The sequence below is a fragment of the Nicotiana tomentosiformis genome, chromosome 12, assembly GCF_000390325.3.
Source record: "Nicotiana tomentosiformis chromosome 12, ASM39032v3, whole genome shotgun sequence".
In the NCBI taxonomy this organism is placed as follows: Eukaryota; Viridiplantae; Streptophyta; class Magnoliopsida; order Solanales; family Solanaceae; genus Nicotiana; species Nicotiana tomentosiformis.
The window spans coordinates 3902595-3974110 of NC_090823.1; the positions used below are offsets into that span (position 1 = coordinate 3902595).

Sequence of the window (71516 nt, forward strand, 5' to 3'; positions counted from 1 at the left end):
ACCCGGCAGGAACGCAAGATGCTTTGTGCACCGAGAAAAAAATACAAGTAATTCCATAGTAGAAATATTATATGTTATTGATTTTCTCAATGAAGTATGTACAAACATTTTCTTGATTACTAGTGGTAAAAGTTAAACATTTTCTTAATTACTAGTGGTAAAAGTTGAAGGGGAGCCTAGAAGCAACGGTTAAGTTCTTTCAGTGTGATTTATAGGTCACGGGTTCGAGCCATGGAATCAGTCATTGATCTTTGCAATCAGACCCGGCAGGAACGCAAGATGCTTTATGCACCGAAGAAAAAATACAAGTAATTCCATAGTAGAAATATTATATGTTATTGATTTTCTCAATGAAGTATGTACAAACATTTTCTTGATTACTAGTGGTAAAAGTTGAAGGGGAGCCTTGAAACAACGGTTAAGTTCTTTCAGTGTGATTTATAGGTCACGGGTTCGAGACATAAAATCAGCCATTGATGCTTGCAATCGGACCCGGCAGGAACGCAAGATACTTTGTTCACCGGACTGCCTTTTTTTCTTTCTAGTGGTAATAGTTGAACTTAACTTCCACCTAAACAAACATTTTCTTGATTATTGGTGGTAAAAGTTGAAGGGGAACCTAAGAGCAACGGTGAGGTTCTTTCCGTGTGACATATTGGTCACATGTTCGGGCTGTGGAATTAGCCACTGAAAGCTTGCATCAGATTAAGCTGCCTACTTAATACCCCCTTGAGTCCGACCTTTCCTCGGACCCTACGTGAACACTGAATATTTTGTGCATTGGAACCAAATTTTCTATGATTCATGGCCTCATTCCATTCTAATATTATATGATGTTAGACTACTACTCGCTCACTCGAGATTTAAGGCGACTTGACAATGGGAAATGGGAACCAATTATTCCCTTAAGTAATAAACAATTATCAAAAAATTGAGAGCTGTTATGAAAATAATTATTGTGGATGTACATTTATTACCCCGCTATAGATAATTTTCCTGAAGAAGATTATCCATTTAGTACTCTGTTGAAGTTTATCTACAAGCAACTAATGCAGGCAGGTTGCAAGCAGCTCAATGAAATGATTTGTAGCAGCTTCTTATTAAACAGGCAGGTTGCAAGCAGCTCATGCAGACAGCTTACAAGTAGCTAAAGAAAAGCCTTGCAGCTGCTTCCTGAAAAGCCTCGCAGCTGCTTCCTTTCTTCTATAAATAGAGAAGTTTTCAGTTCATTATGTACAACAGTTTGAAGTTGAATAAAAATATCAATCTTTCTCTATACTTGTCTTCGGTTTCTTTACTTTACAGTCTTTATTTTATAACACGTTATCAGCACGAGACTCTGCCATTTTGAGCACTTACTTTGAATTTAATTTATATTTCGTGTCCGTCTCCGATGTAAGGCGACACTCTTATGTCTGTGGTTAGATCTTGTTCATAACGAGCATCATAAGGCAGATTATATCCTTGAGGTGGTGAGTTTTTCTTCTTGGCAGTAATGATATAGATATCACTTACATCTGGTGTGGTCAAATTTGCGTAATTTAATTTGAGCTTTTTGCTTATATTTTAATATCATTATCATCGCTTGCTTGGTCATATGTTACGTATATAGTACCTGTTTTGGTATTTGTTTTCATCCTAATTATCTTAATAAAGGATTACAAAGTGGATAACATTGTTAGATCCACTTAAACTCCAGCAGAGTTTGCAAGAAATATACAACCACCAGAAGTGGTTATGTTTCGTATATCTCATTGTAACTAAATTTTGTTAACCACCAGAAGTGGTATATGCCTATGACCACCAGAAGTGATAATTTAGGCTTTCTATGGTTACAATTAAAGATAAGCTAGAGAAATATTCTCTATATTATATGCACGCCTCGATTTACACCTGAAGTAGTAAATATTTTAAAAGAGGTTGAAGCATCACAATTGATGTGATTAATGCGCGTTCAGATAATTATATTCGATTTCCTGAAGAATGAGAATTTTTGATAAATATTAATCTATTCCCTAAAGTGAATGTGATAATATTAATAAAGCCGTAAATATGAACGTGCTCTTGATGTAAATATATTATAATTCACCTCCAGAAGAGGTAATATGATTGAGAGAATATATACTCAATTTTTCGTATTTCAATTTGCTCCTGAAGAAGTAACACAATTGAAATTTTCTCCTAATGCGGGAAAATATTATGAAACTGTGTCTTTCTGTGCGTAAATAAAATAATGAGCTATTCAAAGTTATTTTTGAAGTACATTTTCATTCCCTGTAGTGAATGAATAAATACCACAACTCACCTCCGGAAGAGCTAGAATAACAGATGATATAAATATTTTTTTTGTGGCATAAAGATCATTGTCGCATGTACTTGTTGTACGTAAAACATCTTGGATAATTTTATTAAGTATCATTCTAAGGCAAAATCATTCTTGTAGAATGCTTTCTACTACAACTATATTAATATATTATGGCTAGTTATTGAGTTCCCCGAAGGGAATAACAACTCGTGTATCTTTCCTTAAAAGATGCAATGACTATGTGGTTGTCATATTGATACAAAATATTCAGATATTAATAATATTTCTCCTTGAAGGAGATATTTGTCACAAAGTTAGTGGTAGAAATATTAAAATTCTTAATTTTCGTCATTTATAAATTTAGAATTAGTTTTATATTGTTCATTTGATTATGATTTTCTCTCATGATACCAGAAGTGTCTGAGCAATATTTGATAGTACAAAAAGTATCAACAACTCCTGAAGAGCTAATTGTTTGTCTAGAAAACACATGACACCAGTGGTGTCTGATAAATATTAGATTGTGGATAATAAAAGAAGGCTCTCGAAGTGCTTATATACAAATATGTCATTCATATTATATGATTATGGTCAAAACATATGTTGTAGTAAACCTGAAGTTTACTAATACAAATGGCTATCATATTGAGACTACAAATGATTAAAAGATTGAAAATCTTCATGTTTCTACAATCATATGAGGTAAATATGTGTGTGAGAAGTTACACGCCTTATTCTTTAAATTTGTACTACATCATGTATCACAGTAAATCAGAAGTTTACTGATGCAAAAGTTTATGCCATAGTAAACCAGAAGTTTACTTAGAGATAGCACATGCCATGATAAACTTGAAGTTTTCATTTGCCATTTTTAAATGAGCTATTTGAGAATTCAGATAAGCATATGCTGAAGAACTAGAAGATTCTTCAAGAATTCTCTTGTGTTGCTTGTTCTCATAATAACTTGATTATACCAACTAAAGTTGGGACTAAAATCCCCGAATTCTGAAATATATAAAAGGTGAATATGGGCCCATTCACCTATCATGTGAACCACTTATAGATGCATATATAAGATGGTTACATGTATGCTTATTGTCAACATGCAGTTTGACATTTGAAATTGTCTTTCTCAATTAAGAGCATAATTTTCAGATTATGAAATCAAGATAATTCATCTTGATGATTCTGGTTTATATCCAAGCTAGTTTAGCATTGAATACCTCATATTAATGGCTAACCTATTGCTTATGAGAACAAAGCCTCATGTGTTGGTCTAAGATTTTCTAAATTGCATACAACAACATGTGTATGCATCAGACCAACAAAATATGATAAGTCCTCCCCTCTCAATTGGTTTAGGATCAGAAACCAAATATTTTTATTATCTAATAACTTTTAATGTGTGGTATATGATTAATTTCTCTACCACAATGCACAAAGATATGTTTTCCAAAGAAGATTGGGAATATGCGTTAGTTTTTCTAACATTTGGGGGATGAAATAAACAGCTGGAAAATATGCTATATGAATCGAATTATCATTAATATGATCCTCGCCTAGAAGATAATTCAAGTCAAATGCTAGAAACATTTGCTGATCCAAAATTAAATATCATATTTCAGCTGCAAATGCTCCTATTAAAATTAAAATCCCTGAAGGGTAAAGTTTACTGCACGCATAAAGCGTAGTAAACTGATCGGTTCCAAAGGTAACAATCCTTGTAAAGGATATGAGCAAATGATCACAATGAGGAGGAAATGAGCTCTAGAAGAGCCCACGACATAACATTTTATGAAACTCCAGAAGAAGTTCAGGTACCTGAAAATAAAGAAAGTGATGAGATCTCAACAAGTTATGTTGCTTAGAAACCGATACAAAATGATCGTCGGCGATATATTTGATATAATATAGTACACAATATTATAAATGATTGTGAGGATCAGACCTATAGTCCAGACACCTGAAGATGTCATGCCATCTAAATGCAAGTCATAACCTCTATGACTCATTTGGTTAAGTCAAAATGAAGATCCCTGAAGGATTTAAAATGCTTGAAGCATATAATTCAAAGTCTCGAGAAATATACTCAATCAGATTACAAAAATCTTTGTATGAATTAAAACAATCAGGGCGCATATGGTATAATCGCCTCACTGAATTGATGAATGAAGGTTATATAAATGATGGCATTTGTCCATGCATTTTTACAAAGAAAACAACATCAAAGTTTGTTATACGTGATGTTTATGTTAATGACATAAATCTCATAGGAACTCTAGAAGAGCTCCAAAGGGAAAAACTTTGTCTTAGTCTGCAAATTGAATATTTAGCAGACATGATCTTTATCCATCAATCTGTCTATACAGAAAATATCTTAAAACGCTTTTACATGGATAAAGCGCACCCATTAAGTACACCAAATGGGTGTTCGATCATTTGAAGTGAATAAGGATCCGTTCTGACCTCTAGAAGAGGATGAGGAACTCCTTGGTCCTGAAATACTCTATCTCAGTGCAATTGGTGCACTTATGTATCTTGCTAATGCTAACAAAGTTGGCGCAGATCATATTGGTTATGCAGATGCAGGTTATTTATCCGATCCCCATAAAGTTCGATCTCAAATTGGGTATGTGTTTACATGTGGAGGTATTGTCATATCATGACACTTCACAAAGCAATCTATTGCTGCTACTTCTTCAAATCATGCTGATATAATAGTTATTCATGAAGCAAGTAGGGTGTCACGACCCAATTTCACCTATAGGTCGTAATGGCGCCCAACACTACAGCTAGGCAAGCCAACTGATAAATCAAATATATATTGATTAAACTTTTAATCCAAGAAAATAATAAAATACCAAATTCTACCAATGTGTGTGCCAAGACCCGGTGTCACAAGTGCATGAGCATCTAGTAGATTATACAGAACTCCAAATACTGTCTAAAATGAAATAGACAGAATGTAAATATAAGAAGAGACACTGGTAGATGCAGAACGACTCAGAAAGGCAGTTCACCACTATGCCTCGGGATGGCGTAGATATGTGATGATAGGTCCTCCACTAGTACCGGTCTCAGATCCTGCACAAAAGTGCAGCAAGTGTAGTATAAGTACGTAAACAACGTGTACCCAGTAAGTATCAAGCCTAATCTCGAAGTGGTAGAGACGAAATGGCCGACTTTGACACTCACTATGGGTCAATAATAATAATTGAAATAAAGCTAGAATATTTAAATCAGCATGATTCATATAATATAACAATAATTTATTTAACCAGTAGAAAATAATTAAATTCCTTCAAAATGCAATAATTCTCATATATATATATATATATATATATATATATATATATATATATATATATATATATATATATATATTAAATCCTTCAATTTCAATAAAAATTTCAATTTATCAAATAGTTTTACAAAACTACAATTCAATTTCAATGAATTTCCAATTTATCAAATAGCTTTACAAGCTGCAATAAACCGTCAAAGTATCGTGTAATTATTATTATTATTAAGCATGATTTGTGCCGAGGTCGTTCGGCCCGATCCAGAATATTGTGTACACTGCCGAGTGACGTGCGACACGATCCATAGATGTATCTATCCTGCCGAGGCGTTCGGCCCGATCCATAAGAAAGGAGGAACATTTTCTTATGTACCTCCAGAATAAGAGTATTTATTATAAAATTTATTCGAGAGGATAACAATTTATTTCAACAATTAATTAATCTAAACAAAATTAAGCATATGAAAATTTTCATATTTCTCTACCTTTCATAACAATTCACAATATATACATCAAATATTTTAATTAATAAAGAATATAATTTACACAAGTAATTCATGCTTTGAGTCCTAAACTACCCAAACTTTAGCATTAATAGTAGCTACGCACGGACTCTCTTCACCTCGTGCGTACGTAGCTCCCGCAATTTAGCAAAAATATATTTAATTTAATCAGCTATGGGGTAAATTTTCCCCTCACAAGATTAGGCAAGAGACTTACTTCAATTTGCTCCAATTTAATCCACTAGAAGGCCTTTTCCACGATAATTCAACTCTGTCTTGCTCGAATCTGGCCAAAATAATTTGATACAATCACTAAAAATTATAGGGATCAATTCTATAAGAAAACACTACATTGTTAATAGAAATCCCGAAATTAATTAAAATTTATTTGTGGGGCCCACATCTCAAAATCTGGTGAAAGTTATGAAATCCGATAACCCATGCAATTACGAGTCCAACGATACCAGTTTCACTCAAATCCGACTCCGAATCGATACCGAAATCTGAAAAATTTGTTTCTATGAGATTTCTAAACCTTTCTAAATCTCAATCTCAAAACACTAATTAAATGGTAAAAATAATGATATATTTATGTTTATAGACCAAATCCAAGTTAGAATCACTTACCCCAATGTCTTTTCCTTGAAAATCTATCAAAAATCGCCTCTGCTCAAGTTCCAATTTGTTAAAAATGGCGAATGGGACGAATGCCCTCTTTTATAATTCTGCCCAGGCAACCCTCGATTCACGACCTCGATTGGCAGCCTCGATTAGCAACCTCGATTGGCAGCCTCGATTCACATCCTCGATTCACAGCCTTGATTCTTGGGGCCTCGATTTTGGGCCTCGATTTTGGGCCAGAATTTCCACCAGAAAGGAAAAAAAATTGCAGCAATTGTTTTAAGTCCAATTTTTGATCCGTTAACCATCCGAAACTCACCCGAGGCCCTCGGGACCTCAACCAAATATACCAACAAGTCCTAAAACATCATAAGAACTTATTTGAAACCTCAAATCACATAAAACAACGCTAAAACCACGAATTATGCTCTCATTCAAGCTCAATGAAACTTAAATTTTCCAACTCCTATATTCGATGTCGAAACCTATCAAATCAACTCCGATTGATCTCAAAGTTTACACACAAGTCATAAATAACATAACGGAGCTAAAACAAATTCGGAACTGGATTCCGACTCTGGTATCAAAAAGTCAACTCCTCGGTCAAACCTCAAAACTTAAATTCTTATTTTTAGCTATTTCAAGCCTAATTTAACTACGGACTTCCAAATAAAATTTCGAACACTCTCCTAAGTCCAAAATCACCATACGGAGCTATTGGAATCATCAAAATTCTATTCTGGGGTTGTTTTTACATAATTAGACATTCGGTCACTATTCGAACTTAAACATTTCAAAATTTTATATCTCGGGTTAGGGACCTCGGAATTTGATTCTGGGCATACGCCCAAGTCCCAAATCACGATACGGACCTACTGAAACTATTAAAATACTGATCCGAGTCCGTTTGCTCAAAATGTTGACCAAAGTCAACTCAATTGAGTTTTAAAGCTCTAATCCACATTTTAATCCATTTTTCGCATAAAAACTTTCCATAAAATTTTACGGATTACACACGCAAGTCGAGGAATGATAAATAGTACTTTTCGAGGTCTTAGAACACATAATTAATTATTAAATTTAAAGATGACATTTTGGGTCATCACATAGGGAATGCATATGGTTGAGATCAGTGATTCATTTTATTCGAGAAAAATGTGGGTTGGAATGTGATAAAAGACCCATATATTTATGTTTATAGACCAAATCCAAGTTAGAATCACTTACCCCAATATCTTTTCCTTGAAAATCTATCAAAAATCGCCTCTGCTCAAGCTCCAATTTGTTAAAAATGGCAAATGGGACGAATGCCCTCTTTTATAATTCTGCCCAGGCAGCTCTCGATTCACGGCCTCGATTGGTAGCTTCGATTCACATCCTCGATTCACAAACTCAATTCAGCAGCCTCGATTCTTGGGAGCTCGATTTTGGGCCAGAATTTCCAGCAGAAAGGAAAAAATATTGCAGCAGTTGTTTTAAGTCCAATTTTTGATCTGTTAACCATCCGAAACTCACCCGAGGCCATTGGGACCTCAACTAATTATACCAACAAGTCCTAAAACATCATACAAAATTATTTGAAACCTAAAATCACATAAAATGATGTTAAAACCACGAATTATGCTCCCATTCAAGCTCAATGAAACTTAAAATTTTCAAGTTCTATATTCGATGTCGAAACCTATCAAATCAACTCCGATTGACCTCAAATTTTACACATAAGTCATAAATGACACAATGGAGCTAAGAAAATTTTCGGAACTGGATTCTGACTCTGGTATCAAAAAGTCAACTCCTCGGTCAAACCTCCAAACTTAAATTCTTGTTTTTAGCCATTTCAAGCCTAATTTAACTACGGACTTCCAAATAAAATTCCGAACACGCTCCTAAGTCCAAAATCACCATATGGAGCTGTTGGAATCATCAAAATTCTATTCCGGAGTCGTTTTCATATAATTAGACATTCGGTCACTATTCAAACTTTAACATTTCAAAACTCCATATCTCGGGCTAGGGACCTCGGAATTTGATTCCGGGCATACGCCCAAGTCCCAAATCACGATACGGACCTACCAGAACTGTCAAAATACTGATCTGAGTCTGTTTGCTCAAAATGTTGACCAAAGTCAACTCAATTGAGTTTTAAAGCTCTAATCCACATTTTAATCCATTTTTCACATAAAAACTTTCCATAAAATTTTACGGATTACGCACGCAAGTCGAGGAATGATAAATAATACTTTTTAAGGTCTTAGAACACATGATTAATTATTAAATTTAAAGATGACATTTTGGGTCATCACATTCTCCACCTCTTAAACAAACGTTCGTTCTCGAACGGGTTTAGAATTAAACCTGAAGTGCTGAATAAGTATGGATATCTGCTCCGCATGTTTTCCTCGGCCTCCCAAGTCGCTTGCTCGACTGGTTGGCCCCTCCACTGGACTTTTACTGCAGAAACCCTCTTGGACCTCAACTGGCGAACCTGTTTATCAACAATGGCAATTGGCTCCTCTTCATAACCCAAACTATTATCTAGCTGAACAGTGTTTAAGTCTAACACATGTGATAGGTCGGCATGATACTTCCGGAGCATAGATACATGAAAAATCGGATGAACTCCCGATAGACTGGGTGGCAATGCAAGCTCATAAGCAACCTCCCCAATTTGTCTCAACACCTCAAATGGGCCTATAAACCTGGGGCTCAATTTCCCCTTTTTCCCAAATCTCATGATTCCCTTCATCGGCGAAACCTTCAAGAGAACTTTTTCACCTACCATAAATGATAAATCACGCGCTTTCTGATCCGGGTAACTTTTCTGCCTGGACTGTGCTGTACGAAGTCGTTCCTGAATCAACTTTATATTTTCCAAGGCATCCTTTACCAAATCAGTACCATATATCTTAGCCTCACCGGGCTCAAACCATCCGATAGGTGAACGGCATCGACGGCCATATAAAGCCTCAAATGGAGCCATCTCGATGCTGGATTGGTAACTGTTATTATAAGAAAACTCGGCCAAAGGTAGGAAATGATCCCACTGACCTCCAAAGTCAATCACACATGCCCTGAGCATATCCTCCAAAATCTGAATTGTCCGCTCTGACTGCCCATCGGTCTGCGGATGAAAGGATGTGCTGAGCTTTACACGGGTCCTTAATTCACTCTGTACTGCTCTCCATAAATGTGAAGTAAACTGAGGGCCTCTATCTGATATGATGGAAATTGGCACACCGTGCAACCGAACTATCTCCTGAATATAAATCTGGGCCAACCTCTCTGAAGTATACGTAGTCACAACAGGAACAAAATGTGCTGACTTGGTCAACCTTTCAACAATGACCCAAACTGCATCAAACTTCCGCAAGGTCCGCGGCAACCCAACTACAAAATCCATAGTAATTCGTTCCAATTTCCACTCTGGTATAGTCATCTGCTAAAGTAGGCCACCTGGCCTCTGGTGCTCATATTTAACTTACTGGCAATTTAGACACCGAGTTACATACTCAACTATGTCACTTTTCATCCGTCGCCACCAATAATGCTACCTCAAGTCATGATACATCATCGTAGCACCTGGATGAATAGAATATCGAGAACTGTATGACTCCTCCAAGATTTTTTTCCTCAGTTCATCCACATTAGGAACATACAGACGATCTTGGAGTCGCAGAACACCATCTGTACCAATAAGTGACTTCCTTGGCACCACCTCGTAGTACCATTCCACGAAGAACCATCAGGTGTGGGTCATCATACTGGCGAGCCTTGATCTTCTCAAATAGTAAAGATTGGGCCACAACACATGCAAGAAATCGGCTAGGCTCTGAAATATCCAGCCTCACAAGTCTGTTAGCCAAGGACTGAATATCTGAGGCTAATGGCCTTTCCTCTATTGAAATGAAAGCCAAACTACCCATACTCTCTACCTTTCTGCTCAAGGCATCTGCAACCACATTTGCTTAGCCCGGATGATACAGGATAGTAATATCATAATCTTTTAGTAACTCCAGCCATCTGCGCTGCCTCAAATTTAGGTCCCTCTCCTTGAACAAATGCTGCAAACTACGATGATCAGTGTAAACTTCACAAGACACCCCATAAAGATAATGCCTCCAAATCTTAAGAGCGTGAACAATCACAGCTAACTCCAAATCATGTACCGGATAATTCTTTTCGTGGGGCTTCAGCTGACGTGAAGCATATGCAATAACTTGCCCTTCCTGTATCAATACACAACCTAAGCCAATGCGCGAAGCGTCGCAATAAACTGTATACATCCCCAAACCGGAAGGCAATACTAACACTGGTGCTGTAGTCAATGATGTCTTGAGCTTCTGAAAGCTCACCTCACAATCATTGGACCATCGGAATGGAGCACCCTTCTAGGTTAATTTGGTCAAAGGTGCTGCAATAGATGAAAAACCTTCCACGAACCGACGATAATAACCTGCCAAACCCAGAAAACTCCTGATCTTAGTCGCCGAAGTGGGACAATGCCAATTTTGAACTGCCTCAATTTTTTTGGGATCAACTTTAATACCTTCGCCTGACATAATATGTCCCAAAAATGCTACATACTCAAGCCAGAACTCACATTTAGAGAACTTAGCATATAACTTTTGTTCCCGCAATGTCTGAAGCACTACTCTCATATGCTGCTCACGCTCCTCCTTACTACTTGAGTAGATCAAAATGTCATCAATGAAGACAATGACAAATGAATCAATATATGGCCTGAATACTCTGTTCATCAGATCCATAAACGCTGTCGGGGCATTAGTTAAACCGAAAGACATTACCAGAAACTCATAATGACCATATCTAGTACGAAAAGCAGCTTTCGAAATATCTGAATCTCGAATCTTTAACTGATGATACCCCGACCTCAAATCGATCTTAGAGAACACCCTAGCACACTGCAACTGATCAAATAATCATAAATACGTGGCAACGGGTACTTGTTTTTAATGGTGACTTTGTTTAATTAGCGATAATCAATACACATTCGCATCGTGCCATCTTTCTTCTTCACAAATAATACCGGTGCACCCCAAGGCGATATACTCGGTCTAACAAACCCTTTGGCTAGTAATTCTTCAAGTTGTTCTTTCAACTCTTTCAATTCTTTCGAAGCCATACGATACGGTGGGATAGATATAGGCTGAGTATCTTGAGCCAAGTCAATACAGAAATCAATATCACGACCAGGTGGCATACCTGGAAGATCTAAAGGATATACATCGGAGAACTCCCGAACTACAGGCACTGAATCAATAACTGGAGTCTCTGCAGTAGTATCCCAAACATAGACTAGATAAGACAAACAACCCTTCTCAACCATGTGTTGAGCCTTTATAAAAGAAATAACTCGATTAAACGAACTAACAGGCGAACCCTTCCACTCCAGCTTAGGCAATGCTGGAATAGCCAAGGTAACAGTCTTGGCATGACAATCTAGAATAGCATGATATGGAGACAACCAGTCCATGCCCAGAATAATTTCAAAATCGATCATCTCAAGAAATAGGAGATCTACTCTAGTTTCATAACTACAGAATATAATAATACAGGACCGCTAGATCCGGTTCACAACAACAGAATCGCCCACATGAGTGAACACATAAATAGGAGTACTCAAGGACTCACGAGAAACACCCAGGAATGGAGCAAATAGAGATGACACATATGAATACGTAGATCCTGGATCAAATAATACTGAGGCATCTTTGCCACAAACAGAAATAATACCTGTAATCACGGCATCTGAGGCCTCTGCATCTGGTCTAGCCGAAAAACCATAGAACTGAGCTGGAGCGCCAACTGGCTGGCCTCCGCCTGGCGGACCTCCACCACTAGGACGACCCCTACCCACCTGTCCTCCACCTCTTGGTGGTCGGACTACTGGTGGAGCAACTGGTCCGGTAAGCATAGGTTGCTGACCCTACTGTACTGGTCTACCCCGAAGCCTGGGGCAAAACCTCCGCATGTGACTGGGATCCCCGCACTCGTAACAACTCTTCAGTGCGATGGGTTGTTGACTAAGTGTCTGGCCCTGGGGACCTGAATACCCATGGGAAGAACCCTGAATAGCTGGTGGGCGATAAGAGCTCTCTGGTATAGCACTGAAATAAGGTCGTACTGGAGCACCCCGAGGAGGCGGTGGTGCTGGATATGGGGGCCTGCTGGACTGCCCCTAGACGGAGCACCTATGAACTCTCCAGAATACCTGAACCGCTTATCTCTCATACCCTGCTCTCGGCTCCGCTGACATACACCCTCAATCATGCGGGCTATCTCCACGACTAGCTCATAAGAAGTACCCATCTCAACCTCTCGATCCATAGTGGCCTGAATGCCAGTATGTAAACCCGCAACAAACCTCCGCACTCTCTCCTCCTCAGTAGGGAGTATCATAAGTGCATGGCGAGATAACTTAAAAAATCTCGCCTCATAATCAGTCACTGACATCTGACCCTGCTGGAGCTGCTCAAACTGAAACCCCAACTCTTCCCTCTAGGAGGGTGGAATATACATGTCCAAAAAGATACGGGTGAACCTGTCCCAAGTTATGGGAGGAGAATCTGCAGGTCTGCCAAGAACATAAGACTGCCACCATCTACGGGCTCTGCCCTCTAGCTGAAAAGTAGCAAAGTCTACCCCATGAGACTCCAATATCCTCATGTTGTGCAGTCTGTCCCTGCAACGATCAATGAAGTCTCGTGGATCCTCATGTCGCTCACCCCCAAAGACAGGAGGATGTAGTCTAGTCCATCAGACCAATAATTTTTAAGGATCGGCGACTACAGCTCGCCTGGGCTCAGGTGTAACTGTTGTCACTGGCTGGGCTCCACCCACAGGTAGTGCACCCTGGGTCTGATATACAGCAGCTGCCTGTCCATGGGCATGTGCGGTAGGGGTCTGTGCTCCCCCACTCGCCTGAGATGTGGCTGGGTCTGCCGGAAATAAACCGGCATGAGTCATATTGTCCATGAACCGCAGCATACGACCCATGACATCCTGAAATCCTGGTGCAAATGTGAAATCCACCGGAGCTGGCTCTACCACAGGAACCTCACCCTGTTCCTCAATAATGGGATTTCCTACTGGACCCACTGGCGGCATAACTGGAACAGTCCTGGGACGTCCTCGCCCTCTACCACGGGCTGGAGCCCTCCCTCAGCCTCTAGCAACTGGGGGAGTAGCTCTTCCCTGGTCTGGAACCTCATTAGAGCGTGTTCTCACCATCTGTGAGAGAATAAGAGAAGGATATTTAGTATTACATTAATTGCACGACGGAATATGGAGAAGGGTAGTTTCCTAACACCCTATAGCCTCTCGAAGATAAGTACAGACGTCTTCGTACCGATCCGCAAGACTCTATTAGGCGTGCTCATAACTTGTGAGACCTAAGTGAACCTAGTGCTCTGATACCATATTGTCACGACCCAATTTCACATATAGGTCATGATGGCGCCCAACACTACAACTAGGCAAGCCAACTGATAAATCAAACATATATTGATTAAACTTTTAATCCAAGAAAATAATAAAATACCAAATTCTACCAATGTGTGTGCCAAGACCCGGTGTCACAAGTGCATGAGCATCTAGTAGATTATACAGAACTCCAAATACTGTCTAAAATAAAATAGACAGAATATAAATATAAGAAGAGACACTGGTAGATGCAGAACGACTCAGAAAGGCAGTTCACCACTATGCCTCGGGATGGCGTAGATATGTGATGATAGGTCCTCCACTAGTACCTGTCTCAGATCCTGCACAAAAGTGCAGCAAGTGTAGTATGAGTACGTAAACAACGTGTACCCAATAAGTATCAAGCCTAATCTCGAAGTGGTAGAGACGAGATGGCCGAATTTGACACTCACTATGGGTCAATAATAATAATTAAAATAAAGCTAGAATATTTAAATCAGCATGATTCATATAATATAACAATAATTTATTTAACCAGTAGAAAATAATTAAATTTATTCTAATTAAAATCCTTCAAAATGCAACAATTCTCAATATATATATATTAAATCCTTCAATTTCAATAAAAATTCTAATTTATCAAATAGTTTTACAAAACTACAATTCAATTTCAATGAATTTCCAATTTATCAAATAGCTTTACAAGCTGCAATAAACCGTCAAAGTATCGTGTAATTATTATTATTATTAAGCACGATTTGTGCCGAGGTCGTTCGGCCTGATGCAGAATATTGTGTACACTGCCGAGGGACGTGCGACACGATCCATAGATGCATCTATCCTGCCGAGGCGTTCGGCCCGATCCATAAGAAAGGAGGACATTTTTTTATGTACCTCCAAAATAAGAGTATTTATTGTAAAATTTATTCGAGAGGATAACAATTTATTTCAACAATTAATTAATCTAAACAAAATTAAGCATATGAAAAATTTCATATTTCTCTACCTTTCATAACAATTCACAATATATACATCAAATATTTTAATTAATAAAGAATATAATTTACACAAGTAATTCATGCTTTGAGTCCTAAACTACCCGAACTTTAGCATTAATAGTAGTTACGCACGGACTCTCGTCACCTCGTACATATGTAGCTCCCGTAATTTAGCAAAAATATATTTAATTTAATCAGCTATGGGGTAAATTTCCCCCTCACAAGATTAGGCAAGAGACTTACTTCAATTTGCTCCAATTTAATCCACTAGAAGGCCTTTTCCACGATAATTCAACTCTGTCTAGCTCGAATATAGCCAAAATAATTTGATACAATCACTAAAAATTATAGGGATCAATTCTATAAGAAAACACTACATTTTTAATAGAAATCCCGAAATTAATTAAAAATTCGTCTGTGGGGCCCACATCTCAAAATCCGGCGAAAGTTATGAAATCCGATAACTCATTCAATTACGAGTCCAACGATACCAGTTTCACTCAAATCCGACTCCGAATCGATACCGAAATCTCAAAAATTTGTTTCTATGAGATTTCTAAACTTTTCCAAATCTCAATCTCAAAACACTAATTAAATGGTAAAAACAATGATATATTTATGTTTATAGACCAAATCCAAGTTAGAATCACTTACCCCAATGTCTTTTTTCTTGAAAATCTATCAAAAATCGCCTCTGCTCAAGCTCCAATTTGTTAAAAATGGCGAATGGAACGAATGCCCTCTTTTATAATTCTGCCCAGGCAGCTCTTGATTCACGACCTCGATTAGCAGCCTCGATTGGCAACCTCGATTGGCAGCCTCGATTCACAGCCTCGATTCACATCCTCGATTCACAACCTCGATTCACAGCCTCGATTCTTGGGAGCTCGATTTTGGGCAATAATTTCCAACAGAACGGGAAAAAAATTACAGCAGTTGTTTTAAGTCCAATTTTTGATCCGTTAACCATCCGAAACTCACCCGAGGCCCTCGGGACCTCAATCAAATATACTAACAAGACCTAAAATATCATACGAACTTATTTGAAACCTCAAATCACATAAAACAACGCTAAAACCACGAATTATGCTCACATTCAAGCTCAATGAAACTTAAAATTTCCAACTCCTATATTCGATGTCGAAACCTATCAAATCAACTCCGATTGACCTCAAAGTTTACACACAAGTCATAAATGACATAACGGAGCTAAAAAAAATTCGGAACTGGATTCCAACTCTGGTATCAAAAAGTCAACTCCTCGGTCAAACCTCCAAACTTAAATTCTTGTTTTTAGCTATTTCAAGCCTAATTTAACTACGGACTTCCAAATAAAATTCCGAACACTCTCCTAAGTCCAAAATCATCATACGGAGCTATTGGAATCATCAAAATTCTATTCTGGGGTCGTTTTCACATAATTAGACATTCGATCACTATTCGAACTTAAACATTTTAAAATTCCATATCTGGGGTTAGGGACCTCGGAATTTGATTCCAAGCATACGCCCAAGTTCCAAATCACGATACGGACCTACCAGAACTGTCAAAATACTGATCCGAGTCCATTTTGCTCAAAATATTGACCAAAGTCAACTCAATTGAGTTTTAAAGCTCTAATCCACATTTTAATCTATTTTTCGCATAAAAACTTTCCATAAAATTTTACGGATTACACACGCAAGTCGAGGAATGATAAATAGTACTTTTCAAGGTCTTAGAATACATAATTAATTATTAAATTTAAAGCTGACATTTTGGGTCATCACATAGGGAATGCATATGGTTGAGATCAGTGATTCATTTTATTCGAGAAAAATATGGGTTGGAATGTGATAAAAGACCCATATATTTATGTTTATAAACCAAATCCAAGTTAGAATCACTTACCCCAATGTCTTTTCCTTGAAAATCTATCAAAAATCGTCTCTGCTCAAGCTCTAATTTGTTAAAAATGGCGAATGTGACGAATGCCCTCTTTTATAATTCTGCCGAGGCAGCCCTCGATTCACGGCCTCGATTGGCAGTTTCGATTCATAGCCTCGATTCACATCCTCGATTCACAGCCCCGATTCACAGCCTCGATTCACATCCTCAATTCACAAACTCGATTCAGCAGCCTCGATTCACAGCCTCGATTCACATCCTCGATTCAGATACTCAAATATTTGAAACAAAGTTTTCATCAGGGGGAGTAAAATACGCGATATACTTTTTTTTCCTTACTAAGGTTTTTTCCCACATGGTTTTCCTTATAAGGTTTTTAATGAGGCAGCTAGAAATGCGTATTACTAAATATGTGTACTCTTTTTCCTTCACTAGAATTTTTTTCAGTGGATTTTTCCTAGTAAGGTTTTAAAGAGGTACAATACCTTTTAATGAACATCCAATAGGGAGTGTTATGAAAATAATTATTGTGGATGTGCATTTATTACCCCCGCTATAGATAATCTTCCTGAAAAAGATTATCCATTTAGTACTCTGTTAAAGTTTATCTACAAACAGCTGATGCAGACAGGTTGCAAGCAGCTCAATGAAATGATTTGCAGCAGCTTCTTATTAAACAGGCAGGTTACAAGCAGCTCATGCAGACAGCTTACAAGCAGCTAAAGAAAAGCCTTGCAGCTGCTTCCTGAAAAGCCTCGCAGCTGCTTCCTTTCTTCTATAAATAGAGAAGTTTTCAGTTTATTATGTACAACAGTTTGAAGTTGAATAAAAATATCAATCTCCTTCTATACTTGTGTTCGATTTCTTTACTTTACGGTCTTTATTTTATAACAAAAGCATGAATTATGTCGAAAAAAAATCTATTTTAAAAAAAAGGTAACATCATTTGGGCAAATCTTCAATTTCGGTTGCTAAACCCAATGTCTGCGTGGTGCCTGCTCCTTTTAGGAGTAGTACTCTATTGACTTTAGAATAAATAAATATATATTTATGTATGGATATAAACGGTTGATCGGTTAACATAAGAAAATATTTATATACATACATATATTTATGTATGTATATAAATATTTGTTGTGAGTAAGTTAAATTCAGAAAAACCCCTTGTGTCTAATTGCATCCGTTATAGCATAACCACACTTCTTTCTTACTCAATTCATTTTTTTGGTTGTTTTGAAATAAAGAGTTTAAATTCTATACATTGAAGTGTAAAAGATATTTATATTAGATCATTTATTCGCTAATTATAAATAATATATCTACTATCACATATTAAAATTCAATAACGGTATCAAATTCTTGAAATAAAAATTAAGTTTATCGATATAAAAATCAGAATAACAAGTCGTCGTAAGTCGTAACACTTCCTTCTTTGACTAACTGTATGTAGTTGCTCAATGGGTCAAGTTTGGCTGTCAGCACCATATTAACATTTCGTTGAAATATATTCAATTAAAAAGACAGACTTTGTAAAATACCATTTAACCAATAATAATAATAATAGTAAAAAAGATTTATCGAAAACAGTTTCTCTGTCTCACACAAAGGTAGGAGTTTGCGTACACTAACCCTTTCCAAATCACACTTGTGGGATCACACTGAGTATATTTTCGTTGTATCAACACGAGTTTTGATGGAATGAGTACTTCATCTTCCTTAATTAGAGGTATCGGATTCAAGCTCTAAGTATGAAGTCAGCTTTATTAAAAAGTATTTTACCCCTCAAATATAAATCTTTTCGACGCAAATTCAAATTTAATCGAATCTCAATACAAATAACAAACATCTACTAAACGGGCCTCCTGCTATGCGAGCGGTCCGGTGAAGGGTCGGACTACAAGGATTTATTGTACGCAAAATTAACCTGTATTTCTGTAAGATACCGTTTTCACGGTTCAAACCCATGATTTTCAAGTCACATGACACTAATTTTACCGTGTCGCTCGTGAGATAAAAAATAGTTTTTATTATTATCTAGCTATGGTCCCGGACAATAAAGAACACATTGGCAAAACAAAAGGGAAGTTGGAGTCAATGTTGGCTGTTTAGCTGTACAACAGGTGTGGGGTCTTTTTATTTTTATTTTTAAATATATCTTGAAAGTGGATTTGTCCAAAGTGACAAAAAAACAGATATAGATCTGGTAAATTTCCATGTACCTTTTGAAACTAAAAATTCTCTTTTATATTTCAATCAAGTTTGAGTTTAAACCACCACTAAATTGTAATGTAATATCTGAATTTGGCAAGGACAATCATTAAACAAATTAATGAACACTCACATATTATAATGTCATAACATATTTAAGAGCACGGGATTTTAGGAATTTTTTTAATATGTTTGAAATATTTAGCTCATACATTAAAAGTTCTATCTTTATTAAATTTTATGTCTAGTAAAAAATCAGTATATAAAATTACATTAGAACTATAAATAATAATTCTTCTCATAAAAATATGTATTTCAAAATACCGACTAAGGGCCAGTTTATATAATTTCAAATTCTCATTTACCGAGATGATCTGTACCCATACAAATATTTAGTAGTTTCTTTTGGACCTTAATTTCAAATGGCTTTTTTTTCTTTCTTTCTTAAATATTTATGCTCAATTAAATACAGTCCTACAAAATAAAAGATAAAGAGTATTCTTCCCCTCCTAATTTATATGATACTCTCTCTTTTTAGTTAACCCAAAAGAATGATATTTTTTTATATTTAGTAATAATTTAATTTTAAATATTTATTTTACTCATGAGATGATTTATAGCCGCATAAATATATATAATTTATGTTAAATTATAAATTTTAAAAGTCTTAAACTCTATGTTCAGTCAATCACGAACTTCAAATTCTAAATTCGTATCCATTAAAAAAAAAATTAAACACATTTATTTCTTAAATTTCGTTTTCAGTCAAATACAATAAGCACTTCAAATTTTAAATCTCATTCCTATGATGTAATAAGTCTGCGGAATATTTTTTATTTTCTCCGTAAGTATGCGGAATATCAAAGTGGAAAATTCTCACCTTTTATAGTATAAATATGCAACTTAAACATGTGAAAATCTCCACACAAATCATTCGCTCTATTTCCTCTTCTCTCTCTCTTCTGCAAAATATTTTCCAGTTCGAAGAGACTTAGAGAGAGAAACAGTGTGTGTGTGTGTGTTTTTTCGATCTGTCCATTTTACGTTTAGTAATACACAGAAGAAATATCAGAAATGGCAGCTCAACCGAAGAATGTCGGAATTCTCGCCGTCGAAATTTACTTCCCTCCTACTTGCCTCCCACAGGTAAAAAAGAAAAACATAGTACTATTACTTTGACGATATTTACATAACCAGTGTAAAAGATATTTACATAATTAGCTAACTTAGAAGTAATTACGTTTAAATCTTTATAGTAATTTAGTAAAAATAATACTCCTTATGTTTTAATTTAGGAGATATATTTCGCTTATCGTGATTCAATTTGACTCAATTTTGAAGCTAAATTGAACTAGTTAAACTCAGTATTTTAAAACTAAAATTTAGATATTTAAAAATTATATAAAAAGTATTATAAATTACAATTTTTCTCATGCCAATTTGATTAAAATATATTTTAAAATATTGGTAGTATGACTCTCGATTAGCGAAAGTCAGCTAAACTGAAACGGGTCGAGTAACTAATCTGCTATCGTATGTTAAAACTCATTCATAGTATGAAAATTTTTTGCATTATGGGTGTATATAATTTAAATTCATACTTTGACAATGAATAAGTAGAGAAACTTGAGCATAGATGTGTGTAATAATTACTTTAATTACTGATTAATTAGCATATTAGATGCTTTAAAATTTTCCAATGTTTTAGAAATAATTTTAATAACCAAAAAATGTGATATTTAGTTTATACCTTATACCAACATGTCATGGATATTTTATTTATTCGTGACCTATAGCATGTTCACGTGCTCTGTTCTGAGATTATTTTTTGAAATCAACGTTCTCAGTTTATTTTATTTTACTTTTGAAATCCCATATTGCAGCCTTTAACTTTAGTCCGTTAAAACCTATGTGCTTTTTTTAAGGGCCATGTAACATTAAAATATCTTATCAGATTTTCAGTAATTTGGATATGCTAATACAAGTTTAAAGGGAAAAAAAGGGTCATTCTGGTGCACTAAACTCTCTGGGTTCGGGAAGGGTCGGACCGCCTTGAGTCTTAAAACAGTCTTGCCTTGTATTTTGCAAGAGTTTGTTTCAACGGCTTGAATCTATAACCTCTCGGTTAAGCTTTTATTATTACGCCAAAGCTCCCCTTCATCCGCTAATTTAAGTTTAAGGCAATAAAATTATGATCACTTTAAATTTTTTAAATTATATTGCAATATTCTATAGGAAGCATTGGAGGCTCATGATGGAGCAAGCAAAGGAAAATACACAATTGGTCTTGGACAAGATTGTATGGGCTTTTGCACTGAGGTTGAAGATGTTATATCAATGAGGTATACATCCGTTACTCCCGCCGTTCCAAAAAGAATGACACGTTTCTAAATTTGGAAAACAATTTTACTTGAACTTTCCATTTTACCCTTTAATGACAACTGACAAGTTTTTATAGCCACATAAATGTTATTGCATGTTTAAGACCACAAGCTTCAACAGTATTATAGTCACACAAATGTTATGACATATCTAAGAGCACGAGTTTCAAAAGTTTTTATTTTCTTCTTAAACTTTGTGATGCGTCAAAATATGCTCATATATATTGAAATGAAGGGAGTAGTTTGAAAGTGTTGGTGATTTCTTCTTCCAGCTGAATGGCAAACTTTTTTGATTTCTGGAGTAAAATAATTTAGCTTGTGTAATTTTGGTCAATATACTGTTTTCTAATTAAAATGTTCATATTCAGTTTGACAGCAGTTACTTCCCTTCTGGAGAAGTATGAGATTGATCCTAAGCAAATTGGTCGTCTCGAGGTTGGAAGTGAGACGGTCATTGATAAGAGCAAATCCATCAAAACATTCCTCATGCAAATATTTGAGGTACTGGCTCACAGTTCTAGCAAATATTTGAAATTTAGTGGTTCTTCACGTATATAGCAAAGGTCGCATCCGCCTCTGCTCAATGCAGACTAGCTCATGAAGCAGAATATATGTTGCAATCTAGTATTAAAAAAAGCACGTGGCTTAGTTCTGCTTGAAATATGGTGTAATGTTAATATAGGCCCGGAAATCGCTTGATCATTCTGTTTGTTAAAAAAAATGAGTTCATTGTTTGTTGTACATCATTCTTAATAATTGATTGTTTGGTTGCATCTGGTTTGTTTTTTTGTTTCTGTCGACCTTCCACTTCACCAGCAAAGATTTACATTATGACAAACAGAAATATTGTTCAACAAAAACTTACCCTGCTTCCTTACTGTGTGAAACAAACAGAAATGTGGAAATACTGACATTGAAGGAGTCGACTCAACTAATGCATGTTATGGCGGAACTGCTGCATTGTTCAACTGCGTGAATTGGGTCGAGAGCTCTTCATGGGATGGGCGCTATGGACTTGTTGTATGCACTGACAGTGCGGTATGATCATTACAATATTGCGTATGCATTGCTCATTTGTTGCATAATTTGCAATGAACTTGAGCCTTTGCTTGATTAACATTCACTTATCTGAGAGCTTCTTTTGACAGGTCTATGCTGAGGGAGCTGCTCGGCCAACTGGAGGAGCTGCAGCAATTGCTATGCTAGTAGGGCCGGATGCTCCTATTGTATTCGAAAGCAAGATTAGAGCTAGCCATATGGCCCATGTCTATGATTTTTACAAGCCCATCCTCGACAGTGAATATCCAGTAATTATCTTAAGCCCCTGCAAGTCTTGTTAATTATCCATTTTCACAAGAATGCTCCGATTTTGTTGTTTCCTGGACACAATTTAGAAGAAATATAGGATATTGTTGTTGGTACATGAATTTATGGTAATTGTTTGTTGCAGGTGGTTGATGGAAAGCTTTCACAAACTTGTTATCTTATGGCACTTGATTCTTGCTACAAGAGCTTATGCGATAAGTAAGCCACTAGTTGAGCACATTTTAATATTCCGAAACTTCTTTATTATCTTCTATAATAACATCTCATTCACATTTTTAGATACGAAAAACTGGAAGGCAAGCAGTTTTCGATTGCTGATGCAGCCTATTTTGTTTTCCATTCACCATACAACAAGGTACTTTTTGGATTCAAATATTCAATACACAATTTTGATTTCTTACTTCAGTAAACAAAGTGACGATATGAATTACCTGAACGTTTTATTTAATCCTGCAGCTTGTACAGAAGAGCACTGCTCGATTGATGTTCAATGACTTTATAAGGAATGCTAGGTGCGTTGCAAATCTTCAGTTTGAATGTACTCGCCTTTTATTTTGTAAAAGGAATTCAGTTGACTGATCTTCTTTGATTTTGCATTTGCAGTTCCATTGACGAGTCTACTAAAGAAAAGCTTGCACCATTTTCATCCTTAACTGGTGATGAAAGTTATCAAAGCCGTGATCTTGAGAAGGTCCGTACAAAAGCTTTCTCATTCGTTGTTTTCCAAAAAGATATTTTGTCATTTTCAGATATATATAAGTTTGAGATTGGAACTAACTAAGGGATTATAAATTTTGCATATATAGGTATCCTGGCAAGTGGCAAAACCATTTTACGATGAGAAGGTGAAACCAGCCACATTAATACCAAAACAAGTTGGCAACATGTACACCGCGTCTCTCTATGCTGCTTTTGCATCCCTCCTCCACAATAAACACAGTTCATTGGTAAATACAAGTTACTTCTTTCCCTTTTGGTCCTGTTTCTTGTTAACCTCTATCGCGTTTCATCTAATTTTCAAATGATTTTGCCAAACTCAGGCTGGACAGCGAGTAATCTTGTTCTCTTATGGAAGTGGATTGACTGCAACAATGTTCTCATTAAGGCTTAATGAAGGTCAACATCCTTTTAGCTTGTCAAACATTGCAGCTGTTATGAACGTTGATGAGAAATTGAAGTCGAGACACGAGGTATGTTAAGATTTTGTTTTGTAATTTACTCGTGGACTTTGAACTCGTTACCAACTCTGTAATGGTTAGAGTTCCATAACTATCTTTGACAACCGATCTTTTGTGCAGTTCACTCCTGAAAAATTCATCGAAACGATGCATATAATGGAGCACAGATATGGTGGTAAGGACTTTGTGACGAGCAAGGATTGCAGCCTTTTAGCACCGGGTACCTACTACCTCACAGAAGTCGATTCGAAGTACAGAAGATTTTATGCCCAAAAATGTGCTGAGAATGGACTTGCCAATGGTCACTGAAGATCAGTCCTAACATGATCTAATGCCATGAAGTTGGCTTGTGCTCTTATAATTGTTGTTAGCATATAAAAGAATAACTATTGTCATATTACATTTTTTCCTAATGTTCAATTCCCTTTTAGTTTTCAACAAATTCAATGTTTTTTGGTTCACTTGTTTGTGAGATGATTGCAAAATCATCAATGTAATGCAGTCTATATTTGAATGAAATTCATTGAGCAAAATATTCTGAATTGGGCCTTAATTAGTTAAATGATAAAGTAGTTTGTGTGTCGACAATATATCAATCAACTACAATTTGGGATCGGCTATATGAATCCATTATATCCATTCGCTCTATTATCTATTAATCGTTCAGTAGCACATCCAAGGTAGGAATGTTGCAATGATGTTAGACTATTCTTACTGTGACTGTTAAACCAATTATGAGTGTGTTAAGAGTTACATGTTAGTATGCCAATTTCAATGCGATAGTGTAAAAGTCTGTGTACAGATACAATAATGATAATACTCATTACTAAAATTATATAGCAAGTCTTTCACTAACAAAACATCAGTCGATACAAGAACAATCGCAAAATAAAACTCGATAAATTATTTTTTTTTAAAAAGAATAAATGTTGCATGCCTTAATCAATGGAAGTTAACATTGGCTTGATAAGTCATTCCTACATGCCAATTAGAAGGTGCAACATTAGTAGCTATAATTGTTTCATGTGATGTGTAGGAAGTGAGCTTAAAAGAAAGTGCTTGACCACTTAGAGTTGCAAATGCTTGATATGAAGCTCCCCAATTATGACTCATACTTAACCAATTTGTCTTTGTTCCTTTTACCCACATACTAGCCACATCTCCACCTCCACCAACATTCATCACATATACCAATAACCAATAGCCATTTCCTTGGAAACTAAACTTGATTCCACCTTTTCTAATACAAGGTACCCTGCAACCATGAAGCAATAATGCATGTTAGAGGTAGCATATATTTGGTAGAATTGTTGAAACGTACACAGTGGCAAACTCAGAATTTTTAAGTCGTGAATGCTCAACTGTCTTAAATCTTGAAATGCTGCTTTGAAATTGGGCTCTCAGCCAATATCTTTGTATGTTATTTAGCGGCTTCCAATATAAAAATATAATGTTTGGGTAAGACACAATAGGTGCTTGAGCACTCACTAGCTATAGTTGTAGGTTCGCCGTTGTGCACAAACTGACGCGGACGCTATCGTTATTAAAATAATTATAGAGCAAATTAGAGGCATGTAAATTTAGAGTCCATTTCTGCTATGTTTCCCGGATCCTTAGTTTCTTAATTTACCATTATGTAGAATGAGTGTGTTTGAACATAGATATTCACAATGTATGTTCAAAATATAAAGAACTAAATATATGAAAAGCCAAGTGGATTTAAATATTGTGTATATACATATAAATAATTTGATCTATCTATATAGTGTAAGTTTTCGAAAAAAGGATGTCAATTGACTTCCATTGGACAATGGTAACTCTGCCCCTGATAACAAGTATCTGGTAGAATAGTTGAAACGTGCGGTTAATCCGAACACGACCGTACGAAAAAGATAGAGAAGATTAGAGGCAAGTAAATTTAGAGCCCATTTTTGCTATGTTTCGTGGATCCTTAGGTTGTCTTGATTTACTAATCATGTTGAAAGTGTGTGTTTGAAAATAGATTTGGTGAAAACAATATTCAAAATACTTGCATGGCATTGTCAAGAAACGAATTCACGATATCTAGATTCACTATATCCATGTACATTTTTAAAAAAATATCTGTTTATAGCATAGTTCGAAAAGAAAGTAATCAGTTCAGTTGAACTCACAGACCCGTCTTATATCAGTCCATTGCGTCTAGAATATTAAATGTTGTAAAAAAGAAAAGAAATATACCTGCGATATGAAACAGGAACAATGCCAGCTTTCCATTGAGCAATTTTCATAAAAGCAGGTTTAGCCATGTCAAAATGTGTACGAGGTGGATTACACCAACCACCATGATCTGTGTCTTGTGACCAATTTGGTGGGCAGAGATTGGTTGCAGTGACTGTGACAATGGTTGAGTAGCAATCTTTTGATTGTGTACATTTTATTTGGTAACATTGTCCACATGAATATCCATTGCTATATAACACTGAACTCAATGCTGCTGTATCTGTTCCATAACCTGAATTGAATAAATTCCCATATCCACAAGCTCCACCTACAAAAATAATAGGAAATAAATAAATAAAAACATTAGACTTATTAACTAGAAGAAATTTAGTATTTGCAATCCGTCACAGAATTCAGATTGTGACGGATTTTTGATGGATAGATGGTCATCTCAGGAAAAAGTGACGCAAATTCTTCTTTTGACAGATCTTCAATTTCGTCACAAATTCAAGATTGTGACGAATAAGTGAGGCTTGCTCTAGTGGAAGAGCACCTCTAACCTCAAGCTATGTGGAGGGTAAGAGAGAACATAGTTGTTCTTCTTATGACGGGGCAACCTCTGGTTCACAAAGCATCCTATGTTCACGCAAGATCTAAGGGAGGTCGCACCCCAAGGGGGTGTGATGTAGGCAGTTACCCTTTTGCAAGCATCATTGGCTGATTTCATGGTTAGAACCCGTGACCTATAGGTCACACGGAGATAACTTGACAGTTGCTCCAAGTAAAATTAAAATGATAAGAAAAACAAAAGGATTGGGTAGGTTTAGTAAAATGTACAACAATGTTTTTAGTTTTGTGTAACGCACCCATTGTCTCTCTTGCAGTCTCGTCGCCATAAAACGTGGCATGAGCGAGTTTCCAAGGGGTCGCTTTAAAAGCGACGCTAGGGATGGAATAGCCCCCGGCGTTTGCTTGATCGATGGGTGCTATTGTTGCAAAAACAAAGAAGAATGTCAAGCTCCATCTATGGTGGAAAGAGGCCATGGAATTTAGCTCCTTTTGAGAAGGAGGAATGCTACTCTTTAGAAAATTGCAATTGCCTTATTTGATTTTGTAAAGATAGGTCTTAATATATAGTTTTTGTGTCTAAATAATGTTTCAAATGTATAGGCTTCGTGCTATCACGAACATATGTAAAACTTACAAGTCAACTTATGTATTTTTAAATTAGTTATGTTTATACTACCTAATCAAACTAGAAGGTGTCTGTTGAAATATCATGTAAACGTGCAGGCAGGTTAATAAACTTACATGTTACCATTACTATTTTGAATTTTGTAATAATTTGATTACACCTCCCTTTTGACAGATCATTGTAGAAACTTTCAAGATAATGATAATATAAATAATTACAATACTAAGAAAGGAAAAATGACACTGTATAACCGCTTTCAAAATAATAGCCGAAAAAATATTTTTGTACATTATATATATATATATATACACAACAACAACGACCCAAAAAAAAAATCCTACAAGTGGGGTCTGGGGAGGATAGTGTATAACATTCTATATGTTATATAAAAAAAATTATATAAATTTTATACACTTTTCGGCTACAGAATATAAATAGTTTCTGACGAGAGCTAAAAGTGAAATAACTTCATTAAGAAAAGTAGATGGAGTACATGTAAATAGATGAGAAGAATGAAACATAAGGTATCTAATCTTGGTAGGGAGCGTTTTTTCCTTTGATGGGCCAAACGCAATGTGAATTCGAATTGTTGAGCCCCAAAGTGGGTAATAAACACCGAGCGAGATATATTAAAAAAAATATTGTGTAGGTTTTCAAAATCCATAATCTAAGTGCAAATGAATTTTACCCTCCTAGTGAAATTTTTTGAATTTTGCTTCTACCGTCAGTTCTACCTTTAGGAAATTTCTTTTCAAGTTAATGACATGAGATATTAAGTATTATAAGCAACTGAATAGATGTAAAGGACGAAATATAGGCAAAATATTATTTTTAAATTTAAAAAATGGTAATGGAAGCTCAATTTCATGTCGGAAACTAAAGTTGTAGCTTCACCTTCTATGATCAGGTGTTTATACAAATCCAATAAATGCAGGACACGTGTTTTCACAAATATGGTTATCACTATCGTAGTTAATTCATACATATTCTCACCTTAATATATCACTTGATCATGATAAATTAGTATGATTTGGTGTAAACACCCGATGCGAACAAACTTTTTAGTGACAAGCATTGTGTCAAAAAGTATAACACATGAAGCAGTTCAATTTTAGGAACCTTGATATTCTTCATCACCTGTGATTAAAGGTTGTTAATTTTTTTTTTTTATTGATATACTTATACTCACACATTACATAATATATTGGACAAAATACAAGTAGCAAAACATTCACAATTTCAACACTGAAAGTGCTTTCCATTTTTACAAACTTGACTCATGTATGTTATTTGGCTCTTCCAATAGGCAACTTGTTCTAGTGCAATCTATTGTGCAGATCTCCAACTCCAACTCCAAGTTATTAGAAAATGGCAATGGTTTTCCTGTACGAGGAAAGTTCTCACCGGTTATACTTTTCCATAGAAGCGATAAAATATAGATAAACTTGCGAAAAAAACTCTTTTTTCCTAGATCGAAAATGACATGTAATCTATGTTGCTCGGACTCTCTAAAAATGTCTCTAAGTGCGTGTTGGATCCGTCATAAGTACTGTATTTTTAGAGGTTCCGACACGGATGCAACAATATTTTTTAGAGTTCGCGCAACATAGTCTGTAACTCAAGGACAACAGAGGTACGAGGATGTAGAACATGTCATGTTTAAGTAATATAGTGTAAACTGAGGTCTGAGAACATAAAAGATGGTGCTTAAGTGAACTATTATGTGGCGTTTGGGTTGGAGAACAATAGTATTTGAATTCATTTCAAGAAAAATAAAACGAATTAAGAATATTAAAATTTTATCTAGAAAAATTGCATTTTGGAAATCTATATTTTTCTTTCTGAAAGTAAGTGTTAGATCTATTTTAAAATATGAACTGAAAAGAAGTTTTATGTGAAATGAGAAAGGTAATATCATAGATTAGTTTATCTAAATTGTTGGGAAGGATCAAGGGAAACCATTCTTAGGTTTAAGTCCTATTTTTGTACACTAAGCATTAGCAGTTAGAGGCGGACCCAGGACTTTAGCACGACGGGGAGCACCGGTATTCTGTTCAACTAGTGTCCCCTAAAGGTTTTAGTATTTAGGGAGCCAAGCGATTTAAATTAATCATTTTCAAGGTGTAAAATATAAGATTTCTAGCGAAGTTTACGAGATCGGGTGACCCCTCAAGGTTAGACATAGGTATGCTTCTATTAGCAGTCGCCTTGAAAGATAAGTGAGCAATGACAACTAAAACGCCTATAATTTTCCAAGCAGCAATAATAGTGTTACACCCTAGGCAAATTCTATATCTGCAAAACACGGAAAAGATACTGGTAGGAAAGCAAGCTTTAGACATTAGTAACGCGTGTTTAAAGCAGTACGAGCCTAAGACCAAAGCGGACAATAAGCTGTTACAAATAGGTTAAAGAGCATAGGTACCTCGAATCATCCACTAATTCCTTCAGGCAACGTGATCAAACGCGTGTCTGAATCATAGACCAAATCCGTCCCACAACTGCGAAAGATCATGGCGATGATTACACTATGAACAGATCAAGCAGAGAAAGATGAAAAATACCTAAAAACTAAGGCTTATGGACTTACCCTGAGCATTTTATTTTGTTGGTAGAACCACCACTAGATACTGATAATATGGTACCAAAGAAGGAAGTATTTTCTGCTCCACAATTCGGACAAGGGCCCTGAAAATTGTGTGATCAAACACATAGCATATAAGATAATACTACGCGCACAATGTTTCCGAAATCTTACCTTTAAGATCAGAAAATCTTTAACAACGACGTTTGTGATTGTAAACGATAGATACAATATCAAAGGCAAAGCAGCAAACCATGTGAAAATGAAACTGAAAGGCTCTGGAAGCTGCAAAATTGACAAAATTATAGCATTTGACAAAGGTTAATGAATAATCTGATCTTTTGCAATTAACCACTTGATAATCTAGGGATACAAATAAAGAACCAGGCTAGATAACAAGATATGATTACCTCCAAAAGATAAGTGATCTCAAATCCAGTTAAATCGTCAAGGAAAAAGAACCTAGCAAACATTAGCCAAACATATCTATTAGAGGATAATAATGTTGGTTGCTTCATAACCGGGTTGAGAAACTAATGACAATGTACAAAGAAATGAAAACTTATAATGCTGAGAGAGTTAAGTAGTACTCACAATCCAAGAGCAACAACAGCAGCAGGGACATTTAACAAGAACATCTTCAGATAATCAACAGAAAGGTCACTATAAACCTGCAACAAGTAAAGTTCATTTAACCACTTAACCTCATAAACACCTTGCACGAATGTATGATGGCTAAAAAGGGCAGCCCGCTGCACAAAGCATCCTCTTCGAATTTGGAACTGCCGGTGTGTGCTCTAGCAGCTGAGTCACATTGGGTGCTAATGGTGAATTTTGACCCTCATTCGAGGACGAATGATCCTAAGCGGGGAGGATGTAAGGCCCCGAAAAATTTCACCTAAAATCCGGGGTTTCGTGATGCCGAGGTAGACTTATGCGTTGATGATCGGTTCAGACTTTTTGGGTTGAACAGTGCGTTGGGGAGTTGAAAATATTTTTTGGAAGTGCAGGGCGTTTCTGCGGTTCATTCTGCGGTCGCAGAACTGATCAGCAGACCACAGATCTGCCGCAGACTGAAGCTAATGTATTAGACAACCTACTCTAATACAAGCATTAGTGGTTGCTTCTACAGCTCGAACCCATGACCTATAGTCACATGGAGACTCCAAGGATCCTCTTCGAATGTATGATGGCACAAAATAAGTATTTTCACAGATGCAATATAAAAGATGAGTACCTATTAACCAGCTAGTAAATGTCTCATTGAGCAGAAAAGTAGTACAAACCTTTCTACTTCTAAGACTGCACCGAGGACCCTCAACCACAATATCACTGCCATCCCTCTGAAAAATTAAGAGATGTCAATACAGGAAAGACTACATAAGTTCGCGATATTATAAGAAACAAAGAAAGCAACAGAAAGAACAGTAACAACTAACTTGATTTGTTCATATTTGTAAGGGCAATAAGTTGAAGAATAGCAATGACTAACATAGTTCAACTACTTCATAAATTGATAAGCTTAAACTACCAATTAAATGGTGATAGGAAAAGAAAGTACAACACATTCAGTATTATACAGTAAAATCAGTTGCTTTTTTTGAAAAAACTGTCAAAATAACAAATCTTTTTCATTTATTGGATCTTCTCTTATCTTATCAAGAACAATAAATAATACAGTCAAATCTCTCTATAACAGTCTTATTTGTTCCGAATTTTATTGGCTGATATAACGAAGTGGTGTTATAGTTGGCTTTTATAGTGAATGACTGTTATATAGCGATGATGTTATAGAGAGGTCTGACTATATAATGCTAATAACCAAGTACCTTAAGTTTCATCTTCAGCTTGTCATACTCTTTATCGGTCATGATTGGATTCCCAGATACATAAGCCATAGAAGCTTCCAGAAACTTCTGTTCATCAGTGCCTGCATTGTGAGGAATTTGCTATTACTATACCTATTTTAAGTGCCAATGAGACATAAACAGACAGAAATTCTTCCTTACTTAGCATGACGACGCTGCTCCCTTCCCACATTAATTCTTCCTTAAGGTTATCAAATTCTTCATTTGACATGGTCGCCTTTCCTTCATAATAGAATGACTGTGGTACAGAACCAAGAAAGAGTTAGTTAACTTTAGTAGAATGAGAATGAAAACAATCGACGAATTAGTAACTGATTCTGCTTCAGTACTTGCAGTGCTTGAAGAAACTCTTGCTCCATTTCCCCTAAAGATTTCTTTCCTTTCCCGTCAATGCTACAATATTGCAAGATTTTACTGTCTTCAACCTCATTCTCATTGAGCTGACCTGAAAGCAAAAGTGAGTCTTCAAATGATGTGGTATACGCCACCATAAAAAGAAGAAATTGGAGAAGAGGAAAAAACATACAAACATAGAGCAAACATACACAGAGAGAGAGAAGGTATAAGAGTGTTTTTCAGTTCATATGAAAACATCAGTTGTTGATTGTCTCTATATTGGTCTCACTTTATTACTTCTTTCTATCTCTATTCATTTGTTGATTCCTCATTGAGCTTAGGACTGTGTCATGTATAGAACCAACATTTGAGGGTCAATGAAGTTTGTTATTTCATTGAAGCATCAAGAATACAAAGAACCTATGTTTGGGAATAAGGCATTGTAAATTGATCGATAGCAAAAGCACGAGACAGATTATGGAAAGATTGATTGCATCTTCTTTGTCAAGCTTAGGGCGGTTAGTTAGTTATGCCAAGAAAATCACTATTATTTGCAGCAACATCAAGTTGGCCTTGCAATAAATCAATGATACATAATAATTGCTTTCTTTGAGTTATAGAAAAAGAAGCAGCAACTAACAGGCCTACCTATAGCAAGAATATACTTTATCAAATGTCAATCAACAACTATTCCTCAATCTCAATCTACTTGGAGTCCGCTGTATGAATTCTATGTATCCATTCCCTTCATTTCAGGTTCGTTCCGTTCAAACTAGTTGGGTTCTGCTATATGAATTCTCTATATCCATTCCACCTTTTTCAAGCACATTTAATTACCATAGTGATAAATGATTTATCTTTTAAACATATTGGAGTTTCCTATACGTTAACCGGTAAAGGAGAAGTGTTATAGTAGGCCGACTACATGTTAAAAATATTCAAAATAGAGCTTGTGTTCTGTGCACTAACAGTTTAAAGAATATTTACACTATCAGATTACGTTGACCCACAATATGCAACTCTACATATCAAACCTAATATGGTAACATGAAAAATAGAGTAATAATCTACTATAACTAGTCAAATTCCAACGATAGAGTACAAATTCTTGACATCGTCAGCTTACACAACTTAAACCCTTTATAATTTAATCAAACTTTGATCAAAGAAGAAAAAAAAAATAGTTTAAGTTATATACATGGACTAGTATAAAAATATTTACACAATCATGTCACTAATAAAAAATTACATGTGAATCTTTCGATAAGATTAATCCGTAATTTCATAAAGAAGGACATGCAGATGATAACTCATTGATTTACCTGGCTGGTCAGTTGTGGCCTTAGGAGAGAGAACCAATACCCTATGTTTTATAACTAACTTTTTTCCAGCAAAATTAATTAATTTGAGCTTTGAAGAACAGAATGAAGCATCTCCTAAAGAAGCTGAAGATGAAGAAAATATTGATTTTTTTCTGAAAGGGCCATGAAAAAGGCGAGGGCTAGTTATAGTAAATCCAAATTTAGTGGCCATTTGTGGCGGCGACGGCGACGGCAGCAGTGGTGGTGGTGGAGGGAGCGAAGTGGAAGTGAATATTGCATTTGTGAAAAAACTGAAAAATGGAGAATTTGATGAGTTTTGATAAGAGATGAAGATAAGGTTATGTGTATGAATGTGTGGAGAGTATTGAATGTTGAAAAGCTTTTGTCTTGATTTTTTTGAATTCAAGAAAATCGTTTCCCGGTTTTAACTGTTTTTTTGATGTAACAGAATTTGCCAAGTCAGCTTTATGATTTTTGTCTAGAATCTAGGATCCTACATTTGGTTGACACGTGGATGCTTGTTGCTTTCATGTATCTGCCACGTGAGATTGTTCGATCAAGGCTATATATATATTAAAAATTCTACAAAGGTGGTTTGGTTCGCGGACAAGACAAGGTTATCCTGTGATTATAATTCAAGAATTAATAATCTCACATTTATTTAGTGTTATATGCTTCGTTTAATTAGTATGTCTACAAATCTCCAACTTTTCGTTAACATCGTCTCGCGATTCATCAATCAATATTATATCATCACCAAATAACATACGTCATGGCACCTCCTCTTGAATATGATGCGTCAGTGCGTCCATCGCCAATGCAAACAAGAACGAATTGAGTGTAGATCCTTGGTGTAACCTCGTCTTAACCGGAAAATGGTATGAGTCTCTTCCCACTGTCCTCACCCGAATCTTAGCTCCATTGTATATACCCTTAATCACTCTAGTGTATGCTACCAGAACAACTTTAGCCTCCAAACACCTCCAAAGAACCTCCTTAGGTACCTTGTTGGATGGCTTCCGTAGTCGAACGACTCGACATGAAACCAAACTGATTCTTGGATATAAATACAGTCCTTTTTACCCTCACTTCCACCACGCTCTCCCAAACTTTCACAGTGTGGCAGATTAAGAATAAGATATGCAATGCATAATTCGAAACATGTATTTGGTTTAAAGATAGATAAATATCTGTTTCCAACTTTAACCTTGGGTGTTACCAGCAACAAAGGTAATATTTTGATGGCAAGTTGACTTGGATATGATGAATGAATTGTATTTTTCTACCAAAAATTGAAATTTTATGCTGGTTTATTGTATGTTGCACTAATCTATCTATATATAATAGGAGAGGCAAATATATCATAGTATGCCAAGTGACAACATAATAAAAAGTCACTTGATAATTTTAGGACAAAGTTAGTAGGTTAGGTAAAAATTAGTTTCTTTTTGAATTTAATTTTCAAAAAATGAAATTATGCATTATTTATTATTAATAATTAGTTACTCTTTTTGAGTTTGAATTTAAATATAGAAGAAAATTCTAATTTGAATTTGAAATAATTACAAGCAACATAGTGAAAAAAATATAAAAATCAAAACTTTATATTAAAAATAAAATAGAAGAAAAGTCCAATTGCTTATCCCATATAATCTATCTATATATAATAGGAGAAGCAATTAAAGACTCCATAGTAAGCCAAGTCGCAACATAAAAAAAAATAACTTCGCAATTTTAGGACAAAGTTAGTTAGGTTAGATAATAGTTAGTTTTTTTTTGAATTTATATTTTAATAAAATTAAATTATACATTATTTATCATAAAGTCTAATTCGTATTCCATATAATGTAGAAAAAAAAATCTAAAATATTGATACATTTTATACAAAATAATAAAAGAACATATATTATGGATGAAGTAAAAAAATATAAAAATTAAAACTTTATACTGAAAATAAAATAGAAGAAAAGTATAATTTCTTATTCCATATAATATAAAAAAAATCAAAATATTGATACATTTTATACAAAATAATATATATATATATATATACATTTTATACAAAATAATAAAAAATATATTTTTTGGACGAAGTAAGAAATCTATATTATCTATGTTATATTAAAGGAGGTATCTATATATTATATATTATATTATCTATACATAGTAAAAGGAGAGACAAAGACATCATATTAAACCAAGTGGCAGTAAAATAAAAAATTACTTAGCAATTTTAGGACCAAAAAATTATTATTCATAAAAGACAAAAATCTTTTAATGCTTATAGATATAAGTATAATGATATCTTATATATTTCACTCATATTATATTTCTTCTTTTTCCTCAAAATGAAACCAATAAGTATTATTTGGGCAAATTGGGGGCCAAATTAGGGCACAGCTTATCTCCATCAAACTGGACGCTACTCTGCTCCTTCGCTCCAACTTCCAACCCCCAACTCTCTCTCTCTCTCTCTGAATTTTAAAGGTAAATAAATTCCCCTCTCATTTTCAATTTCAAGGCATAAAATAACTTTGAGAAAACCCTAAACCCAAACTTACATAGTAAAAAAGATAATCCTTTTTGGTCATTCCGTTTCTTCTTGTTACAAATGACGCTGTAAGTGAATTATTTTTAGTTAAATAATTTGCATAATGAGTTGTTTTATCATGTGGGTTTGTGGGTTTCTTGAATTTTGTGAGCATTTTATTTACAATGTTGAAGTTGTACATGAATTATTTTTAGTGAAAGAATTTGCTGACTAAATTGTTTTATCATGTGGGTTTTGTGGGGCTTTTCTTTCTTCTTCACAAAGAAAAATGAAGAACGAAATAAATCTGATATTTAAGTGCAGAAAGGTAGAGGGCGGGTTGGCCCAGATAGATTTGGGTTGGCCCAGATAGATTTCTCTATCATGAAAAAAAGAAGATGAAGAAACTGTAGCTTTCAATTTTAGTTGAAGTTTTTTGAAATTATGAGCATTTTATTACAAGGTTGAAGAATTAATGGTACGTACTCGATTATTGTTTGATCACTGTTATGTACAGTGTGATATCTAAGAGTTCATTTTGTGTAGCCAGTAGCTACACTGAAACAGAGGCAGATGTAGTGCATAAGTTACGGGTTCATCCGAACCCAGTAACTCTCGCTCATGTTAAAAGTTTTATTAAATAAGTATGAACTATAGATTTTGAATCCAGTGAAGGGGTTCTGGAAGAATTCCTAACTTGAAACCATAAAGTTCAAATCCTGAATCCGCCTCTGCATTGAAGGCGGGGAGTGAAAAAGGCAACTGAAGAAGAAAAGGGGAGAAAAATGTTCACAAAAGATAGTCTTAACCATTACACATCCAGAATGTATGAAGAGATAGTTTATAGTAGGGAGAAGTTCTTTGGGCATGAGCCGTCAGGTGGAAAACTCAAAATGCTAAATCAAATTAGTTGAATATAAAGAAAATGAATAAAATTGGACTAACCATAAAAAATCTTGAACTTTAATTTAAAAGTGGATAGAATTTGAAGCTTAACATCCAACAGACACGAACAACTCTGTAAGTCATGTGTGCCATACATAATAAGAATTTGATCATTGCCTCACACTAGAGAAGGGTTTGGATTTTGGGGTGGGGATTGACTCTTTGCTATCTTTAAAAATCCTAATATTTTGTTAGAGAAAATGCATAATTAGGATGATATCTTTAGAATGCTGGTCCTTGAATTTTGTTAGATGACCTTTGTCTTGTAAGTTGGTTTCTACTTTTCTCACATATGTAATATAGAGCATCTTGAAGTGGCTGCTAGATATGGACGTTGGAAACTTAGGCGTATCAAAGTTGAATTTATATGTTTTGTTCTTATATGGAACAATATAACGATGTTCTTGTTGTTTGAAGTTTCAAAAATCAATGATGCGAGAACATATGCTCTTATTAAAGCTTCTTCTCGTGCATTTGCCGCTAAAAATGATGTGTTTTAGTTTATAACATCCATAATTGCTTCACGACCAAATAGTTCAAGCATGCACTACAAGAAAGGTCCTTTTAAAGTTGCCCTTTTTGGGGAAAATAACTTGAATTACTTAGGTTTTCTGAAGTGACCTTAGTTTTTCTATCACTATGAACTTTATAGCATTCACATTCTACGGAATGATGCTTGAAGGCTATGTTGCGTACTGTTCATGGTATTGATAAACAAGTGGGCCAGCCAGTCCGTCTGGTAATTGATTCTGTATTCAAGGTAGGCTATTTCGTCCTAGCTTTCCAATTTATCTGTCCTAACAAACCGCTAAACCATGTGCACATGATTTCTCGCCTATCATGACTTTGACTTGCGCTCTAAATTAATTATTTATTTAATAGTTAGCGCTTTAACGACGTTTGAATAGAACTCAACGTTGTGCGCTAAGTTTCAAGGTCAAATAGGGCTTTGAAGATAGGGGTTGGCAGAAGAAGTAAAGGAAACAATTTTTATTACTTCACTATACATATGCTAGTTCCGTTTTCTTCTCCCGATTATCGAGCTTTGATTAACTCAACACTTTAGTCTGCTTTTTCTCTTTGTTCCAGTTATTTCACATTAGATGAGTTTTCTGGACTTTTAGTTTCTAACTTTCTGGAATGTCATGTTGAGACATCAAACTCTATTTGTTTGAAGGTTGGTGATGTGTACTAGTTTTGGATTTGATTCATGATAATTTGTTATTGCATTTAAAAATGATTCCATGTGAGAATTATCTTTTAGTGATCCGAATTTCTAACGGTCTAAGATGTTCTATGCTTTGCTATTTTCTGAAGGATAATCTTCATACAGTATGCTAGAGAAACAAGCCTGATCATTGCAATCTCTTTGTTTGTTCCTTTCATGCTACATTTGTTCTATGCTCTACAAACAAATATATACAGACAGAGTGTGGAGAGCATCTCCACCTCCAACCTTAAGGTTGTGGGTTCGAGTCATCAATGGAGCAAATTACCATATATTGAAAAAAATAACTATGAACAGGCTGAGTGGCCGAGCCTATAATTATTTACTGTACTCCCGATTTACTATTCTATTTTTGATAAGGGACTGTACTCGAGATTTATTTTCTAAAGGTTTTCTTTCTAATTTTACCTTCAGATGTTTTTTTCTGTCTACTTTGAGTTCTTGTAATTCTAAACTAATTCTGTTGTCATTCTACTGGATGTTTTTGCAGGAGGTTGTAAGCAACATATGTCGTCAGATACTGCAAAAGAAAATGCATCTGTAGTTGATTCTTCAGTGACTGAATGGAAAAATGAAAGAGGGAATATGGATGAACCAGGTAAAAGTGATGCTAAATCTCTTCTTAATTTAGTCATCGTGTTGGATATTTGTCTTGCATTTTTATTTGAGTAGTTGTTGCTGCTGTTAAGATTTGGTGACACATGGTTTACCACTAGTCAGTGATTAGTGATGACACGAAGAGCTTCAATTACTTGCATAGTTTCTTGAGTATGTGTAAGCTGGCTTGACATTATTAGGTCTATGCAGTAAACCAGCTAAAAATGATGCTAAATCTCTTCATGACTCAATTCTGCATGTTATTTTTTGTCTGAATTGTAATGGCTGTCAAGGAGATTTGTTACTAGGTTTACACCCTCCATGAATTTGTATGCATAAGATAGTTATTTAGATGCACAATTTTAATTCCCCTCGAAAAAGTGCATCCCTCAAGTATGTTTTTTGTTGGCTTTGCTTTGAAATTGACGGAGCAATAAACACTTCATAACTTTTCAGTTGAAGAAGCTTGAATAGGTCAAATGATGGCCAAACATGGTCAGGTTTAGTTTACTTTAGCTGGAACTTCACTTGAGAAATAAAAAAGGCTTCTCAACTTGGATGTTGCAATGCAATTTCAAGGCTTCAATAGTGAACCTGTGGGTTACGTGAAATTGTTTGGAGACTTGTAGAGAGCTTTTCACCTTCTGTCCTGTTCCTATTTTGTGGTTGTCACATCCTCTTTCTTTCTCCCTCTCTCAAATTTCTGAAATATCAGCTTATTGGATTCTTAAAGTATTTACTTATTTTATCCCAACTTCTTTTCTCTTTCAGTTCCTGTTCCTTTTGGTATATTCATCCATTATAGTAAGTGCAACATGAGTATATTGACGTTAATCATAATACTTCTTTTGATAACTGAAAAAACCCCGAGGCCAGTGGTGCAGTGTTTGAAACTCGGTGGATAAAAGCCCGCCCTTCTACCCTTCTCCACTTAAATACCAAGCTTTTGTCTGTGGCAAGGTTCGAACCTCTGACATGTGCGATGTGCCTATCCCACATTGCGTTGTTACAACTAGACCGAAGCCCCGGGGTCATTATAATATTTGACCTTGTTATTCATTTTCCTATCTCAACTTGATTATATTATTCAAGAGCCTTACCACAATCTAACTTCTTGTCAAGTTTTACTTACTGAATCTTATATCGATAATTATTAGTAACTTCGCAGAAAATGGCTGTGTGCTCATTTATTTTCTTCTAGGAGATGTTTTGAGATGTTGGAACCAGATGATTAATTTCTATGCACAAGCAGTTCAAGCTAGTTCCTGTGCTTCCTCCATTATTTTTTATTGTGAATAATGCCTCTTTTTCTTACTTTTAGTTACTGTTTTTTAAGACTGTTGTTAGATGCATGTTCTCATATATCCTGTAGCTTCCATGTTATTGAAATGACAGTGGTAGTTAAATGATAGTTTATGAATTGCTTTTTACAAGTATATGTGGACATTAATCAATAAAATGTGCACTCTTTTTTCAGATACTCCAAGCTACAGAGCAAATGAGGATACATGTCGTTCTAGAGCAGAAGAGCGCACAAATTCATGTCAGCAGATTGGAATTTCAGGTGCAATTGGAAATGGTAAATTCTATGGCATAAGATATTTCATAATCAAGAGTTTGAACCATGAAAATATCCAGTTATCAGTAAACAGAGGGATTTGGGCAACTCAAGTCATGAATGAGCCAATTCTGGATGAAGCATTTAATGTAAGTCGTTTTTCCTTCGAAAACCTGTCATATATCTTACAGTACAGACAAATACACATGTTTTTTTTGGGCAGAATTCCAGCAAGGTGATACTAATATTTAGTGTCAACATGAGTGGCTTCTTTCAAGGGTACGCCGAAATGATTTCTACTGTTGGTTGGAGAAGAGACCAAGTTTGGAGTCAAGGAAATGGTGGACGTAATCCTTGGGGTCGCAGCTTCAAAGTAAAATGGCTGCGATTGTATGATCTGCCTTTCCAAAGAACTCTTCACCTTAAGAATCCATGGAATGACTACAAACCAGTCAAAATTAGTAGAGATTGCCAGGCATGGGTTATATTCTTGTCACTGTACTATTAGCTTATTTTTTCCATGTACTCTTGTTAGTAAAGAGACTTTTATGACGCTGGTACATGTACTGCTGTCAGGAGTTACCTCCAGATATTGGTGAAGCTTTATGTGAGCTCCTTGATGGACAAGATGCTTTGGATGTTAATTTGAAAATGTATAGCCCTTTCCCCAAAGTTGAAATATTGTTTCTGTTCTGTTATTTGGAAACATAAGAGTGTTTTCTCAAATTTGAATTAGTGCTAGAGTTCTGGAAAAATTGGTCCAAATGATTTTTCTTTTTATAATAGTTATTGGCTCATTCAGGGATAGATTTGCAAGGAATGATCTCTCTTTTAAAAGACCATATGTAGAGCCTTCAGTTCATCCTGTGGGTGGAGAGTGTAATGCATCTCTACATATGGGGTCCATGCTTTATCCCTCTTTTCTCTACCAACATCAAGTTAATGGTAATGGACTGCACGTAGCACCTCAAAGAATAAATGGTGTATTTGCTGCGGAGGAGTCAGTCATTGCATCAGGGGAAGAATCGAAGTCGAAACAATCAAGGCATTCACAGAGAAACGAAGCCCTTGCTAATCTTCATATAGACCCTGACGTGGGTCCTCGAATCAACACGTGGGGTTCGTCAGCAGAAAGGAGCCCACTTGCGAGTAATTTGACTGAAGATGACATTCTTGAAATGGTTTGTGTTTCTTGTCTTACTCTTGATTTTACTTATTGATGCTCTTGTAATTTCCATGAAGATGAAATAGTCTTGTGTACATTTTTCAAAATTCACTGATGATTTCGGTCATTAAAGCTTGATTTCTCTGTAGTTTGTAATTGGTTATTTGATATATAGCATCCTCCTCTTTGAATGAATATGAAGCTGTACTTTGTGTGTGTCTGATACGTTGGTTGTCTAGTGTTAGGAGGCATGTGCAAGATCTTGTCAAATTCAGTAATTTTGAACTTGAAAGGACTGCCAGATTTTCTGATATTAGACTTTTCATCATCTGTTTCTGTAGTGGGGCTCTCAGTTATTCTGTTTGTATCATAAGACTCACAAGTGTAATGACTTACAATTTCTTTGACGTGATTAGCCGTAATGCACAGATGTTGAATCAAGAATCATATTAAGTTATTGTTATGAAGTGTAGGGTGTTTTTTGTATATAGTGAACTTTTTGTAGCTAAATGGATTATTAGATTTTAATTTATTTAGTTTCCTTATTTTACTTGGGAATCCTAGTAGTGTTAGAAGTCAGTGTATGGAAGTTTACCTTTTCTTTGAATAGTAATCTTTAAAGAGATGATGAATTGGTGGAAAGTTATCAGGTTATTCCTATTTTGTTGGTGATGCTTTTGTTTTTTCTTCTTTGGTACTTCTAGTCCAAGGAAATGCTAGGTGGGATTCGTAGATGTTCTTCTCTTTTCATTGTCTCCCACCTCACCGCCAAAACTTGTTCGCTCGTACCCCGTTTCTACGACCTCACATTATTCCTTATATTTCCGATATGATAGGACTAGAGCTTCAAGTTTTCCGCTACTTAATGTTACCTGCCTTGAACTTTTAGTCCTCCTACATATCCGGCTATCCTTTCTTTTGCCCATCTGACAGGCAGTAGAACCTCAAATTCTCTATGTAACTTTCAGCATGCAAAATCTTATCTGTATCATCCAAAACTTGCTCGTCTTCTATTGCCTAATTTAATCTCTTCATTCGTCCTACATCAGTCCCTAGTTAGCATATCATTATATTGACCAGTAATAATTAAAGACCCTTACTAATAACGTGCACTTTGTTTAGCAGGCGCCACGACTCTTCCCGTCACTCTCTCTCTCCATCTTTGTTTGCGTGTGTGTGTCCCTCTCTTTCTTGAACAAGTTGCGTGGCTGCTACAATTTAAGCCGTTTTGGCTCTTATGAAGACACTGCATTTCTTATGTATTTAATACATCATATAGATTTACCTGGCTCCTAGCTATAAACTCAGTGGGTTGCATATTCTGTTCTTCTCGGATTTTAGTTTGAAGGATGTTTTTAAAACTAGGTACTTTAATACTTCATGGACTTTACATTTTCATAAAAGGTATAATACCTCATGGGCGACGTTGTGTAGCTGGTAGATCCACCATTAACTCATGTTGTCATAATTAAGATATTACCGAAACAAGTTGTTTTTCCAATTCTTTTCTCTTGATGCAGACGTATGAAGAGTATCTTGAAGCTCATAGCAGAGGAAGCAAAAGATCACACCACCCTGTTAGTATTCTTTGATGCTTTTTTTCTTATATTCTGTATTATAGAATAAATATATCAAGCATGCTTTGTCGGCTTGAATTTTCAACAACTGTAAAAGGTTCAGCTTGAGAAGATTTTTCATTCTGTATGTTATATTCTTTGGCATTCTGTATCATCCTTGACCGTCATTTTAAAGATTTTTCAAAAGGATCTTTTGAGAGAAGGAAGGGGAGCCTTGGTGCAACTGGTAAAGTTGCTACCATGTGACCAGAAGGTCACGGGTGCTTAGTGCACCGGGCTGCCCTTTATCTTTTTGATAGAACGAATTCTGAATGAAGCTTGAGGTTTCCCTTGTGTTCGTAAACAAGACGTAGTCGTGTAATTAAGTGTATGCCAGGGATGCTTTTTCTTGAAATGAACATGGGAATAATTAGGGGGGAATGCCGAGATTTTATTACTTCTATGAAGTTTTCTGAAAAGCAAGATATTGAGAAAAAAACCCGGTAGTTTTTAGATCTGCTTGCAGTAAGGTTGAACCGGATGGTTAGAAAGGTCTATGATTAGTATATCTATTCCAACATATGGAAATTCTCTTGATGCCCATTTGATTATAGTAATTTACCTTCTCTCTTTATCTAGGTTTCAGGACCATCGCGAAGTACACAAAGGTCATTAGGCAGTGAAGAAAATTGTGATGATTCGTAAGTTTTTTGACTTCTCATTTCCAAAACACTTGATTTGCACTGGACCATCTGCATAACTTGTATGCAATCTATCTTTGCAGGCAGTCGGGTTGCAGTTCGAAGAAAAGGAGAAGTCACTGAATCTAAATCCGCTAAGTGGTAACGTTGATCTTCATGGGAAGCAGGCAGTGATTGATATTCTTGTATTGTTGCATTCGTCGCGAAGTGGTGGCTTTTGCAAAATTGTTCATTTTTTTTTTTGTAAAACTTAAAACTTAGGAGCACATATTGCTATGATGTTGTATTATATCTGTACTGTATTATATGGCCCTCTTGTCACCCTCCTCCTTCCCCTCCTGCATTTGAATGGAAACTTTTACTGTCAATGCAAACTTGTACAGGAAAATTAGCAGTTTTTTTATACTATTTATTTATTTATTCGTAATTTTTTTCTTCTTTGACAAACTGAAAATCCTGTATGGATCTGGATATTATCTTTCCATAAATTAGGACGGACTAGGTATTGATTATTGGGATGTAGAGAGGATATTATTCTTTTATTCTTTTGAGAGCATTTATTATTGATAAAGATTTTTTATTTGTAGTTTATGGTTTGGATGATGACCACGAGAAATTATTGTACAACTCTCAACAGAAGCAAAAAAAATTGGGTCTCTTTTTAAAAAGTATTTCTACACAGTAGTAAACCAAGAGGTAACTGTTATTTTTGAAAACAGCTAAAATATACATTTCTCAATAATGCGGGCACAAATTGGCCCAAGAAAAAGGATCCGAAGTGCCCCTAACCAATAATTAAGTAGATTACCACTAAGAAGTGTGGTATGATACTTGAGATCTCTCCATGCTTAGGACCCGTTTGATCATAGATTTTGTCAAAATAAATTTGAATTTTATTTGACAAACATATATTTGACTATAGATTTTGCTTACATTTTGGTAAAATTCCAAATCCTAAAACCAGTTCAATAGATGATTTTGGGCCAAAATATCACTATTACATTTTTTAAAAATTACCCAAAACTTTTGTATTTTATAAAAGAACCCACCGTTTATTATTTTGTAACAACGTTGCTTCGTCTTCTCGGTCACCTGATAATGTATCATGTAGTTCATTATAAAAAATGATAATTTTGTATCAAATTTATTTATGTTCAGCACTATAGTTTGCGATAATATAATGAATGTTATTGATAATGATACTATTGAGTATTTGTGATAGTTTTTAGAACTTGTGGGTATAAATCATGTTTCATGTTTTTCCAAAATAAATTTGGGAAATATGTTTTGAAAACTGATGTCCAAACACATTTTCATCTTCAAACCAAACTTCACCAAAATCAAATTTTTTCGAATAAATTTTGAAATCTATGGCCAAATACTATCTTAATCAGAGGTTTCAAAGTCGAGATAGATTGGCGAATCACAAACAAGAAGCGTGGCGAGATAGATTGATATCTCTCAATATTTAACTCGAGATTTTCTAGTGTACAGAGAATGGATCACTAAGAGGCACATGAAATTCAAATTAGTAGGATGACTAGACACGAAATGACTAAATTAAAAAAAGAAAAAGAAAAACAAGGTAATTTATAGGCTTAGCAGACCTCAACTTAAAAGCTTACTTTTTAATTTTGTCTTTTTAACAGCGACACCATCTGTCCAAATCTTAATCACTCTTTCCTTCTCTTCAACAATTGTTAACAGAACAACAAAATCCACTCAACAATTTCAAAAAATAATATTTTCCCCTCTATTCTAAAGTTCTACGTCCAATATATACTCCTATAGATTTGTCTTTTAGCTCTACGACACAGCAATGGAAAATGGCGGTGGTGGTGGAACGAATGGGAAAAGAGTAAGAGCTGAAGATGTAATATGTAAGCTCAAAGACGACGGTGATTTCGATAAACTTCGCCTCAAAATTCTCCGCAAACTCAAAGAAAACGTCAGTATTTTGCTTTCCCCCCCCCCCCCCCTTTATTATAGCTTGTTATTTAGGGTTTCTCATTGGGCTAAAATTTATTTATCTTCGGTTTCTGTATTGTTATATTTGTTAGGGTCTGATAGAGTACAACAACAATAACATACCCAATGTAAAGGAGCGTATTGTATATACAGTCTTTACCCCCTACCTGTGATAGAGTGATAATGTAATAATTATTTCACACTATCATGTAATTTAACCTATTATAACATGTTACTAACATTTATTCTGGGTTACCAATTAACTCTATTTAATAGAGTAAGTGACCTGATTGTGTACATAGAATTAAACTATTAAACATATGAGTTTAAGTTGCACCGACGAGATAAAACATATTTTGAAGGTCACTTAAAAAATAATGGCAGGATTCTGTTTGATAGCATTGATTGGTAATCTAGAATAATTGATAAGTTAACTTGCTATAATAGGTTAAAGAGTTTAAGTAATATATACCAATGTAAGGAATTTATCAGGTCACCTTTATCTGTTGTAGCAGGTAGCCTATCTTTCTTTAAAGATAACAAATCCTATATTTTAAGGAGGCTGGCTTATCTGTAAATATCCGTTGGTTGAACGGATAACAACAACAACAATAAAATCAAGTATATTCCCACAGGTATTGGTTGAACTGATAATGTAAAGATTCTTTATAATGACGGTGTATATAACTTCAACTCAAAAAGAAAATACATGTGGTTTGAATTTAAAAATTATTATTAGCACAAAGGAATTTGTTCTTACCCTATTTGCGCAGTATAACTTCCCCATTCATTGCATGTGGCTCTGTCCTCTGGCACTGATTGGAGATTAGAGATCAATTTTAGGATTTCAGTTATATACCTGGAAGGCAAGGTATGTAGTTTATCTGGAGCAGGTGCCTTCTAAAGAGAAACATAGGTGTTCAAAGGTAGGCTCAAGCTAAGGTTTTACTCATGAGCATAGTGGTATAGCCGACCTAACTATGATACCAACAGATGGAAGCAAATGTTGATCATGGTGATCCGGGAGTCAACAGATCAAAATTCAGAGAGTCAATGGACTTTAAAGAATTGTTACACTGTAACTGAAATTTAACCCAACCCATATCTATGTTGCTCGGACTATCCGAAAATGTCACCGGGTGTGTGTCGGATCCTCCAAAAGTAGTGTAGTTTTGGAGGATCCTACACGGGTGCGGCATCATTTTGGAGAGTCCGCGCAACATAGACCCATACTAGGTGGTTTACCAATTTTCTAACCCTTTTTCTAGGTTACACATCCACTCTTAAATTAGGCTGCTATTTGCAATTGGATTTTAAGTAACTTCATAGATCCATTATCAATGTATAAAAGTTAAAACTTTAATTTTGTAGTGCACGTCCTATGTACATGTCTATCCTTGTTTCGGCTTTCATTTGGAGGCTTAACATCATTGAAAAACAAAAATATGCTTCTTTTTAGTTTGAAACTGTAGTACAGAAAATGTCAGTTAAAGGTTCAATAAGGACTTTGCCGGATGCAGAAAGGGTTTCTACAAGATTTGAAAACGTATACCTTGGTTGATGTTTGTTCCTAGACTTGCTGGCAGGATTCTATTGGCATGTTAAACCTGGCCAGGCCTTTACTTGAAAGCTCTTCTGACTGATTTTAACTCCATATGAATTTCCATGGGAACTCTTGACTTCCATTGCATCCAAGGCAAGATCTTGTTAAACAGAACTAATTGTATACAGTCAATCAGTGAGCCTTTCCAAAACTGAGGTTCTGATGTTCTCTTTTGCCTAAAGAATACCTTGAATATTAATCTACTTCGTTTGCTAGTTAAGCCAGGTCAGTAGAACCTTGCACGCTCAGCTTTTGTTAAGGCTGGGTTTTAAATTAATATGAGTTGAGTTGAGTTGAGTGCAAAATAAATTCAGATCGATTTTGATTGGAGGCACAAGTTCAGGTTGAACTTGCTTAGACCAAGGATCTTTAGTGATTCTTTTTCCATCTCTACAACAATGTCTTGTAACAGCCCACCTATGTATGGTCTGGACTTTACTTTTGTGATATTCAGGTATAAGTAATTAAATTATTTTGACGAGACTTGCAGTTTTGATTGTATTCTTTCTATAGTTTGATTTACCCTGGTCAGTTGTTAGTTATATTTGGGTTTAGCAATGAGCCTGGACTTTTAGGCTAGGGCAGAGCTGTAAAAGGTGAAACTGATTTGGTGCCCCAGGTTCGGGGAAGTATTTTGTTATATTTCTTGTGGGATTTTACTGGGTCGTTGTTGTTGTTATGTTTGTTTTCTGTTGATAACCAATCTCTTTATTTCCAATTAATGTCAAAGCTGTTAACCTTCCACAAAGGCGCACCTTTTGAAGAGATGTGCACATTTTTATACACATTTAGAAGCTAAGCAAAAATACATCACACTAGCATTACGTTGAACATGGACATGGACCTGGCATGAAAATTTTGAAATATTATGGGGGCATGACATGTATTGGAGATGATGTTATATCTGTATATGGTCTACACTTAAAACTAGAACTGTACTAACTACCAGTTCTTACTTAAAAAAATATAAAAATTAGATTAGATACTATAAACTAGAGGCATAAGGGACAAACTTTGATAGCTTCACGGGTCCAACATCATAAAGAATCTATTAAGTGACATCATATTGAGCATCCAGGAATCACCTAAAATAAAGTGCTTGCTAGTACAAAAAATCACACTCCAAAATATCTGGTTCCAATAGTTCAAATTTAAAAGACAATAGCTGGGACTCAACTGTATTATTGTCGTACATGAATTAATGTGGTGGTAAACTTGATTAAATTTGATGTTGGTGCTTCCTAATGTTTGCGGTGTGGCAAGGGGGCAGAGAAAATTTCGCTGTTAGTTTCCCAAAGCATAACATATCTGCCTAAGCTTGGTAAAAAAAAAATCTTTACTCATTATCATTTAAAACATCGTTTCTCCTAGAGCTGAACAGTTATTTTCTCATAGAGAACTTGAGAATGACGTACTATTCATGATAAAGTTAAAACGTCTTTCTTGCCTTTGGTATATCTCCATATACAAGAAGATCAAAGAGATCTTCCTTTTTCATGTTGAAGGTAAACAATGCTCTTCTAGTTTTGAAGTTATTATGTGATTATTTACTTAGTACAAGGGTATGAGGGGCTAGTTAATTTATTTAATTATAAGAAAATGGGACTTTATCTATATACTTGAATCCGGTGTTTAAAGACATAGGAAGCATGGATCCAAAATTTATAGCGTTCTATTCAAGTGTTGATCAAGTTCGCCTAGCTGCAAATTGAGAAGTAAGATAAGCATAATTTGTTAAAGAATATGATGAGTGTTTTCTATTAAATTCTGAGATTTCGTATTTATATAACGCTCCTTTAGTATATGAAACTGCTCCAACTGATTCTTTTATGCTAAATGACCATTTTATGTTCAATTTAGAATCAACGGAATTGATGAAATGTTGTTTACATCATTTAATATCTTTGAATAGGTTAACGCCAAATAAATTATTTATAAATTTATGCTTTATAGGTCACGGGTTCGAGCCGTGGAAGCAGCCACTAATGCTTGTATTAGGGTAGGCTGTCTATATCACACCCTTTAGGGATATGCCCTTTTATAAATTTGTGCGTTATTCGTGTCCCGTCGCTTTTACTTGTGAAGGTTCTTGTCTCCTACTAACTATGTTAGTGTTAAACATATGATGAGCGATTTTTACATTATCTTTTGATCTTCTCAAACATATGATGAGTGGTTTACCCAAAAATACGATTTGCTTTAAAGTGAAATTATTATTATTTTTTTTTTGGCAAAAACATCGTGTATATTGCACATTTTTCTATCCATTCCTCATTTATCTTTGATACATAGTATTGTAGCCGCAGTTGTAGTGGGCATGTTAGGGCTCAGTTTGAGGTAGGGCAAATTATTTGTTTTAAGTTTTATTGAACTATCTTCTCAAAGATGCCGATTATCTTGAACCAACATCTCCAGCACTGGGATTCTGCTTTTTTGCCTGTGTTTTATTCAAGATATTAGAAACTAAAGGTAAGATTTGAGTTGACCAAAAATTCAACATGCATGATTTTTTTTTTTTTTTTGCACTTTGCAGTATCCACGATGTAGGAGGATTTGTTGTATGTCATTTCTTTTGGCTTTTGGGTATGTCATGTTTTTACTTTATGTTCAGAAAAAAGAAAAGGACAAGCATGAGGCTATTACACTTTTAAGTTTATATATGCTCCAAGTTGTCTGAAATTTGTTTTGCTCCAGGAAGAGTTGCGGAATAGCATAATAGCCACTGTGAAAGAATCAGCAGCACTTAACCGTCCAGGTGCAGAAAATATGAAACCAAGGCAACTGTCGGATGCTATATATCAAGAAGTTGGGTAGGTCGTATTTTCACAGTTTCCAATGGTTTTGATGTTCTCTTTAAGACACTAGAAGCACCTAAACGCTGAAAGCTCTGACCCCCCTCTCCCCCCCCCCCCCCAAATATTTTTTAAATTGGGATCTTCAACTAGGTTATTTCCGTTTCTTTATGTTTTCACTAGCTTAGAACCTGTTTGATTCAATTACATTTAGAATGACTTTGGCCTCCAAACTTATGTTCAGACATGCTTGAATGCTTCTGTTAGTTATGTGTAGTCCCACATTGGAATGGGAGTAATATGTACTTTGTAGACTATAGCTATAAATAGGACCTCTTGTATTATATTAAGTATCTAATATCAATAATATATTTTTCTCCCGTGCATTCTCACATGGTATCAGAACATTAGTGAGAAAAGATCGCTGTGCGTCATTCCAGCGTTAACCGGGAAGAAAGAACTTAGTTATCGTTCAATTTTTCAGGTGACCTAAGGCCTGTCTACGTGAAAGTCACTTTCTGTCGGTGTTGTGCTAAAACTAACACCACCACGAGGTAGATCACCTTCCGACGACCAAACCCTGAAAATTTATTCGGCAGAAAAGTTGCCACGCGCCTCCACGCGCCGGCAACAACTTTTCCGGCGAGGCTTCTGACCACTTTCCGGCTATTTTTTCGCGAAGCTTCTTTAGGACAGTCTGCTCTCCTCACAATTCCGAGCCTACCCATCTAATTCAAATCAAATTCCGATCACTTTTATATTTTTCCGGTGTGAACAGTAACCTTTTCAGCCATTTTCTTTTGAAAATATTTCTTCAGGACAGTTTGCTCGCAAGGGAATTCTGAGTCTATCCATCTTGGTTACGACAAATTCTGACAACTTTACAATTTTCCGGCGAGCTAAAGTGTTTTCCGGAGTGAACAGTGTTTCCGGCGTAAAATAGTTTTCTGTTTTCTGCGGTAAACAGGGTTTTCCCACAGGAGTTACTTATTTTCACTATTTCAAGTTAACCCTACTACTACAAATTGTAGCGACATGGGAACCGATACTTTGAATAGCAGATTATATTGAGTTCCTTCAGTACAAAGCATGTAAGCAGACATCTTCTGAGATAGCTTCTGTTGTTCAAACAGGTAACAACGTGACTTGTTTATTCCAATCTTCATCCTCTAAGTTTTGGGTCATTGATTCAGGTGCATCAGATCATATTTCTGGTAACAAATCTTTTTTCACTACTATTTCGTATTCTCAATCTCTTCCGAGAGTCACAATGGCCAATGGGTTTCAAACCATGGCAACTGCAATAGGTCAAGCAAGCCCACTTCCTTCCTTACCTTTATATTCCCAATAGTCCTTTTAATCTCATAGCTGTTAGTCGCTTAGCCAAATCACTTAAATGCGCTGTTTTATTTCTTGATGACCATGTTTTTATACAAGAACGCAGTACGGGGCGGATCATTGGTACCAGACGTGAATCAAACGGACTTTATTACCTTATCCTTGCTAAATCACATGGACTCACATCTTGTCTTCCTTCAACAACTTGTCATGTTATTGATTCACCAGATTTATTACATAAACGGTTGGAACATCCCAGTTTGTCAAAACTTCAGAAAATTGTATCTGGTTTATCTCACTTGTCAACTCTAGAGTGTGAGTCATGTCAGCTCGGTAAGCATACTCGCTCCCATTTCCCTCGGCGTCTTGATAATCGAGCAGAGTCACCTTTTACTTTAGTCCATTCAGATGTTTGGGGTCCTAGTCAGGTCAGTTCCACCTTGGGATTCCGCTACTTTGTTAGTTTCATTGATGATTATTCTAGGTGCACTTGGATATTTTTGATAAAAAATCGATCTGAACTGTTTTCTATTTTCCAGACCTTCCACGCTGAAATTCAAAATCAATTTGGGGTTTCTATTCGCACATTTCATAGTGATAATGCCCGAGAGTATTTGCCGTCCCTATTTCAGCAGTTTATGAAATCTCATGGGATTATTCATCAAATATCTTGTCCGTACACATCTCAACAAAATGGAGTAGCTGAAAGAAAGAATAGACATCTTATTGAAACTGCTCGTACCCTACTCATACAATCTCATGATGCGTTGCGTTTTTGGGGATGCATTCTTACATCTTGCTATCTTATTAATCGTATGCCATCTTCAGCTATCCAGAACCAAGTTCCATTCTTTGTCATGTTTCCCCACTTACCTTTGTTCTCTTCCACCCCATATTTTTGGAAGCACTTGTTTTGTCCATAATCTTACTCCAGGAACAAATAAGTTAGCTCCTCGTGCTCTTAAGTGCGTATTTCTGGGTTACTCGAGAACACAAAAGGGGTATCGATGCTACTCTCCTGACCTCCAACGGTACCTTATGTCCGCCGATGTTACCTTCTTTGAAACCCAATCATACTTCACAGGTTCAGGTCATCACTTAGATATTTCTGAGGTACTACCAGTTTCATATTTTGGAGATTCAGTCACTATCTCCCATTCACCTTCCTCTAAATCTCCAGCTCCACCACCTACAGCTCCAGTTGTAGCTCCACCACCTATAGCTCCAGTTCCACCACCTACAGCTCCCGTTGTAGCTCCACCACCTATAGCTCCAGTTCCTCCCCATAATCCAGTTCAACCTTCTGCAGCTCCGCCACTCTTGACTTATCATCGTCGTCCACATCCAACATCAGGCCCAGGTGATTCACGCCCTGCATCAGATTCTGCACCTACTGCGGACTTGTCTCCTCTTAGTCAACCAATTGCACTCCGCAAAGGTGTACAATCCACACTTAATCCTAATCCCCACTATGTCGGTTTAAATTATCATCGTCTGTCGTCACCTCATTATGCTTTTATATCGTCTTTGTCCACTGTTTCTATCCCTAAGTCTACAGGTGAGGCACTATCTCATCCAGGATGGCGACATGCTATGATTGACGAGATGCCTGCTTTACATGCGAGTGGCACTTGGGAGCTTTTTCCTCTTCTTGCAGGTAAGTCTACTGTTGGTTGTTGTTGGGTTTATGCAGTCAAAGTCAGCCCGGATGGCCAGGTTGATCGGCTTAAGGCTCATCTTGTTGCAAAAGGATATACTCAGATTTTTGGGCTTGATTACAATGATACTTTCTCTCCCGTGGCTAAAGTAGCATCTGTTCGTCTCTTTTTATCCATGGCTATTGTACGTTATTGGCCTCTTTATCAGTTAGACATTAAGAATGCTTTTCTCCACGGTGATCTTGAGGAAGAAGTTTATATGGAGCAACCACCTGGTTTTGTTGCTCAGGGGGAGTTTAATGGTTGTGTGTGCAGATTGCGCAGGTCACTATATGGTGGTTTGAAACAGTCCCCTCGAGCTTGGTTTGGTAAGTTCAACACAATTATTCAAGGAGTTCGGCATAACTCGTAGTGAAGCTGATCGCTCTGTATTTTATCGGCATTCTGCTCCTAATCTGTGTATTTATCCAGTGGTTTATGTTGAAGATATTGTTATTACTGGCAATGATCAGGATGGTATTACTAATCTGAAGCAGCATCTCTTTCAGCACTTCCAGACTAAAGATCTGGGCAGATTGAAGTATTTTCTAGGTAGCTCAGGTATTGTTATTTCACAACGGAAGTATGCCTTAGACATTCTTGAGGAGACTGGAATGATGGGTTGCAGACCTATTGACTCTCCTATGGATCCGAATGCTAAGCTTCTGCCTGGACAGAGGGAGCCTCTTAGAGGCCCTACGAGATATAGGAGGTTGGTTGACAAATTGAATTACCTCACAGTCACTAGACCTGATATTTCTTATCCGGTGAGTGTTGTAAGTCAGTTTATGGATTCTCCCTGTGATAGTCACTGGGATGCAGTTGTTCGCATTCTTCGGTATATAAAGTCAGCTCCAGGCAAAGGATTACTATTCGAGGATCGAGGCTATGGGCAAATTATTGGGTACACAGATGCCGATTGGGCAGGATCACCTTTTGATAGACGTTCTACGTCTGGATATTGTGTTCTAGTAGGAGGTAATTTGGTCTCGTGGAAGAGCAAGAAACAGAATGTAGTTGCTCGATCTAGCTGAAGCCGAATATCGGGCCATGACTATGGCAACGTGTGAGTTAGTTTGGGTCAAGCAGTTGCTCAAGGAGTTAAAGTTCGGAGAAATCAGCAAGATGGAACTGGTGTGTGATAACCAAGCTGCTCTTCATATTGCGTCAAATCCGGTGTTCCATGAGAGGACTAAACACATTGAGATCGACTGTCACTTTGTCAGAGGAGATATTGTTACAAAGTTTGTAAAGTCGAATGATCAACTAACAAATATTTTCACTAAGTCTCTTACCGGTTCTCGTATTAGTTACATGTGTAACAAGCTCGGTACATATGATGTGTATGCGCCAGCTTGAGGGGGAGTGTTAGTTATGTGTAGTCCCATATTGGAATGAGAGTAATATGCACTTTGTAGACTATAGCTATAAATAAGACCTCTTGTATTATATTGAGTATCTAATATCAATAATAGATTTTTCTCCCATGCATTCTCACAACTTCGAATAGGTTTATACACATTTTTTTTGTTATTTTCGTTGATACTTAAGTACTAGTATTTATTTCGGGGAGGGGGAGGTTTTATACTTTCATTTGTCTATTTTGTTGAATTTAGAAGTATCCTAGATTTTTCTGGAAAACATGAAAAGAAGATAGATGAGAAAAACTTAGTAAAGAAAAATATCTGGTGTTGTCTATTTAAGCACTTAAGCATGTGTTTTTATATTTATATTTATTTCCTTGTCTATTCTAGTCTCATTCTTGTTTCCCTTAAGGCTGATTTTCTTTTTCATAAATGAGCTCTTTCTCGATCCTTTTAGGCTGTAATTTTCATGAAATTCAAAATGTGACTAAGTTCGGCCTACTTCAAGAAATGAAGGGTTTGTGTGGCTTTCGAAAGCTTTTTTTCCCGACAAAATATGAATACTCTACCCTTGTCCAAACAAACTGTCCCGTCTGACTTGGCATGAAAATTAAGGGACAGTTGAAGTTGTCTATTGCTCAGTTTTAAGTGAAAAAGCAGATGTTGGGCATAGAAATAGATATAGGTCGATTAAGTGGTAAAAAAATCTGCCTAGTGTATTGTTTATTGCTATAGGATAATCAGTGGAAGTTTCTTTTCTGGAGAGTGGAAATTGTTTTGACATGTTCTAAAACAATCTGGGCATTCAATTTGGTATTGAGGGAGTAATTGTATATTAATAAAATAAAAAATAAATTTTACGAATGCAGCATAACTGTGTGTGTGGGCCCGGGGGTTTGGGGGGTAAGTGATGAATTACTGAATGTTCCATTGCTTGTGGCCCCTTTTCCCTTTCACTCGAGAAGCGAATCGTGACCGTGCACCTCAACTAGTGATATGCAAAGTTAATTTTATTACTTGGATATAGTGCTTTCATATGCTACAGTTTTAACCTGCTTTGGTTATGAACTATAGGGACAAAGTCATGGGTAAAATTTCAGAGGATTTATGGAATACAATCAGAACTGGTGATGGCATTCAAACTGAGATAACCCAAACTGTTCAATCAGTTTACAATAAGTTATTGAACCCACAACTAAATGAAGCTGGTGAATCATCCTCTCATTCAGAATTGCAGCCTGCTCCGAATGGAGTTGAAACTAACGGACATAGTGCTGCTTCAGACCGTGGTATTGATGCCACGTTTTCTGTTGAACCAGAGCCAAGTGAACCTCCTGGTTTTGCTCGATTAGGTTCAGATCGGAACAGCAAAAGTAACTGTTCAAATCAGATTAACAAAAGTAACCATAAGGAATCACCCAAAGAGGAGTCAGAATTTCCTATTCCTGCTGATGAAAAAGCCAGAGAAACATATACCGAGCCGGAGAAGAACCGCGCACCTGACCCTTTGGTGCCTGACAGTATGGATGTGGATGCACCACCTGGCTTTGCTATTGTCACGAAGGAGAAGAATCCAGATGAAGTTGATGATGAAGATCCTGACGTGCCTCCAGGATTTGGCTGATCGCTTATTAAGTTATTATACTTCTGGTTATATTTTTTGGAAAAGGTTAGCCAATTCAGTTGGTCATTGTCGTATCAAGTTCAAACAGCTCGTGTTTACACTTACAGAGAGTACTTTACGTTGACTGCGCCGGCTAGCAGCTCATGACTTCTCTTTCTTCAATTTCCCAAGGTTAGAAGCCTTAACTGTGTCGTTTGTGTATGATCTTGGATTAAAGATTACTACTACCAAAATTCAGACGCTTCAAATATGAGTGTTGTAGATGACACGATGTCTTGGTGTAAGATCTAGTTACACTAAGTTAATTTGTTGGTTCTTCAGATCTTAACTCTAATATTGCTTCCTATCCTGTACAAAGACAATACTATTTTGCCTTTGTGTTTTGCCTTTTAGATGTTATTTCTTTAGCTGGATTTGTTTTTTCCACAATTTCTAGGAATTGATGCTGGGGATTGGACAAAGGAAAATTAGTTGCTGATACCAATTGGCAAGAAGGTATCCTTTGTAAATGCCTTTGCGTGATTTACTAAGCAATTTATTTTTTTCCTCTTGGTTACAAAGATACTGCATTATGCCCTAGGGAGCTGCTACTTTCCTCTTAACGGATAATTATACTAGAGAAGAAAACTACTAGGATTTTGTGAATTATTCATATCTATGATATGGCACAAATACAATTACTGCTTCTGTGATAGTCCGAAACATTTACACAGTAAAATTTGTAGGATCAATGCATGTAGGATCCTGTGAGCCGAGGGTCTATCTGAAACAACTTCTTTACCTCATACAAGATAGGGGTAAGGTCCGCGTACATCCCACACTTCCCAGACCTCACTCGTGGCATTATACTGCGTATGTTATTGTTGTTGTTGCAATGTATGTAAAGCTTTATTATTAAAGTATATGACCAGTGGTCAATGAAGTGGGTGAGAACCATGAGGTCTCAGGTTCAAATCCCAGCAGAGGCAAATACTAGGTGATTTCTTCCCATCTATCTAAGCCTTGGTGGATAGAGTTACCTGGTACCTGTTGCTGGTGGGAGGTAGCAAATACTAAGTATATGACCATCTTATCTAAAAGCTCAAGTTGTTATCGAGAACACACTTCTATCTACTCAATAATGTCTGTAGACATTCTACAGACATTTGATTCTTTTTGATGGTCCAAGGACAGGAAGTTCTTTTGATGAAGGGTGGTGGTGAGATTAAAACTTAGGACCTCTATGTTTTTTGGTACCATGTTAAATTGTGTGTCCACCTCATGTTGAAAAGCTTAAACTGTTAGAAAGGACACTTTTATTTACTTAATTATATCTTTCAGTATATATTTTCTCTTTTATTCTGTTTCTAAGTTGTTTATGTCTGCTACATGAGGTGATGACATTTTATTGACCAAGTCTATGGATAATGCAGGTATATAACACTAACTTTAGGTACAAGAAGTGTTATTTATTGATTTTAGAAAGTTCAAGCATGATGGTTGGAATTTGAAATTAGGTTCGTGTGTGTAATATGATTCGTTTTTTTACAGCATGGAAAGTTAGGCTTTTTTGAAGGTATATCGAAAACAGTCTCTCTACCTTGTAGTAAGATCTGTGTACACATTACTCTTCCCAAATCGGATTTGTGGTATTATACTGGGTATGTTATTGTTTTGTTGTTGGAAAGTTAGGCTTTTGCAATTACTTATCTATTTTTAGTTGTGGCAGTTTCATTAAAACATTGTATTTACCATTTTAGTTGTTAATGAAATAACTGTTATTTAATTGTTGTTACTGGCTTTATTTTTCTCATGTGGAACTAGACAGCGCAGTATACCGAGATTTACTCAATTTTAAAATGCTACAAATTACAGATTAAAATAAAACCAAATGATTATGAAATTAAATGTAGACTGATCTAATGTACTTCTTTCTCATCCAATGATCTAATGATCTAATGTCTTTCAAGATTATGAAAATTGTGTTAGCATTCAAAATTATAACAATTCCAATTCCAATCTATGAGGAAAATATAAAAAATAAACAGGTACTATCGCTACATTACGTCAATCAAGCACCTCAAGCTATTATTTTGACGGATATAGGGATGGTAAGTGGTGCGGTGTGGGTGCGGTGCGGGTTTTGTTTAAACCCACAAAATTTCAACTCGTCCCACTCACCCCGCATAGTATTTTCACCCGCATTCACTCGCCCTGCATCTCCACCCGCCCCAACCTGCCCCACTTGAGTTTTTTCTCTCTTTCCGTAGAACTTTGATTGAAATTTTCGATGTCAGTTTAGGATTTAAGGATGGGTGCACCTGCTTTATTTAACTTTTTCTAATATATTGTATAGGAATAAAATTGCATAAAGCAATGTTTTTGTAAAAATGAAAAAACAAATATTTTTTTATTTTTTTTAGTTTTTAGTTAAAAAAAATTCAGTTTTTCCAGTTTTTAATTGCTTTAGAAAATTATTTTCAGTTTTGTTTTTTAGTTTTTACAAAAATATTGTTTTAGAAAATATTTTTCGGTTTTTTTTAAAGCAGTGTTTTAGTAAAAGCTGGAAAAAAAATATATTTTCGTTTTTTCAGTTTTTTTCAGTTTTTACAAAAAATAAAATGCTTTAGAAAATTGCTTTTCGGGTATGGGTAGTGAGTCTTTTTAATTAATTAGGAGATATTTAGAATTGACCAATATGATGATGACACGTGTCCCTCCGTTTAAATGAGAGATATATTTGAACCCAAAGTATAACTGAAGGGGTATATGTAACCCAATAGTATAACAAGAAATATTTTTAGATCATTTTAGAAAATATATGGATATATTTGGATCTTTGACGAATAGGAAATAAGGCAGGCCACTAATAACAGAGACCAACTCCTACATCAAATGAGTAAATAAAGTAACATCCACTTTATCCACTACAACTTCACAAAAAAGAAAAGATTATCTTTAAGGTAAACCACTTTCAATTAGAAAAAGAAAAAGTAGAGTCATTTCCTTCTTGTTTAATATCAACGCAATATTCTAAAGATTTCATCTTAAAAAGGATTTTCCTTAGATCCAACTCTTCCACAATTCTATTAGGTCAAATTAGGCTGGCCATAAACATAATACAGGTTAGCACATTGAGTCCGACAGTGCAATAAGCTCCTACTATGCGCGGGGTCTGTGGAAGAGCCGGACCATAATGATCTATTGTACGCAACCTTACCCTGTATTTCTGTAAAAGGTTATTTCCACGGCCCGAACATGTGACCTCCCCGTCACATGACAACAATTTTACCAATTACGCCAATGTTCGCCTTCAAAACAGGTTAGCACATTACTCTGCAAAAATCAATCCCAATGATTCTCTCTTCAATTAAGTGAATTTCACATGGAGTTTGACTTACATATACTTACAATGTAAAATAATTTTTACGCTATCAAGTCATTTAAAAGATAACTAGAAAATAAAGTGGATAGTCTATTGCAACATCTTAAATTATACAGTATATTGTATGTAAGTTAAATCCTTTCATATGCACTCTAACTACTAAGCAAATGATAAGAGTTTCAAATTTCACTCATGAAGTGATTTTATATTAAAAAAAACAAGTGTTAATATTAGAAAATTTATGCAGCATGTCTGCCAAAACTAACCAAAAATCTAAAATTCAAGTTGAAACTGTCACCCTTCACGGAATAATGCAAATTCAAATATAATAACAATTGCAATCTTGTTAGTAAACCAAGAGGATAATTAAGAGAAATCAAGTTTTGGCAGAGGGTCATCAAGAATAATCAATTATAGTAAAGATCTACCTCATACGAGGTAACGGTAAGGTCTGCGTCTACCCACTCTCCCTAGACCCCGCTTGTAGAATATCACGCTGCATATGTTGTGCAAAAACGGATTTTTTTAATTGTTTTTTATTTTTATTACATCGGGGGGGGGGGGGGGAAAGGTGGTGCCCTACTGATAGGGTGTAAGCTTAATAAAGCTCACAAACTATTTCACATAAAATTGATAAAGATTAAAAGATTTGAGAAAACTGTGAAGTTTTCGGGAGGTGTTGGCATGATTATCATCAATGGAGAGGAAGGTGGTTTCACAATGTCAGCCGATGCTCACGTCCTTCCTGCATGTTACTTATGCAGATGGAAGGAAGATTATACGATTTACCTCTTGAATCGTGAACAAAAGAGATTAATTTCGGTCTCCGCGACCTCAGCAAAATGTTCCACAATTTACTTAAATAATATCCGGAAAGAGAGAATTTTGGGTGGGCGAAATTCGAAGGAAAACGAGTGAAAAAAACAGCTAGCCCTATATGAGATATATATAGCCACGTTTTTTTTAGGGTAAAACCCTTTTCCAAAACCTGCTAGAATTTTTTTTCCACAAATGAAAGATTTTCTTTATTTCCTATTATTTAGGCACAGTAGGGACCACATAATTTAATTAACAAGGCTCACTATTATAGAATTAATTTCTACCATAATAAATTACGAATTATTCCTCTAAAAATTCGTAATTGCACTCTTTAGTCCAATTTTAAAATTCTTCCATAAAACCTTATTTAACTCCCATGTTAAGATTCAGATAATAATCAATCAAATTAAATTACTTATAATTTAATTTATTGATTACTTTCTCTAAACTTTCGCTTAACTTATTTCATGTGTCGGATACAAAATTCACTGACCGAGTTTACACATGAAAACTTATAAGCTTTCATAAAGGAATATCATCAATCTCAAAATCCGAGACATGGATTCTATCAACTAATTATTACTTCGCCAATGTATATCATTATTGTCCAATTTACTAGGCTTATTGACCCACGAAACAATCTCGCCTTTTAATAAATCAAAACAATAAATGACACACACAACTAATAATTATTATATCAAGATTAAGAGAATATGTACATTGAATGGATTGGAGAAATTATTTTATTAAGTCACTATAAAATATTTTTCTCTACTTGATCCATTCAATACATACAAAATGTACTAGCACAAGAAGTCGGAATTAAACCATTCCCATAATCAAGATAAATTATATTTAATCTTATACTACAACCATTCCAATGGTTTGTCCAATTTCATCATTAGATTGTGAACATAAACTTTATGACTTATAAGAACCGATTGTTTAATCTTCCGTATATAAGCTAAACTCTATACACTAAATCATCTACTATATAAGCAAAGGACATACAGACAAATACATGACCTATTTAAAATAAAACTTTATTGAATTGAATAAATAAATAAATAATTGTTCCATAAAGAATACTATAACAATATGTATAATTTATAGTATATCCAAACAAAAAGTGCACCAGTGGTTAATGTTCTTGCTGCTTGGCCTACTACTGTAGAGAACAATGAAAACACAAAATCAACATTCAATATTATGTCTGGCACCTCAGTGTCTTGTCCTCACCTCAGTGGAATAGCAGCATTGCTGAAAAGCGTGATGGAAAAATTGGTTATGCAGATTAGGATTTATCAAAGCTTTGAAGCATGTCAAGAACATTGTCCTTAAGGATATTTCGCCTACACAATAAAGAATAAATTAGGTGTATCTCTCAAGATTCAACAATATTAAACTGAAAACAGAACTAACAGAAAATTCAATAAAGAATTATCCTTCATTTTCCATCACATTCGGAGCAAATTCTCAAACATATACAAGAAGGGTAACCAAAGTTGGTGATGCTAAATCATCTTACAGTGTGGAGTTAGTTCTCCACTCTGAAATTCTCCAAGTTGAACCAAAAATTGACATACCAAGTGACCTTTTCGAAAACAACTACTGGCTAAAGCAGTGATGTAGTTCAAGGATTCTTGAAATGGACTAGTACTACATACTCTGTTAGAAGTCCAATAGCAGATGTGCTAGTCTAGTAAAACTGCATGCTTTTAGTGTTTTCTTCAAGATTATGAAAATTGTATTAGCATTCAATGTTATAACAATTCCAATATGAGGAAAATATAAAAAAATAAACAGATACTATCATTACATTGCGTCAATCAAGCGCCTCAAGTCTCAAGATATAATGTCTTGTATTTGGATGGGAATGTCAACATCCAAATCACAAAAGTTGGAGTCACAAAAAGATTTTAAAAAAATAATCAAGAAAACCAATCATTGTGACCTAAATTAAGTAGAGGAGATTGATAGGTTACAACTACCTTGCTTTATATTTTGACCATCTAACAAACTCACTGCCAAGAACCAGATAAGGAACCAGTTACATATCCTCAAGACCTTAAGATCGAAAGGTTCCAGCTTGGAATATGCTTCAACTCTTCAGAGTCAGAGGAACAACAGAGGGAACAGATAACTATCGTTTTCCGAGGAAACAATACAAGTCAACTACCCCAGCTGTAAAGTTGCTGCCTGCATACGCTACAGTGCAGAAACAGTGCAGCAGTCAACTTTATGGGGAGTGTCTTTTACCTACCTTCCTTACATCATCCTAGTGATGTCACAAATGCATTATTAACATCAAAGAAGGTAAAACAAATCACTTGTTCACTTAGAGAAATTATTGAAGCTCTCATACGGTCATTGATGATCAAGTAATCAACTCTCAAGTGCATCAAGATTAAAGAACAACACTACTACGGACTAGGTCCCCACAACAAATCATTGTATGTCCTTAGTTGGGTTGTAACTTTGTAATAGTTTTTAAATTGTATTTCCTACTTAGCTTGTTTAGAAGTATTCTGTAGGAAACCCTTTGTAAACCTTAAACCTTTGTGTTTGAGTCTTGGCTAGAGTTAGTCGAGCTGTAAAGTCTTTGTAATAGAGTTATTACAAAGTGGCTTGTAATAGAGTATTACAAGTTAGTGAGGGATTAAGAGGTTAATTACTAGATTGCATAGGTTGTAATCTAAAAGTTGCTCAGTAGTGAAGTTGAAATCCTATAGGGGTAGGTCGTGGTTTTTAATCCCGTTGAGCTGGGAATTTTCAACGTACAATTCCTCTTGTCATCTACTTACTGCTGTGTGCGTGTGCTCTAGTGGAACTGATAGAGAACCTGGTTCTCTATAGAGTTTGGTGGACCCTTATATTCTATCAATTGATATTAGAGCGGGTTCTTTCTATCAGGTTAACACCTAGAAAGGATCCTCATGGCTACTCCTCCAAACTTCGAAGAAGGCAAGTCTACTTACAGACCACCTAGGTTCAATGGACAGTATTATGGATGATTAAAAACTAGGATGCACGACTTCATCATGGCTGAAGATTTTGAGCTATGGAATGTCATATGTGATGGATCCTTTGTTCCCACCAAGAATCTTGGCAACCCAGCTGTAGCCATTCCCAAGACGAGGAAGAAATTCAATGACGTTGATCGAAAGGCCATAGAAAAGAACTTTCGTGCAAAGAAAATTCTTGTTTGTGGCATTGGTCCTGATGAATATAATAGGATATCGGCATGCCAATCGGCAAAAGAAATCTGAGAGGCTCTTCAGACAGCTCATGAAGGAACATCACAGGTTAAGCAATACAAGATCGACATGCTCACAACTGAATACGAGCTCTTCATGATGAAAGATGATGAATCCATCCAAGATATGCACACTCGCTTCACCTCCATCATTAATGAGCTTCACTCTCTTGGTGAAACTATTCTAAGAAACAAGCTTGTCAGGAAAATCCTTAGTGTTCTGCCCGGTTCTTGGGAAAGCAAAGTAAATGTCATTACAGAGGCGAAGGACTTGCAGACACTGACCATAGATAAACTTGTTGGCAATCTGAAAAAATATGAAATGAAGAAGAAGAAGGACAATGAAAGAAAAGAATCCAAAATGGATAAGAACCTAGTCCTCAAGACAGACAACAATGATTCAAGTGGCGAGGATGGTGATATGACTTACTTGACAAGAAGATTCCAGAAGATGGTTCGCAGGAATAGAGGCATTCCAAAAAGGGGAAGTTCTAGCAAGCCAAAAAATTATGACCTCTGTCATAAATGTGGCAATCCAGGACACTTCATCAAGGAGTGCCCTCTCTTAAAGAAAGATCAGTACAAAAACAACTTTGACAAAGCAGCTAAGAGGAACCCAGTTCCTGATAAACGCTTCAAGAGAAAGAAGCCGCTGACAATGTTGTAAAGCAAGCTCTTGTTGCATGGGGAGACTCCTCCAGCGAATCTGAAGAAGATAATGATCATGGTGATAGTTCAATGATGGCAGTGGAAAGCGAAGCAACTGAGTATGACTCAATCTTTGCCTTGATAGCTCAGTCTGATGATGATGAAGATGACGACAATGATGAGGTAAATTTTCTGGATGTTTAGAGAAATATGAAATCTTATTCTCCTAATCATATCTTTGGAAAATGTGTTAATTGATGCTTATCACAGTCTTATAAATGATAAAGATGCTTTAACTGTGGAGTTAGGAGAAGCAGAACAAACCAGAGATGACTTAGTAATCGTGGTTGTTGACTTAAAGGAAACAATTGAGAACCTGAAGAAAGAGAAAGATGCCTTAGATGAAAAAATTGCAAATATAGAACATGAAAGAGATGATCTAATGGTCGCTGTGGTAGACCTAAAAGAGACCTTTGAATGTGTAAGAAAGGAAAAAGAAGTCTTAGTTGAGAGAGTTGCTAACATTGAGCATGAGAGAGATGACCTATTAGTGATGGTAGTGGACTTGAAGAAAATAATTGGAGAACCTAAAATAGAGAGTAGGCCTGATAATTCTCAAAAGGGAAAGGAAGTTGCAAGCGAGGAACACATTAAGCTTGAAAGTGAGTTAAATTAAGTGAAGTCTAGTCTGTGTGTTGAGCTTGAGAAAAACAAACAACTTCATGAAGAACTAGGAAGAGTGAAGAGTGATCTTGAAAAATCACTCAAGTGGACCTGGTCCTCTGATGCTATCACTGCCATGTACACCAACAATGGGGGAAATAGGAAGGGGATTAGGTTCCAAAGGGAAAAGATTTCCTATAACCCTCATATCAAGCATGTTATTGTACCTGATAATTGGCTTTGCACCCACTACGACAACATCGGGCACTTTAAAGAAAACTGTAAGATCATATTTCAGTCACAACAGAAAAACATAGTTTTCGCTGAAAAAGTAACTACTGGTAGAGAACCTGGTCCCTCATATAAAAAAACGCATGATGCCTGCTTATACCAGAAGATCCCTCATTCACCCCTTTCCTCATTACAAGGGACCCAAACTCGTTTGGGTTCCTAAGTTTAACTCCTAATTCTCTTGTGGAGGGAACAGTGAAAGGAAGCAGCATACAATGATACATAGATAGTGGCTGCTCAAAGTACATGACTGGAAGTACAACTGATTTCCTTTCACTTAAAGCCCTGCAAGGAGGGAGTGCATCCTTTGGTAATGGCAAGAAAGGATACATTCTGGGAGTTGGAAGGATTGGGAAGTCTCTCTCACACTCAATTGAAAATAGGTACTACGTGAACGGGTTGAAGTACAACTTGCTAAATGTTTCCCAGATCTGTGACAAGGAAAACGAGGTGGAATTTGTGTCACAAGTATGTACAGTCACAAACATAGTGACTGGTGAGGTGGTGCTAGTAGCGAAAAGATACAAAAATATCTACGTTGCTGATTTTGAGTCTCTGCAGAATGGTGATCTTAACTGTCTAAGTGTTATTAACGATGATGCTGAATTATAGCATATGAGGCTGGTTCATGCAAGCTTCACATTGCTGAACAAATTGGTCAGGAAGGACCTCGTTCGTGATCTGCCCAAGTCAAGTTTCAAGAATCACAAAGTGTGTGATACATGTGTAAAAGGTAAGCAAGTCAGATCTTCATTGAAGCCCAAAAGGGAAGTCAATATATCAAAGTCACTTGATCTTCTTCATATGGATCTATGTGGATCCATGAGGGTGGCAAGCAGGGGAGGAAAGAAATATATCTTCGTTATAGTCGACGATTACTCCAGATTCACCTGGACCCTGTTTCTCAGAACCAAGGACGAAACCTTTGAAGTGTTTGTTGCTTTCGTCAAAAATATTCAAGTGAAGATGGGTAATAATGTAGTTTGCATCAGGTCTGATCATGGGACAGAGTTCGACAATGCCAAATTTGATGAGTTATGTACTTAAAATGGTATCACTCACAATTTTTCGGCTCCAAGAATACCTCAACAAAATAATGTTGTGGAGAGAAAAAATAGAACTCTTGAAGACATGGCAAGGACAATGTTGATTGACAGTAGGATCGTAAAGAATTTCTGGGCAGAAGCCGTCAATACTACCTGATACTTGGTGAACATGTGCATGATCAGGTCCCTTCTGAACAAGACTCCATATGAACTGTTGAATGGAAGGAAGCCCAAGCTGCCACATCTAAGGACCTTTGGGTGTAAATGTTTTGTCCTCAACAATGGAAAGGAAGCTCTTGGAAAATTCGATGCCAAAAGTGATGAAGGAATCTTTCTGGGATACTCATCCCACAACAAATCTTACAAAGTATACAACAAAATGACTCAGTGTGTTGAAGAGAGTATACATGTGATCTTTGATGAATCTCACCTCTCATGTGAGAAGGACATACGTGTTGACCAAGATGGAGAACCTTTATCTGTTCCAGGTGAAGTTATTGACATGGCAAATGGAAAGGCAGACATGATGAATCATGTCAAGGAATCCAGAAAAGATGATACAAATACGTCTCCATCCATTCGAGAGGAACCTGGCCCCACGATCACAACAACTGAAGCTAAAAATAGAGTTGTTGATGCAGTCCAAGGTACTCCACTTGTTGAAGTATGAAATAGACAAGAACCTCAGCTAGATATACTTCAGTCCTCTACAAATGAGATTCAGGTACCAAACTGGAAGCACAAAAGCTCACATCCTCTTGACAACATAATCACCCCTCTTGACTCAGGTGTTCAAACCAGATCAAGAGCCAGAAATTCACTTGCCTTTTCAGGCTTTCTTTTGTCAAATAGAACCCACAAACATCAAAGGAGCGTTGAAAGATGCAGACTGGATCACATCCATGCAAGATGAGCTGCATCAATTTGAAAGAAACAAGGTATGTCACCTGGTCCCTCGACCTGCAGATCGAACCATTATAGGAACCAGGTGGGTATTCAGGAACAAACTTGATGAGTTTGGAAATACAACAAGAAACAAGGCAAGGCTTGTAATTCAAGTCTGCAATCAGGAAGAAGGGATCGATTATGATGGAACGTTTGCTCCAGTTGCTCGAATGGAAGCCATTAGAATTTTTATTGCCTTTGCATCTCATATGGAGTTCACACTGTTCCAAATGGATGTCAAAAGTGCATTTCTAAATAGCTATCTGAAAGAAGAAGTCTATGTCAAGCAGCCTCTTGGTTTTGAGAGTCACGAGCATCCTGAGCATGTGTTCAAATTGGACAAGGCATTGTACGGGCTAAAGCAGGCTCCCCAAGCTTGGTATGTAAGGTTGTCAAAATTCCTTCTAGAAAATGGATTGACAAGAGAAAACATTGACAACACTCTTTTTCTGAAGAAAAGAGGGAGGAACCTGCTTATTGTTCAGGTATATGTTAATGATATCATCTTTAGAGCCACAGCTGACTCACTTTGTGAAGAATTTGCAAAACTCATGGGGAGTGAGTTCGAGATGAGTATGATGGGCGAATTAAATTTCTTTCTAGGACTTCAAGTAAAGCAATCTCAGAAGGGAACATTGATAAGTCATCATAAGTACATCAAGGAGTTGCTGAAAAGGTTTCACATAGAAGCATCAAAAGTCATCGACACCCCTATTGCCACAACTACCCGACTAGACATGGATGAACCTGGTTATCCTATAAATCAGACCATGTATAGAGGGATTATAGGGTCACTCTTTTATCTTACTGCAAGCAGACTAGACATTGTGTTCAGCGTGGGACTCTGTGCAAGGTTTCAATCCAATCCAAAGAAATCTCATCTGAAAGTTGCCAAGAGAATATTGAGATATCTCAAAGGAACGCAGGACCTGGTTCTCTACTATCCCTCAGGTGATAACTTTGATATTATTGGGTATGCTGACGCTGACTATGAAGGATATCTGGTGGACAGGAAAAGCACGTCTGGAATGGCATATTTCCTGGGTTCCTGCCTAATCTCGTGGGGTACAAGGAAACAAAACTCAGTGGCACTATCAACTGCAGAAGCGGGATATATAGCAACTGCTTCTTGCTGTGCTCAGTCTCTATGAATCAAGCAACAGCTGGAAGACTTTGGAGTGTTCTCAGATTGTGTGCCTCTCATATGTGACAATACAAGTGCACTCAATATGGCCTAAAATACACTCCAACATAAGAGAACCAAGCACATTGACGTGCGTCATCACTTTCTCAGAGACAATGTTGAAAAGGGACTCATTTGCATGAAATTCTGCAGCACAAAAGATCAGATTGCAGACATATTTACCAAGGCCTTGAGTATAGAACATTTTGAAAGAAATCGTTTGGCTCTTGGATTGATAAAGCCCAACTGAGAACCTGATCCCTCGATGATTGGCTATGAAAGACATGTGCAGGTAAGATTAGCTAAAAAGTGTTTTATGGAAAAGTCTAACTCATCTCTATACCGTTACAGGTAGACACACATGATGATTACAGAGCAAATAGGCAGTTGATGCAGTTCGCGCTGGTAAAAAGGGCAAAGCTTACAGATGCAAGATTTGTCAGGGAACCTGGTTCCTCTGACACAGGTTAGTAGTCTATCTGTTCTCTCATGCACATTTTTGAATGGATAAAACAAGTGCCACGCCATAAGTGCGTCAGTTTCTTTTCACTGCGTCTTGTAAACCCAAATGTCCTACTCGATAATTATCGATCTGACTCCCAAAACTGCCGCCCTTTCTTAACCGGTCCCTCATCTATCATAACTTCATCTATCACTATTACAACTCCTCCCATCAAACTTCAAAACCCCATTCTTCTATCTCTCTTCAAACTGCCAAATCCCTTCTCTTCTTTTCACCATGGATGAAAATCAAACAACCTCGAGTGCTCCAAGTGACATCCCCATTGAGTCCTCACATGTTGATACACCCATATTAGACTCCTCACCCCACACCACTGCAAATCAAAACCCTAGGAGAGAGTCACCCCCATATTCTGTCTCCTCTCCTACCCACTCGAGTTCTGGTTCTCATAGGAGTTGCAAAATCTCTACTCCCAAAAGATTTGTAGCCCAGAGCCCTTCTCCTACTTCGCCGGAAAAAGGGGATGAACAGAGTACTGCTGACAAAGAAAAAAATCAGGCAATTTCAAGCTCGCCTATGAAAAAGGGGTCAAAGGTAGATCCAACTGATGGTTCTGAGAAGCTTGAATCAACAACGACTGCTCCTGAGTTTATGTCCACAGGTAACACTCTTTTCTCTACTGAGTTTTCCATGGATGTACAAGAAAATGAGGTAATAGAGAACATGCTGTCCATAGCTCATGAAGGGTTTATTATAGAAGGAGATGATGATGGTTTTGGAACTTAGGGAGAAGATTCTATGACTGCGAAAAATAATAGAGAGCTTGTGCCTGTTGAATAATCGACACATGACAATACTACTAGAGTACCAAATGAGGGACCTGATTCCTCCCAGGAGGATTTAACTCAGGGGTTCTCTCAAGAGCCCCAGGTCAGTGTTGACCCTGTTCCTTCTCCTCATTTTGATGCCGAGCCTTTGTGTGTGGTGATGTCTAAGGAAAGATCTATATCCAGAGAAGAAAAAGGTGTTAGTGAAGAGGATTCTGATGATATTCCGATTGCTAGCTTGACTAGGGGTAGACCAATGGTTTCTCAAGAGTCCACTCCTAAGCGACCTACTACAAGGTTGCAAAGGAAGGAGGCTCTTGAGTCTGCACTTAAGAACAACCAAGCTAAGTCAAAGAGAAGAAAATTAATGAAAGATGGGAAAGTTGTGAGCGAGAAGTTAATGCTAGTTGTGAATGTGGATGATGAAGTAGAAGAGGAACTTAGTTCCTTAACTATAAAGCGCTCACAGAAACATGGTCTCCCCAAGCCTAAAAGGGGATCTTCTGTGTCTGCTGAAGGTTTGAACAAGTCTGATGATGTTGTTGCTAGTAAAAGTGTGGTGAAAGAATCTGGTGATAAGTTAGTAGAAGAGTCTACTGCCAGGGTGATAGAAGAATTTGGTGAAAAGTCTATGAAGTCTAATGAAAAAGGAAAAAATGGTTGCAAGTCTACAAAGAGAAAATGTGATACGGATGAGGAACCTGGTTCCTCAAAGAAGGCCAGAATAGGTGATCCAATGAGTGCTGGGAAATAGAGGTTAAGAAGTCAGAAGGTGCTATGGGGCCGCACATTTGCCCCCGATATCTTGGAGGAGGCTGGTATGAGACAACTGGTTGAGATTTGTGAGTTCCAACAGTGGACACATTTATTTACAAATGATGCTCCAATGGTGTATGAAGAGGAAGTTCAAAGTTTCTATGCTGACCTTTTTAAAGGTGAAGATGATCACATCTGTGTGTTGGTGAATGGAGTTGATATGGTGATAGACTCTGCCTTGTTGGGGTCCATTCTTGGTGTGCCTGCTGAAGGATTGTCTAGTGTTCATGGATCCGACTCTCAAAATTTCAGAAATGCCATATTAAAGGATATAGAAGTTCAGCAGGGGGAACGGGTTCAGAACAAGGCCCTCCTTCCTGTATACCAACTGCTATTTGAGATGGTGAACAAGGTACTGCTGCCTCGAGCTGAGAGAAGATCTATCACCTCTCGTGCAGACCTGTTCCTCATGGAAGCACTGAACAACTTCACTACCATCAATCTGCCTGGGATTATGATAGAGCATATGGACAAAGTGGCAGATTTTAAAGATGGTAATCATGGGCTGCCGTATGGGTTCCTCCTCACCAAGGTCCTTAAGCACTTCAAGGTTCCTCTGGGACAAGCTAAAGTGGGCACAAAGAAGCAAACTTTCTCCAAAGCTACTCTTGAAGAATGTGAGTGTATCGAGAAAATTGGAGGGGTTGGAAGCTCTTCTACCATATCTCAGCTGATCAATGCTCAGAACAGTGCTACCTCGGAGATACGAAAATTGAAAGTAAGGAATGCTATCTGAAGAAGGCACCTGGTTCCAGTTGTTCTCAAGGAGTAAAGGTTGCTCGTCTAATAAAAGAGAATGCTGAGCTCAAGAAACAAGTGGAGGACCTGAAAGAGAGACTACTCAACGAGCAAATGTCAACAAATGCTCGAA

At 36.3% G+C, this 71516-nt stretch overlaps 6 protein-coding genes across 9 annotated transcripts; 4 read left to right on the top strand and 2 right to left on the bottom strand.

Annotated features, from left to right (window-relative positions):
- Positions 1–20072: 20072 nt before the first annotated feature.
- LOC104107138 (hydroxymethylglutaryl-CoA synthase-like) lies at positions 20073–24684 on the top strand. The gene is made up of 12 exons (XM_009615870.4): positions 20073–20412; positions 21502–21608; positions 22016–22148; positions 22542–22685; positions 22796–22954; positions 23098–23171; positions 23253–23328; positions 23430–23485; positions 23577–23664; positions 23780–23920; positions 24014–24163; positions 24272–24684. The coding sequence occupies exons 1-12, from the start codon at positions 20341–20343 to the stop codon at positions 24458–24460; spliced, it is 1389 nt and encodes a 462-aa protein (XP_009614165.1). The 5' UTR covers positions 20073–20340; the 3' UTR covers positions 24461–24684.
- Positions 24685–24959: 275 nt separating this feature from the next.
- LOC104107136 (expansin-A7-like) lies at positions 24960–27759 on the bottom strand. Its single transcript, XM_009615867.4, has 3 exons — positions 27220–27759; positions 26372–26681; positions 24960–25406 (listed from the first exon to the last, which is right to left on the bottom strand). Exons 1-3 carry the CDS (start codon positions 27395–27397, stop codon positions 25094–25096), a joined length of 801 nt encoding a protein of 266 aa, XP_009614162.1. The 5' UTR covers positions 27398–27759; the 3' UTR covers positions 24960–25093.
- On the bottom strand, positions 26658–34007 carry LOC104107137 (PGR5-like protein 1B, chloroplastic). 2 transcript variants are annotated; one of them, XM_009615869.4, is made up of 11 exons: positions 33659–34007; positions 32330–32445; positions 32142–32238; positions 31962–32062; positions 31419–31475; positions 30727–30803; positions 30543–30594; positions 30307–30417; positions 30139–30236; positions 29974–30049; positions 26658–26681 (listed from the first exon to the last, which is right to left on the bottom strand). In XM_009615869.4, exons 1-10 carry the CDS (start codon positions 33867–33869, stop codon positions 29980–29982), a joined length of 990 nt encoding a protein of 329 aa, XP_009614164.1. In that variant the 5' UTR covers positions 33870–34007; the 3' UTR covers positions 26658–26681; positions 29974–29979. The 2 variants fall into 2 exon arrangements, with proteins under 2 accessions (XP_009614164.1, XP_009614163.1); XM_009615868.4 differs by lacking the exon at positions 26658–26681 and adding an exon at positions 28689–28931.
- A 4850-nt stretch (positions 34008–38857) lies between these two features.
- On the top strand, positions 38858–44306 carry LOC104107135 (uncharacterized). Its single transcript, XM_009615866.4, has 8 exons — positions 38858–38959; positions 40436–40665; positions 40740–40991; positions 41093–41169; positions 41319–41697; positions 43202–43258; positions 43877–43938; positions 44022–44306. The coding sequence occupies exons 1-8, from the start codon at positions 38869–38871 to the stop codon at positions 44059–44061; spliced, it is 1188 nt and encodes a 395-aa protein (XP_009614161.1). The 5' UTR covers positions 38858–38868; the 3' UTR covers positions 44062–44306.
- Positions 44307–45579: 1273 nt separating this feature from the next.
- LOC104094818 (uncharacterized) lies at positions 45580–58089 on the top strand. 3 transcript variants are annotated; one of them, XR_011412667.1, is made up of 5 exons: positions 45580–45886; positions 50204–50319; positions 55775–56495; positions 56761–56819; positions 57737–58089. XR_011412667.1 is itself a non-coding variant. In XM_070191716.1 (3 exons), the coding sequence occupies exons 1-3, from the start codon at positions 45758–45760 to the stop codon at positions 56322–56324; spliced, it is 795 nt and encodes a 264-aa protein (XP_070047817.1). In that variant the 5' UTR covers positions 45580–45757; the 3' UTR covers positions 56325–56737. The 3 variants fall into 3 exon arrangements, 1 of the variants encoding a protein (XP_070047817.1); XR_011412668.1 differs by lacking the exon at positions 56761–56819; XM_070191716.1 differs by lacking the exons at positions 56761–56819; positions 57737–58089 and having other exon boundaries at positions 55775–56737.
- A 6415-nt stretch (positions 58090–64504) lies between these two features.
- LOC138902177 (peroxisomal membrane protein pex14-like) lies at positions 64505–65087 on the top strand. Its single transcript, XM_070190014.1, has 2 exons — positions 64505–64594; positions 64716–65087. The coding sequence occupies exons 1-2, from the start codon at positions 64505–64507 to the stop codon at positions 65085–65087; spliced, it is 462 nt and encodes a 153-aa protein (XP_070046115.1).
- The last annotated feature ends 6429 nt before the right edge of the window (positions 65088–71516 follow it).

Coding starts and splice junctions, on each gene's coding strand:
- LOC104107138 (XM_009615870.4), top strand. CDS start 20,341: ATGGCAGCTCAACCGAAGAATGTCGGAATTCTCGCCGTCGAAATTTAC. Junction 20,413..21,501: donor CTCCTACTTGCCTCCCACAG/GTAAAAAAGAAA, acceptor AATATTCTATAG/GAAGCATTGGAGGCTCATGA. Junction 23,172..23,252: donor TACAAGAGCTTATGCGATAA/GTAAGCCACTAG, acceptor TCACATTTTTAG/ATACGAAAAACTGGAAGGCA.
- LOC104107136 (XM_009615867.4), bottom strand. CDS start 27,397: ATGGCCTCTTTCCACCATAGATGGAGCTTGACATTCTTCTTTGTTTTT. Junction 26,682..27,219: donor GACTGCAAGAGAGACAATGG/GTGCGTTACACA, acceptor TTATTTTTGTAG/GTGGAGCTTGTGGATATGGG. Junction 25,407..26,371: donor GTTCCTGTTTCATATCGCAG/GTATATTTCTTT, acceptor TCATGGTTGCAG/GGTACCTTGTATTAGAAAAG.
- LOC104107137 (XM_009615869.4), bottom strand. CDS start 33,869: ATGGCCACTAAATTTGGATTTACTATAACTAGCCCTCGCCTTTTTCAT. Junction 30,595..30,726: donor GCTGTTGTTGCTCTTGGATT/GTGAGTACTACT, acceptor AATGTTTGCTAG/GTTCTTTTTCCTTGACGATT. Junction 30,237..30,306: donor AAGATTTTCTGATCTTAAAG/GTAAGATTTCGG, acceptor CACAATTTTCAG/GGCCCTTGTCCGAATTGTGG.
- LOC104107135 (XM_009615866.4), top strand. CDS start 38,869: ATGTCGTCAGATACTGCAAAAGAAAATGCATCTGTAGTTGATTCTTCA. Junction 43,259..43,876: donor GCAAAAGATCACACCACCCT/GTTAGTATTCTT, acceptor CTCTTTATCTAG/GTTTCAGGACCATCGCGAAG. Junction 43,939..44,021: donor GAAGAAAATTGTGATGATTC/GTAAGTTTTTTG, acceptor CTATCTTTGCAG/GCAGTCGGGTTGCAGTTCGA.
- LOC104094818 (XM_070191716.1), top strand. CDS start 45,758: ATGGAAAATGGCGGTGGTGGTGGAACGAATGGGAAAAGAGTAAGAGCT. Junction 45,887..50,203: donor TCCGCAAACTCAAAGAAAAC/GTCAGTATTTTG, acceptor GTTTTGCTCCAG/GAAGAGTTGCGGAATAGCAT. Junction 50,320..55,774: donor GCTATATATCAAGAAGTTGG/GTAGGTCGTATT, acceptor TATGAACTATAG/GGACAAAGTCATGGGTAAAA.
- LOC138902177 (XM_070190014.1), top strand. CDS start 64,505: ATGGCAGTGGAAAGCGAAGCAACTGAGTATGACTCAATCTTTGCCTTG. Junction 64,595..64,715: donor AAGATGACGACAATGATGAG/GTAAATTTTCTG, acceptor TTAACTGTGGAG/TTAGGAGAAGCAGAACAAAC.